Source organism: Amphiura filiformis, chromosome 11 (genome assembly GCF_039555335.1).
Source record: "Amphiura filiformis chromosome 11, Afil_fr2py, whole genome shotgun sequence".
In the NCBI taxonomy this organism is placed as follows: domain Eukaryota; kingdom Metazoa; phylum Echinodermata; class Ophiuroidea; order Amphilepidida; family Amphiuridae; genus Amphiura; species Amphiura filiformis.
Window position 1 is genome coordinate 5,828,512 of NC_092638.1, and position 60,948 is coordinate 5,889,459.

The 60,948-nt window shown below is 37.7% G+C and overlaps 1 protein-coding gene across 1 annotated transcript; it reads right to left on the reverse strand.

Moving 5' to 3' along the window:
- Nucleotides 1–21,282: 21,282 nt before the first annotated feature.
- LOC140164267 (dual specificity mitogen-activated protein kinase kinase 6-like) lies at nucleotides 21,283–60,599 on the reverse strand. The gene is made up of 11 exons (XM_072187535.1): nucleotides 60,427–60,599; nucleotides 57,096–57,520; nucleotides 56,031–56,124; nucleotides 54,506–54,668; nucleotides 52,684–52,803; nucleotides 51,869–51,985; nucleotides 28,322–28,501; nucleotides 26,569–26,652; nucleotides 25,141–25,280; nucleotides 23,474–23,519; nucleotides 21,283–21,832 (listed from the first exon to the last, which is right to left on the reverse strand). Exons 2-11 carry the CDS (start codon nucleotides 57,148–57,150, stop codon nucleotides 21,716–21,718), a joined length of 1,116 nt encoding a protein of 371 aa, XP_072043636.1. The 5' UTR covers nucleotides 57,151–57,520; nucleotides 60,427–60,599; the 3' UTR covers nucleotides 21,283–21,715.
- Between the last annotated feature and the right edge of the window lie 349 nt (nucleotides 60,600–60,948).

Genomic DNA, 60,948 nt, shown 5'->3' on the forward strand with positions numbered 1-60,948 from the left:
TCAAGCTTAGCTGATACAGATGTGAACATGTTGCAGTCTCATTTGTCTCAGATGGATGTTGATGATATGGAATATGTGCTCAGGTTTTGTTGCGGTACGAGTCAGAAAGCAGCAGAGATTATATTGACCCATTTTGTAAAGCTGACCAAAGTGGATGCAGAGATAGAATCAAAGAGGACAATGTATGAGAGGGATTCTTGTAGGCTGCCATTGATTTTACTTTTCGAATCAGAGTCCACATTTGGTGTGCAGAACACTTTACACAGTATTCTAAGACCTGCAATTAACAAAATAACTATGGATGTGAGTAAGTGGAACCGTGATCCTGTTTACTTTGCTGCCTTACAGTACTTAGTTGATGTGTTTGAGACTCAGCATGAATGGACTACCCATGTTAAGAAGGCCATAATCAAGTGCGATTTTAGCACACCCATCACTAATGAATTATGTGAGAAGCAATTGGAATTGTTAAACAAAATGCAACACATAAATACGAAACTAGTCATATTCCATATATATTTATCAGATATTAAGTCACAATTTCAACATATCAATAGGTTGATTGGTTCAGTGGAAGAGCTATCACTAACCAGTGACATTTATGTACATACAATCCATACTTTCTTGAACCAAATACCACATCCTATTAGGATTCATTTAGACTGCATTAGAGCTGTGGGTAAAACAAACCAAGAGATATTTGCAGATGTTTTACAAACCATCCATAGCAGGTCTGGATCAATTAGGGCACTTGAAACGAAGTTTTGTGATATGGGTAATGTTATTAAATATGTGACACCTTTCTATAGCAGTCTAGAGAGAGTTAAATTCAGTGCAGTAGACTTGCCTCAGACAGGTGCAGATACGATGTTTGAAGGCATGCTCCAAGCTGGTAACGTACTCAATTCACATGATTCCATGAGTAATGACCATGAGGATAAGACAGGTGACAACATTACATCTCAACAGACTGTGCATTTACCCCTACAAGAGCTACATGTATTAGGATGGGGAGGGTCTTTGTTAGCCAATTTAGCAAGCAAACTAACTGCTGCAACAGCATTCATGGGTAATTTGAAAAAACTGGAATTATTCAATTGTAAACTTTTGGAGGAAAGTTTTCATGAATTAGGGCCAGCATTGTCCCATCTAACAAGTTTACAGCACCTTAATCTAAGATGGAACACTATTGGCAGGTCATTGAAGGCAGTAATACAGGGAATAAATCACAGCAAAATTAAATACTTAGGTTTGAGTGATACCAAGTTGACAAGGGAAAGCAAGAATGCACTATCTTTACTGCAGCTGCCATTGCTGGAAGATTTGATGTTGGCAATTAATGACTTTGATTCATGTGATGCTGAGGCTCTAGCAGTGTCACTGAAGCATATACCAAAGCTGAAATGTCTTGACTTGTGGGGCAATGCACTAGGATCTCAAGGTATGATGGCACTGTGTGAATCATTCCAGTACATCACACATCTTGAAAAGCTTCACCTGGATGGTAATAACATAGGATCTGATGGTGCTAAAGCCCTTGCATCAGCATTACAATACACCCCAAACCTATATACGCTTTACCTGTATCGTAATAACATAGGATCCGATGGTGCTAAAGCCCTTGCATTGGCATTACAATACACCCCAAACCTAGATTGGCTTTACCTGGCTCATAACCAAATACAGTCTGATGGTATTGACGCCTTGCAATCTGCATCACAATGCAACAAAAAAATACACTATGACGGGCTGTCTGTCCAATGATCTTGCTGTCTGTCCTCATTGAATCAGAATATTGGTGAAAAATGATTGAGATTTCAGATTTGGCAAGTTGGATGTATACTGAGGTGGGTGTACCTAGTCAAACAATCAAACAAGTGTCCTACCCAGCACTTACAACATTGTCGCGCTGTTTAGGCTGTCAATTTCTTTTTCTCTCATAATATTCCAAAAAGTCTACTTTGATATTGAACTGGTATTTTATTGGAGAATTTAATGCCATCAGTCAACATGGCAAATGAGGTGTGAATTCGTTACTTTGATTTCACCATTGAGAGAGAGATTTCTTTTTGAGTTAATATTAATTTTGAACCCAAATGGCAAATGATCATTATTTACATTTTCTGGCCCAAATGACTTAAATTGTGTGTAGGTTTTAGTGGGTGGGTTTATCAGATTTTGACTGGTTCAAATGCTCATACAATGCACTAGTGAATAGACCTCAAGGAAGAACAAATTATTTATTGCGTTTTCAACTGATTGAGTCATTTGAGTGTCCCAGGTTAAAGAAGAAACATCAAAATCACAATGTTTCACCTAAAGTCCCTCATGGAGTATCACATTTGCTGTCAATATTAAAGAAATTTTCACCAGCAATCAAACTTGAGGTGAAAGTCTCAGAAAGGGGATCAAAACTCTGGATTTTTTCTGAAAAACTCTTCAAAATATGTGCTTTTTCGTTGGATTTCCACCAGGCCTTGTGACTGATTGCCACCGACCTTTTTTGGTGTGTTCATCACAACTTATAACACTAAAATACTTACCTAGGGTCGATCCATTTTATACTACTCCCCATTCCAAATAAATACAGCACTAATTTTTTGGGATTAAAAAATATGATTAAGTTCTGCAAAATAAAACATAGCTACAAGAACAAATTATTTATTGTTTTTTCAACTGATTGAGTGTCCCAGGTTAAAGAAGAAACATCAAAATCACAATGTTTCACCTAAAGTCCCTCATGGAGTATCACATTTGTTGTCAATATTAAAGAAATTTTCACCAGCAATCAAACTTGAGGTGAAAGTCTCAGAAAGGGGATCAAAACTCTAGATTTTTTCTGAATATATTGTGGGAATTTTCTTCGTCACCTTAGTTTCCACATGGGGGTCCTTTTTTGTGACTTTCGGCACCCTTTCTATTAGCATGAAACCAAGCTAAGATTCAAGAACGCCTCTGATTTCTGTAATGTGGCAATGTTTGTGGCCGTACTAATGGGCACCAAACATAAGTGAAAAATTTCTCTAAAATCAGTGTTTCCCTTAAAGTAAAGGTAGCACTCAAGTGAAATACATGTACTTAATGGTTGCTCCATTTATTCCTCTTTCCAGAGCACAGAAGTGTGCATTTGACACATTATCTTATATTTATGATATGGAAAACCAAATTATAGATATTGATATATCTTGACCATAAATATTGCTCATTTTACGTGTTCATAGTTAACTCAATTGAAAAACTATAAGCAAATACCACAAAAAGCCAGTAAAAAGAGTCTCTTTTCAAGTATCCAGTAAAAAGAGTCTCTATTCAAGTATCTTGCTTAGGGTATCAAAAACAGTGAAAATGGGGGGGGGGGGGTGTAATCGCACAGATGTTACTTGAAAAGGGTAGATAAATGTTGCACATGATCAGATGTCAACAAAAACCAGTTGAAATAAAGGTAAAAGTCTGGGTGAATGTGTTCTTAAAAACTCCTCAAAACATGTGCCTTTTCGTTGGTTTTTCATCAGGCCTTGTGACTGATTGCCACCGACCTTTTTGGTGTGTTCATCACAACTTATAACACTAAAATACTTACCTAGGGTCCATTTTATACTACTCCCCATTCCAAATAAATACAGCACTAATTTTTTGGGATTAAAAAATATGATTAATTTCTGCAAAATAAAACATAGCTAAATCCTTATCCTTTAGTTAGTCCTAACTGGCAATAAAAGTAAAATTTTAATATTTGGCCAATTTCTTGAAAAAAGAGCCAAAAAACATGCATTTTGGGCATGTTTTCTGACAATCGACTCACAAAAATCAAAGACTTGTAACAAGTCTAAGCATTTAAAATCTAGAGTAGATGCTGCAATTTTGCTCTCCCACTTTTTGTGTTACTATAATTAAATAATTGGTTATAAAAATGAAATTTGTCTTTTCCAAAAACTAGAATGCATAAACTGAAATTAGTCTTAGTACAAGTCTTTAGGCTTGATTGTCACAGCATACGAAAAACACCCTAAAACGTGTGTTTTTGGCCCGTAATTCAAAAATTGGCCAAATATTAAAAATTTTCTTTTACTGCCAGTTAGGACTAACTAAAGGATTAGGATTTAGCTATGTTTCATTTGGAAAAACAGGATAATATTTTTTTTATCCCAAAAAATTAGTGCTGTATTTTTCTGGAATAGGGAGTAATGAAAGTACTTGCTTTGGCCACATTTTGAAGGTCCTTGAATACTGGTGATATACAGCTTGAAATACAAGCGGGGGGGGGGGGGGAGAAATTACTTGACCTCCTATGGCAAATACCCCTGGATAAACATTTACATTTCGTCAGCTTCAATGGAAATCCTTATATAAGGGGCACGTATATAAAACTAATATATTCATAGTGGTTACTCATTAAGGGCTGGGGTATGAGCGACCTTCAAGTTCCGGTATCTGGAGAGGGGAAGCAATGAGTTACCCCAAATCACAGCGGCAGGTAGTGACTGGGCCGCCGAGTGCTAATATATATTTATTTTGGAAGGTTCGTGTTTGTTTTAAATTTTGGGGCGTTTTTCCAAAATTTGATATTTTTGGTCATATTTCAAAAGCGACATGCCAAAGACAACTCTTTGGGCACATAGTTTGTTATTGTTATTGCAGTTCTTTTCCACATACCTACGTTAACATTCGATTGGGTGATTTACTAATATTATATATTTTATGACTGCAATTTGGCGTTTTCAATGCGTTTTACACGTATCATGAAATTAACGCAAATATCTAGTCACGCTGCTTTTAGAATTTTTACCTGATCGTCGGCTTTTGCAGGCAACAGAATGCAGATTGGCTCACGATAGATGTCGTATTCCTCTATGTGGTTCACTCATTGATAAAATGAGTTTGCATTCCTTGTAACAACACACACATTGCCGTCTGGAAACCGGGTCTGGTACTGATTTTGGGACAGCCAATAGACTTCAGCGCCGTATCAAATCTCATAAAACCACACGACTGACGACTATGTGTTTATGTTTCCCGCACGAAAGCTTGTGTCTACATCTATTACTATACTTCTTTGGAAACGTTGACCTTTGACCATTCTTTGTATAACGCCCTGATACACACCACTCCACGCCATACATAAATTCTCCCAGTCACATTTCCCCAATATGAAATTTAAAAAAGTAAAATTTAAATTCTGCTTCTTTTAAAATTTGGCAGAGGCGGGGTTCGAACTCACGGCGCCGCTTATAATACTCTATGAGCCTAGCGCCTTAGACCACTCGACCACTTGTCTTCATGGAATTCATTTGAAACTTATTTGAAGATATAATCGCAACTTCAATATAGGCATACCACGTGACAAGCAAAAGCAGAAAACGTACCATATTTTGGAATTTTATTTGCCTAAATACATTAATGTGTATTAATAGCGCTCAATTGTTGTTAATCCGACCATAAACATGATAAATGCGCGTCTATATGGACAATACATGATATCGATTTTGACACGTGCTCTCACGGTGTCAGTACATTTCCATGGTCAGTAAAATACTATAGAGGAACCTACCATTTTTCTTGTATACACGTTCGATGTTTTTATCAATTACATAAAAATTCCATTTTAGACCCCAAATGTTTTTTCGGGAAATAAAAGATTAGATTACCATAAAAACGAAACAGTAATCTTTTGCCGGGTCTAATGTAATATTCACATAGGATTTTCAACGTTTTTTCTATCCATATTCTAAAAAAAATTAAAAAAAATTTTGGCGTATATAAAATTGAAATAAAATTCTCTGCCTCTTAAACGGCATCAAATGCGCCATAATTGGGTATCACGAATCGTTATATATGATGTGCAGTTAATATTCATATTTTCTTTTATACAGAGGATGCTTCAGTTTTGACAGGAAAAATATTTTCTTGAAAACCCTCTCACTCGGTTATTTTAAAAAAGGTAACCACGCTTCCCTAGAATGTGCAATAAATTAGCATTAACATTTTTCTTATTCTAACAGCAAGCGTTTCTAGAATGTATTTTGGCGAAATGTGGTGTGGCCCTGATATGACCTTGATATGTTCGCTTGATTGGGTACGTTATAGCATCCATTTCATTGAGGTGTTAGGACTTGGTCAGTATAATACTTGCAGGGATACAATAGTTTAACATGGTGTGTGAGCATGGTGAAAGACTCATTATTGATTAGGCGCGGACATATTAAAGGCACAGGTCCTTTGCGTGTATAGCAGAAAATTATAATAGAATGTGTGAATAGAATGTTTGGAATTTTGCAACTAAAATACTAACTGCATTCTGCATTATGTATTTATTTATTTATTTAGGCCTATGCCTATTTATTTATTTACTGACTTATTTATTTATTTTATTTATTTGGTATATTAGTTAGTAGGCCTAGTTAGTAATATTCCATGATAGGCCTACGTCGGTTTATTATTGATTGTTGATAACTTGACAACGTGATTGATTGATCGATTGATAGTCATTTCACATTATATTCCTAGTTTATTGATCGATTGATAGTCATTTCACATTATATTCCTAGTTTATAGGCCAATTTGAATAACATCGTACATTAGATAAATAGACCTATCAGTATTGATTTATTCTATTCAGCAATATCAAGGATTACTATCAAACTTCTTTGATCAGCTAGTTATCAAACTAGCTGATTGTCAGTTGGCTCAGTGGTAACGCAGTAGGTTTTACAACACCGAGGTCCCGGGTTCGATTCCCACCTCTGCCTATTTTTTGCAAGGCTGAGAAAAAAATGAAATTTCTGGACTGCAAACTTATTTGGCGCGCGATCTGAGCTGGTCCTTTTCTGGTGGCTGTGTCTGTTACAGGCACACTCCCTCTGCATCCAAACCAGGTTCACGCTCATTAGACCTCCCTTAATAACATGTGCTGTAAAGCTGCATAAAAAACCTTCATAAAAAAGTGCAATCATACCTATGTAGACTTATTTAAGATACAACACAAAATTCGGATGTGCTCAAACCTATTTGATCTAACCAAGTCATACAGCAGAGACCAAGCAGGTCAGCAGGGGCATAAAAAAAAAAAAATAAATGCATTGAAAATTTCACTGTTTGGGGTAAAATTGCCAAAGTTAAGGAAAATTTCTGGTGCTGCCAATACTTTATTTTTTTTGTGGAATTGGCTCCGAGTTCTCAGGTCGTTATATCTTATTACATTATGTGCAATACATTTTTTATATTTCAATACTATGTACATAGTGTTGCTTGTATTATTTTATAGACCATTGTCTTTTTAAGCTAAAATAATATCAAACTTCAATTTGGTTAAAATGCTGAAAGCATCGTGTCATCTTGAACAGTCTGCTGTATCCATTTGTCTGTTTTAAACATTTTTGCACCAAATCGGGATTTATTATATTTTTGCAGATTTTATTTCCTGTATTTCTGATTTCACAGTCCCTGTTTATTGATTATTATATTTTGATGAATACAAGTACGTGTATGAAAATATTGGATCCAAAACATAATAATGATAAAATAATGATTAACACCAATAATTATTGGTCTCGCTATGAGTTGTAAAATATTGGACTCGACTACGTCTCATCCAATATTTTAAAACTCAGAACGAGACCAATAAATATGGGCTCAATCACTCCAATTTTATATCAATATGTGACCGTCGAGAAACATAGCATTACCATGCCAATATTCGCTGGCGTAGTGCACGTTATAATATTGCTAGGTCAACTGGCTCACGCTTTCTTTGTTATGAACCAATGATCGAAATGATCACAACACAAAGCCTATGGCACATCATAATTCAGAATAAGTGTATGAGCCTAAGCTGGAACCAGTAACCAATGGATACTAACGTGCACTAATAAAAGGCAGCGAATAAAAGGCTGCTGATATATGTTACATGTAGTTAATATTATGTAAACTAAATAGAGGCAATTCATGGCTATTATTATGTTTTGATGAGTCCAAGTGTGTGAAAATATTGGATCCAAAACATAATAATGATAAACTTGGATGCTTTTCGCCCAATCGATCCAATTTTATATCAAAATCAATGTTGGCATCCAACTTTATATCAAAATCAATGTTGGCATCATGATGATGAATGTTTAATCAGCTTCAAATCAACGTAAGACAGTCAGGACTTAGTTGAAAACATTGAAGAATTCCACTCCTGTGTTCATTGTTTGAACATGAACTTTTATAATAAAAGTTAAGTTGCAGAAAAGAATTGTTTTGAAACAAGATGAAATTATATATACTTTTGTTCATGAAAAGTTGTATGATATATCATAATGGCTTTGTTATGTATGTGATGATAAGAAAGTAAAAACTTGAAATTTCTTGGAAATTAAAAAAACCAATCCTTGAATTGAGTGTTATTTGTGTATGCCTGTGTGATTTGTTGAAGGGTGTTCATTTCATAATAAGGTGCATTTTATATTGCTTTATTCATGATGAATACTTAACTGGTTTTGTAGAACATTAGTGACCCGCTTCAATACGGAACTATGTCAAAATGTTACTTGTAGATTTTCATATAGCTGTAAAGATTAAAAATGCACTTTATAGGTTTTGTAGAACATTAGTGGCCCGCTTCAATACGGAACCATGTCAATATGTTACTTGTAGATTTTCATATAGCTGTAAAGATTAAAAATGCACTTTATAGGTTTTGTAGAACATTAGTGGCCCGCTTCAATATGGAACTATGTCAATATGTTACTTGTAGATTTTCATATAGCTGTAAAGATTAAAAATGCACTTTATAGGTTTTGTAGAACATTAGTGGCCCGCTTCAATACGGAACCATGTCAATATGTTACTTGTAGATTTTCATATAGCTGTAAAGATTAAAAATGCACTTTATAGGTTTTGTAGAACATTAGTGGCCCGCTTCAATACGGAACCATGTCAATATGTTACTTGTAGATTTTCATATAGCTGTAAAGATTAAAAATGCACTTTATAATAACACGAAATCTGTCTAATTTTGCAGATATCAAAGAGTTTGTCCCGGGTTTAGAGATTGAACACTTTTTGTCTTCGATTTGTACATATGTTGAAACCTAAATACAAATGTTGTATTCCAAGACGTGTTAAATTCCTAAACACAATCCTTCAAATTCCTATACATGTTTGGCATTTAAACATGTTTACAAATCGATGACAATCAAAGTGTTTACAAAGGTATTCAAAGTCTAAACACAGTTTTTGCAGTGTGAAAGCTCCTATACTTGTGTAAATAACGAGTGTACAAAATCTGGAATTAAAACAAAAATAAACTTCACATCTGTTCAGATCTTTCTGAAATATTGTTCTTGATATGAATTTAACATAGGCCTAAACATCTCTCGGAAGGGTGGAAAATATGAAATAATTTTTGGTATAGAGTATATAAAAGTATATTTTGAATGGCAAACATCTAACAAAAATGTTACGTCACAGATGGAATCGTCAACTGTTTGCTATCTTACATATGTATACTTTTATACTTTATACCAACAATTAAGCAGTCATGAGGCCCAAAATGTTCCATAATTGACATCATTGTTTATCAACAAAGGCGAGGGATTGGTCTGTCGATATGCCCGAACGAACCGCTTCACTGTTCAATGGCTTTCTTGTACTATTCGCTGTCGTAGTGCACGTTACAATATGACCGTTGCCAGGTCAACTGGATCAGCTTTCTTTGTTACGAACCACTGATCGAAATGATCACAACACAAAGCCTATGACATATCAAAATTCGGAACAGGTGTATGAGCCCAGGCTTGGAGCAGTAACCAATGGTTACTAACGTGCACTACGACAGTGAATATGAAATGTGGTGGGATATTTAAAATACACATGCCCTGAGCAGACTACGATGCGCATGTACACTGCAGGGCAAAGAACAATGGAAAGTACCATAATGTGTGCGCATACTGCCGGGCAATGACGTCACATGTCAAGTGGTCTATACATATCCAGTCTAGCTCTAAGCCCTTGAATGGTTCTAATTGAGGTTCTAATAATAGTTCTTGGAGTTCACTAAATGAGATATACAACAACCAAGTTTTTTATTTCATTATGCATTTTAATTTGATTTGCAACTTACAAATGGACGTAATATATACAAAATATTATACAACATGATTAAAATAACAAATAACTTAACATGATTGGTAGCAGTAACTATAACAATTAGATTACTATGAAACTGAAATTCCACTGCCGCAACATTTATATCACCATATTAATCATCTAAACCAGGCTTCCTCAAATAGATTTGTTGAAGCGCCACATGAAATTAAAAAAAACCTGCAAAGCGCCACTCAATGGCTGCGAATTCGCGGGGGGAGTCAGAGGGGGGTTTCCCCCTGTGAAGCTATCGATTTTTTTTAATTTGAGGTGCAAATGACGCCATTTGGTGCAACATTTTGTACTATTTTAGGATAACATGGGAATCGCATTGTTTATTTATTTATTTTTAAATCTAAACGGCGCCGCCACTCGGGAAGCCACGGCGCGCCACATGTGGCGCGCGCGCCGCTATTTGCGGAGCCCTGATCTAAACTGAATGATAAACTTTTATATTTTACCATAGAAAATCAATATGTAGTTTCTAAAAATTTGGCACTTGATAGACATAATACAGCCACCCCCAGTATTTGTTGGTTGCTGAGCATAGCATCCATGACATTTTGACCTGTAATAATGCTCCAGGATCATAACTAAAATATCAAACTCACATGGCAGCTATTCACTATTAGAATAGAAAATAATACTTCAAGTGGCTTTTTATCGCTAACTAACCCTCTAAACCTTGAAACAACCCATTAAATAGAAATCACAATATACTGTAAAGGTTCGCCTAATGGCACACTTGGGCTCCTTTGCCTTAGGGTAATTTCATGTACAAATAGAGAGTTCCCTCCTCTGAGAATGCCAACAATAATTAAGGGTACATGCCCTTATTTGCTGGGGGATATTTATGGGAGGGAACTTTTAGTTTGCGCCTAAAATTCCAGTTGTGTCATGGGAGCCCATAGCGCCATTAGGCAAATCTTTACGATATTCTATCTATTGAGAGGTTGACTCCTCATCCTCCTGATAACAAGTCTTACTATGTACACTGTTACACTATGCAATCCAAGCCAGCAAAATATTTGATTTTCTAATAGTTGAACATACATAATAACAAATTATAGTGCTGCTATGAGGCGATAGGGTTTCTTATGATCTAGGAGCATCATAATAGGTCGAAATCTCACAGAACCAATTCAAGTAAATGAATCAAGATAACCTTTCACATGACATTATGTTTTCTGTAAACTTTTTGACATTTTCTTAGTATAGTGTGTAAACTTTCTAATTAACCTAACTGAAAATGGCAACTAGATATATTGCATCCTTAGTAAGGCTGCGAAGTCTAGCCGTGACCTTGAAATGACATCTGATGACCTTGAAATGACCTTCACCACATTTTGCATCATATCCACATAACATATACTAATTTTCATTCAAATTGAATAAACTTTGTAATTTGACCCCTTTTGACCTTTAGTTGACCTCTGGTGACCTTGAAATGACCTCCAATATATTTTGAATCATATCAAGATCACATATACTAATTTTCATCTAAATTGGACAAATATTAGAATTTGACCCCTTTTGACCTTTCGTTGACCTCTGGTGACCTTGAAATGACCTCCAATATATTTTGAATCATATCAAGATCACATATACTAATTTTCATTTAAATTGGACAAACTTTAGAATTTTACCCCTTTTGACCCCAAAACAGACCCCTCCTCCATGTTTAAGCCAAATCTGATTACAATCGTACATGAACATAATGCTAGAGCCCTTTTGGCATTATTCTGATGATCACAGCACGTAATATGCAGAAAATATTGAATTTTAAAGTGATTTTCAGTAATCAACCATTTTGTCCCTGTTTGACCTTGAACTCAAAATCTGTGAGGACCCCATAGACACCAACTAAAGTCAATGCATATGTGTCAGTCGCATCTCTGTACCATAGAATCTGTAGGAAAAGAAGCATTTTGAAGGTATTTGGTTATGTGCTGGAAATACCACCTTAATGACCTTTGACCCCAAATCTGTGAGGACCCCATAGGCCCGGCTATAGCCAAGGTCAATGTATAAATCTCATTACTGTACCATGTAATCTGTAGGAGAAGAAGCATTTTTGGTAAAAATCACATTTTTAGCCAAAATTACTCATGCATGATGTTTGACCCCAAATGGGTCATGTCAAATGTAAAGGCTGGGGTAGTGGAGCTTGTGCCCAAGTTTGGTCATAATCGGTCAAATAATAAAGGAGCTAGAGCAAATTATGTTAAATGTTGACAGAAGAAGAAGAAGAAAGAAATCGCCAGAAACAGGAGTCTAGCAGCTCAGCTAGACTAATTACAAATTGGTTCACACACAAATTTATATTTAAAAATATAATAATTCTACAACATAGGCTACACATTCTTATGGATATCAGCAACATGAATCTGAAATTAACTTATTTTCAACCAAAGTTATTAACTAGGTGGGTTTAAATTGGCATCATCCCAATACAAGCCATGTTAATGACTGCAGATCCATGCACAATGTGATGAGAATCCAATTGAATTATATATGTTTCATATTAATATTTTACATCGATAACAGTGATGTAAAATTTATTCACCTGTCAATGAACCTGCGCTTTGACAGATGCTAAATTGTATGTCTATTCAAAATTGAAGTACGTACACTATGGAGTAACACTCTTCAACATAAAATAGACCAAAAGCTTTCTCATATACAGTCCACAATTTATAAGTTTCCTCCGTAATACTTTTTAAAATAAATATTTTACGAAATATAAAAATGTAAAAAGATATGTATAGTCCTATTTATAGCATTATACATATTCAATCACAATGGTTAATTTTGTGTAAGAAAAGAGGCTGTTTTAAAAGTTGCACCCAAGTCCATAGCAGTCAGGTTTTCTTTAACAAACACATGAATAAGCCTGGCCTACTGTATTGTTTGAGATCCGACTCCTATGGACTCAGATGCCATTTTTAACACTGTTTAAAACGGTCTCTTTTTTACATAATGAACCATTGTGACTGAACACAATGACGTGTGACACTATAATTTGGTCCATATGTGTAAAACAAATAAGGCTACTTACCTTTTTACACATTTGCATTTCGTCAAATATTTTTCGATTTATTTTTAAAAAGTTTTTAGGGGGGAACTTTTTAAATTGTGGACCCTATATCTAAACTAAATCAATCTTAATTGTACTAATTATGAATCTGAAGCAAAGATAAATTATATAATATCATACAGGCTGTATCAAAATTATTGGTCTCCGTACGATTTAGGTGTTTCTCAAAAAGCCCCCCTCTTTCAAACGCGCCATTGGATCCACTTAAAATGACCAGACTTTACACTTAACACTTCATATTTCAAACTCATTTTAACCCCATGAGAACTACCTGCCAATTGGCCAAAAAGAAGTTTTCATTATCGACTGGACCAATCAGCAGCATTGTTAGAATAATTTCGACATGCAAAAAGAAATGGGGTGAATTATTTGCAAAGCTCCATTTTGATTGGTGATTAAAGAGAAGATATCATATAATTGACCAATCAGAGGCAATAGATCGGCAGGTAGTGCTCAGGGGGTTAAGTGTCACTGTGAGTTTGAAAGAGGCAGGCATTTTAAAAATACCAAAAATGGATAAAGAATCAGTGGTGATCATTCATTTTGATACAACCTGTATCATGGAAATCTTTCAGTGCCATTCAGTAGACTTCCATCATTTACAGAATTGCATAACTCAGTACAATTAGTGAAGTAATAATTGACAATAATGAGGGGGAAAGCCACAAAAACAAACCAAAAATGTCAAAACGTCAGTGATCTATAAAACATCAACCTAGTATACCAGATTAACTCATTTACTCATGATTTTCTGAGTACAATACACCCTGAAAGATGGTATCAAAATAGTCTGCATTTTATTTTTGAATTGTTTCTCACTGTAACAATTAAGATGGCAAAAAACACCAGAGAACATATTGAGACTAAAAAGTCTGCTTTTGTAACTGACAGCATAGACCCTAGAAAGGCTATGCTGACAGGCCCATCACATTTTAAACACTTAAATATATAAAGTTTAGCTTTATCTTCTAATAATCAAATATCAAAATTGCCTACATCAGACTGGAGTATATATCGAGTCACAATCAGTAACGGTTGGCTACTTGTTGACTACATGGAGTAGAAACCCTGATATAAATTGAATTTATAACATGTTACATAATCAATTGTTCAAAATAGTAAACCATTTGTGCATAAAAATTTTTGAACAAAATTGTTTGTATAAGAGTTCGAAGAGATATATTGAGCCTGGTTTCTGAACTTGACTGCCTTGCTCGTACTTGAGCAAGTTTTTTCAGATCTGTTATTTTGACAAACTCATTTCTGGTCTATTTATAAACCTTTTCAGGACTTTATGAAAAAACACTGGTCATGAGTGACTATCAAAACATATTCAACCAATTATTTCTGCCGATTTGAACGCAAATTTGCCGAGGACACTATTCAATACTCCATTAGCCTATTAGAGCTATGGTGGGCACAATACAGGAAGCCACTCCCCCGGCCCGCCAACTCAACACAAAGGTTGACAACCATGAGAGTTACCTAATCCTTGAAAGGCCCTCTTTGCAATGATTTTTCATCAAATTTACCCCCCTGTTTCATGCAAAATCGAGGACACAATTTGGCCAAAAACAACCCCTTTTTTGTGGTGTTTAATGACTAGAATTTCAAACACCCCTTTTCAATAATTAGAATTTCAAACACCGCTTATCAATTACACTAAATATTGACATAAAAGTTCTGGATTTTCTCAAGTACCCCTTTTATCCAAATTTCACGGACAGTGCAAATTAAATACCTCCTATTTTGCCAATTTCGCGGTCCTTGCTACTGGTAAAAAAATTGCCCCTTTTCCGCGCAATTTGGTAACTCTCATGGTTGTCAACTTTTGTGTTGAGTTGGGGGGCCGGGCCACTCCACAAAGTGAGTAATCTTTTGAATTGATCACATTTTACGCACGTTTAATACTGCTTTCCTTAATGTACACCATAAATCAAAATGTCTAATGGCGAATGATCTCTGCATATTCCTTTAATATCAATGCATATTTCAGATACTCACAAGTTTCACCAAATTCTTCTTTTCAACACCTACACTTCACATCAAATGGGACCTTCAACTTTCCTTGATATAAGCTTTGGCAATAATTAACAATTGAACATATACTAGTGTTTCCACACTGCAAATAATTATTACTCAACTGTTGTGTAAAAAGATGCAACAAAATGAGTGAATTGAACTCAATGTTGATTTGTACTCATATGGAAAGAAAAAAGCAAGGTACACCAACTTGACGTGGGGAACAAGTAAAATACAGACTAGACAGAACGAAGTGGGGGAACAAAACAGGCATTAGAAGAAAAAGTGTACTAGAACAAGTGATGAAAATCACTGAGCACATAAGTAGACAAAAACCAAACAACCAATGTAGGCCTTAAAACAGGCAAAGTTAGGTGCCGAAAGTGCCAAAGTTTAATGGCCAAAATTGCCAATTCCAGAACCCACAGAGGTGTCAGGAAAACAGTACAAAAGTACACTGGAGTGATGAAAATCACTGTGTACATAGTAGACAAACAGACAAAAAATCAACCCTCACTTTGTTCTGTCTAGTCTGTATTTTACTTGTTCCCCACGTCAAGTTGGTGTACCTTGCTTTTTTCTTTCCAGTTGTTCATATATTCACGGTATCCTCTTGTATCATTTATTGATCCTTGATGTGTTTCGTGTCCTCGTCCGTTGGATTCACCATTACCTACTTTTTTGTACTCATATGATTAATTTTGTTCCTCTGTTCCCTTTTTACTCAACATTGAATAATTTTCACTATTTCTATTCCAAGTACAACGAGTATATGACAGTGTTTACACTTTATTTCATCAATGAGAAAAACGAAACTGAATACTTAGTATTAAAAGCAACTTAAAGTCCTCCAAGCAAATATGCTTAGCATATATTTAAATTACGGTTAAACTTATAGGTCCGTATGCACAAAAGAGTTAGACCGGGTCTAAAGTTAGACCGGTTCTAAGTGGAATTTTGTACCAGGAGAAAGGACATTTTCCTTTACATTTGCTTACATTATTTTGTATTATTTTTGAACTATGCATTTAAATCTTTAAAATTTGCTAGCTATTCTGGGAAGGAAATAAGACTAAAGGACCATTCCTGATGGAACTAAATTCCACTTAGACCAGGTCTAACTTTAGACCCAGTCTAACTCTTTTGTGCATACAGACCATAGTATTTAACCTGCCGGTTTGATGACTATAGAATGATGTAAATTTCAACAATTTGAGTCTACAAATAATATAAAACTAATTTCACACTAGGTGAACAAAAAATAATGTAGTGTGTGTTGAAGTTAAACTCATAAATCATAATCCCAAATCAATTTGGTAAATTCCTCACAAATATATACGTCATTCAGCTTTTTTAAGATGAAGTTCTGAAAAGCTGATATATGAATGGAACTTTGAAGTTACTTTGATAGCAAAACAAAATTTTCATGTATCCTTTTACAAATATGATTACAAAAGTGTCAAGAAAATAAGCGATGAATTCACATTTCACATCCAAACACATCGTAAGATTATGCAGCTATAGATATTGGTATTGTCAACATATCAATTACAAAATAAACTTTTCCCATAATACATGATATGACCTAGAATTTAGACAGCATATTTACTCACGGAAGATGAACATTATTTGCATTAATATCTTCTCTAAGATTGCATAAAATGGCCACAACCAGAAATTAAGCTGTTCCTCCAACAAGTAATAAGACTTGCGGATGACAGCTATTACCGGGGTTATAAAAATCGGCTGAACATATTCTGTCAACATCAGGTGAAAACAAGGTATTTATCACAGTAAGAATAGACAATTTTCATAATTAAGAGGTTTTTTTCAAGAAATTAACCCTAATTAATTATGCAGATTAAAATTAGCAAAATGCTAAACACAATATACTTCTATTGTGTTTGCACTACACATGTACCAAGTCTCAGCTAGATAGTCCTTATAGTTACTTAGCAAATTAACTTTGCATAATTGGGAGTATGTAATTAAATCATTTCGCCTCGCTTTCAGTTTTCTGCTCCTAAAAATTGTCTATAGCGGCTCCTATAGAAGAAACTTTTCAAAACTAAATAACCATCTGCCATGTTGAATTGTCATTATACTATTCAGCAAATTCCTTCAGCGGTGTCTGCAGTCTGATTATCGCGTACAAAGAACTAGTTCATGTGACGCTACGCAGCTTGATCAGCGAATGAGGTGCCGATGTGATGATGATGTGATTCAATCAGGACCCCACTTCCGTATATTAGTATGCCATAAACTGCGCCAAATCTGCATACAGCTGATGGTTTAGCGCAGCGCGTATGGTTTCCAATAATTATGATTGGAAATCTAGTGTGTCGGACATGATGAAAGAACTTGATTGGGAGATGCTGTCGACACGCAGGAAGATTCAACGCTTATCCATCTTGCACAAATCATCTATCTGGCCTCGAAAACATACACTGTTCTACCCCACTTAGCAACATATCAACAGATTAGTGCCAGAAGGTCCTAACTACAATAGCTGCCCTGTAGACATTTGACAATTTCTGCATTCTATATTGTACATAATCTCAAACTATGACACCAGGCAGCTATTGAAGATAGGGCCTTCTTGCCTGAATTACAAGATGACACTGCATGAAGCATTGTTTCAATATTAATAACCCATACTGATCACATCTTATCAAACTGTATACTCTCATAATATGAGAAAATATTCAAAATATAAGGTAAATTATATGCAATAATACAATTCATACTGGACTATTCTAGTTGAAGTCCAAACATCCTTGTGAAAGACATGACTTTAATCTCCCACACAGGAGTGTAGATTTCAAATGGAGTCACCTATTCGGGTAACCCCATTTGAAATCTACACCCCTTCTGTGGAAGATTAAGGTCATATCTTCCATAAGAGGTGTATGGATTTCAACTGGAATAGCCCTTTTCATCTGCTTTCAACCAAAACCTTACGGTCTATGACTAGGTGTTTGCTGATCTAAGGTAAGAGTGTGGTGAGAGTAATCGTTGGAACACACCTTTCAATGGGCGGTGAATTCTGCCGCTTGGATGATATTTTTCCATTAGATTAGGCTTTATTCCATATTCAAAGGCATTCCAACAATTTTGCACACTCACCCCAACTCTCCTACTATTGCCCAAGATTAACATCTTGAATTTTGAGCTCTTGGAGGTGTTCACAGAAAATACTTCAAAGAGCCGAGCAATCAATACACTGCGGTGACATTATCCCTTATCACATAAGGCGTGTTTCTATTGGGACCGTTTACCGGTAAAAAGACGGTAAAGGGATTATTTCTGCTCAATAGAAACTGACCTTCCCCGCTATTTACCGGTAAACAGGGGCGAGTTTTTACCGGTAACGTTTTCCTTCTTGAGGAAGGAAAATAGCGGGGACGCTTACCGGTAAACGTCAATAGAAACTCACTCCGTTCCAACTGAATGCGCATACAGGGAAGAAAACGGAAGTTTAGTCTCGAAATTGACCTCTGCATCATGAGCTAGCTTATACCATTCCGTTCGCAAAAATTCTTAGGCCTAATCACATACAAATATTTGACTCACTTGCTATAAATAAAGTAAATGGAAGAAATATTCATAATGCATTATCCCTGCATTATACATATTATGCTAAATATTTAACATGAGTTATGATTTATGACCCTAGTAAAAGCCATGAAATAAAACAACAACAACAACAACATCAGCGGATGAATCCAGCTGTGCATGCGAAAAAAAAATAGAAATCAACTCGGATCCGCGGCGGTGTGTGCTTCAGAAAATTAGAAAGATTTCATGAATTTAATATTATGTTGTCGATGTTAAATTACTATTCGCTAAAAAGAATTAACTGAAATTAAACTGTGAAAGATGAAATTCCAAGACCTATTTTTTTTGCGCGCGCAACAATACTGAGTACTCACATCGATATCACTGAGGGGGATTTCCCAATGGCGTAATTTGATGTAGGGCCTACGAGAACGAATGAAAACGCTAATAAAAAAACATTATTCTTCAGTCTTCTTTTCTCATGTTCATGATGTTTGCTACCTCATTTTTAGCCAAACAATTAAGAAAATACTACAATATTAAAATCCACAATGCTTTGCGATTGGCCTGGATTGACCCCAGTGCACGACCTTTCGCCGGCAAACTTTAAAGGTGTGTCAATTGACGCTGTTCATCGAGTGTTTACCGGTAAACAACGTGCAATGGAAACTGACCATTATCAGCCTTTCACCGCTATTTGACGGCGAACAGTTTTACCGGTAAAATGCAGGGGACTCAATAGAAACACGCTAAAAGATGGGATTGGGTCATCAAGTTGCAGAACTCCCTAAATTAACAGCCATTATCCAGACAGTGTTAGAACAGAGGTTTTGGTTGTTCAATGTTAATGGTTCAAGCACCTATTCGCTGCCTTAGTGCATGTTACTAACCATTGGTTACTGGTTCTAGCCTGGGCTCATACACCTGTTCCAACTTATATATACTATAGGCTTTGTGTTGTGATCATTTCGATCAGTGGTTCGTAACAAAGAAAGCGTGAGCCAGTTGACCTTGCTAACAAAACATGGTTCTCCAGGTTTTGTCATGATAGCCTATTCATTCTAGCAATTAAACATCATAACAGAATGATTTCATACAGCATATGCACAAACAAGTTACACACACCTTAAATTAGAACCTGGTTTTCAGATGACCTTGCAAGGGGTCAATTAAAACTAACCAACTGAATAACATACATGTATCTCATATTTCAATCACATCTAAGAAACAATCTAGCAAATAATCAGGTTTTGTCAAATCTGATTGGCCTAGTTAAGTTGGCACTAACCAGGGGTCCATTTCACTAAACTTTTAACACTTTGTAACTCAAGTAACCATTCGTAAAGTTACGAATACCCAATACTAGACATAACTTTACAAAGGGTCCCTGTAGTAAATCCCTATTACTTACGAAGGGTATCATGTTTAGTGAAATGGAACGTATGACTCGAAGTTACAGATGATTTTGAGAAGTTTCGTTAAGTTTAGTGAAATAGACCCCAGGTTATCTTGTACCATGTTAAGGACAATGTTTTTTGTTTCTTAAAAAAAAATTCTGTTCATGTTGAAGATAATTTGGCCGGTAGTGCGCACGGGGTTAATAATTCTTGTCCACATGTTACAATATCCTTAAAGCTTTTATCAAAATTGGATTTGCAATGGACAATTCCAGTTAAAATCCACACACCCCTATGGAAGACATAACCTTAATCTCCCATACAGGGGGGTGATGATTTAAAATGGAACCACTCATTTAAGTTGCCCCATTTTAAATTCACACCCCTCCTTGTGTGGAAGATTAAGGTTATGTCCACAGGGGGTGTATGGATTTAAACTGTAACAGCCCAATTCCTGAGATGTGGATATTTTCATGATGCAGACAATGATGAATTACAAAAAAGTTGAACACTTTGGACTATATCTGACAATTGATTTTACTGATAGACGATCAAGAAATTCGACCAGAGAGTCCAGACGCCATAAAGTCCCTGTGTGTATTGGATTGAATTGTCTTGCACAGGGACCCAAACTGCGTACCAACAACATTTATCGACACTCAAACATGGCAGAGTACATACTCTCCCAGAGTATGCAATCTCCCAACCTAATCTCTCTGCCCATCTCTCTTGATCATTTCACATTAGGAGTCAACCATTTGACAAAACCTGAAGGTTTGATACATAAGGAGGAGTTGGTGAAAGAGGGCCCTATCTGTAATAGCTGCCATATATAATTTCTGCATTCTATATTGTACACATCATACTTCGAAAGGTAGCACAGGGGGATTGACGACAAGGGCAGAGTGCTTTTGCAAACTGAAAGTAGTATGAGTGTCATAGGCGTAGATCCCGGGGGGGGTGCTCCATACAATCATCCCCCCAATGTTGACGCCTGAATTATAGGTTTCTGACCAAATTTATCTCACATTTGCCCATTTTAGCCCCAAAAGTGCAAATTTTTTCAAGACATTTATTCAACTTTTGCACCATATTTCATCAGTTTAGCTTCAAAATAGCAAAATTTTTCGCGAGCTTTGCGCGCATTTGTAACATCAACTTATTCTGTCGCCAAAAGGTGCTGGATTCAATATTCTTCAAGAATTTTTTTCAACACCATCCCCCCCAATGTCAAAAAGAAATCTACGCCACTGATGAGTGTACATGCTGACAAGTTGTATCTTCACATGAGGAGGTTTGAACACATCGCAAACGACGATGCAGACACAGGAAATTCCAATCTTTGTGTTATTAATCTATGATACACATCTAAAAATACAATCTCTGGCAGCTATTGCAAATAGGACCGTCTCAAGCCTCATATAACTGTTTTGCTGGAAGCCTAGCCTTATTTTTACATCATGATGATATTTTACACCTCTGATTGCATACTATAGTACAAGTATTTGGCAGAATTTCAACTGTTTGGGTTCTGTGATGATGGAGGTCCAGGAGGTCCCACGACATCTATTGCAAAGGCAGATAATTCTTCATTGCCAACTGCGTCCTGATGTTTTGTGATGTAATCGTGTTTCTGAAAAAATAAAAATAAGCGACATCGGTAATAGGCCTACATATTCTTATTGAGGGACAGTTTTGGGACACATTAAACTCTGACCTATTAATAAATTTTTCATTTACTATTGATATAATGTTATCATTAAAAATATTTGAAATTATTTATTTATTTATTTATTTAAGCAGGCAGGGGGTAAGACTGGTACGTGTGAATGACTCTTTTAGAAATTCACTTTGCATTTTCATGTTATATATATTAATATATATTTTTTTATTTTACCCAAACTTTTTGGGAATGTCTTGGCATATATAACATGAAAATGCAAAATAAATTCCTAAGAGTCATGGACATGAATTCCCCCTAGAGCTTAGAGAATAAAACATTTTAAATAATATTTTGTATATGCAAAAAAACAATTTTAGGTCAGAGCAAGAGCAAATTTAATGTGCAGAGCAGCTCTGAGACATTTGTTCACTGGTTTGCCTAGTCAAGTGTTTTACTGAGTCTGCAGTGATTTGTATCTGGTTCACGACAGGCTTGATTTCTAAAGCTGAATTTATAGAGGAATCCAAATTCACGCATTCCTACACCTGACTAGCAGCCTTTAGTTTGGTAGCCGTCGGCTACAATGCACTCAAAATGTGAAATGATTCGGCCTTGGCGGAAATTTTAAACTGCATTCCATCACCCGTTTTACACCTTCCGCGAAAACACAGGCAGACAAAAGTGAAGTGACATAATAATCGGATTAACTACACGCGGTATCTATGCATTGATGTACTTGCGAACAAAAGGACTATGTACGGGATTACCTGCGGAATTATCTCCATTATATACATTATTAGCTATTATTCTATTAACCCTCCTCGTCCTTGCATCTTCTCAAGGTGTTAGGCGGCTTTTATTTGCACAATTGGACACTCAAAACACCAGGTTGGTGCTAGCGGCTACCCAAAGATGTCCGACCAAATCCTGACCATGACTTGGCTCCTTGGATTCGTCTATACTCGATCAATTTTGCAGAAAAGAGATTCTCATGCATGCTCAGTGTTTATTTCTGTTTTCAGAGCATCAAGCAGATGAATCAATACAAATCGCTGAGGCAAAAACGATGTTGCTTTTGCAAGTTGAAGAAATCTCAACTAGTGAAAGATGTTGCTTGACACATGAATGCATCAACAGATCATTTCCAACCAACTGGATCTATTATTTTGCTAATTAATTTACCTTTCTCAATTATTAACTTTAGGTGATGAAATAATTCAAACCAATAATTATTGACAGCAATGGATGTTCTAAAAATGTATTTTGTGGCATTTAGAACATTTTAATTGTCGTCTGCAATCACTAGCACCGTGATAAGTATAAATGCAAAAGCGATGAGCGATGCATCGCAAAATTCGGCGAACGAGCATAAATGAATGGAAATAGAGGGAGTATATTTTTCAAATGGAATCGGCCAGGGATAATTACTTTGAAACTACCCACTTATATCTTTTGGAGTGAGTACTTCAAATGGAAGTTACCCAATTGTCTATACTATATGAAACCCATACTCCTTCTGTGGAAGACTTTAGCTAAATCTAACACAGGGAGAGGGTGGGTTTTAAATGGAATAGCCATTACTTATGTTTCCAATACAGATAATTTACTTACTAGTAGTCTTGGATATGACAGCCTTTCCTTGAAGTTCTTCTTTAGGCTGTGAAATTTAAAAAAAAGACAAATGTTATTAGATGAGGCGATGTAATGTTAATAAAGCATCACAGTCAATTTGCACTTATATACACAGATATACACCAGCCTGAAAAAGCTCATGAAATGAGCCTAAAAAAGGCCAAAAACGGGCTGAAATTGAAAGAAAGTGCAGAAATTTGGACCACAAAAAAGTAGGAAATCCTGTAAAAGCAGGAAAATTCTCATGCCTGTTAATAATGTATCAAATGGACATACGATAGACATAATATATTTCACCATTTTTGTGCATAATTTTATCAAAGTTTTCACATAATTGTAATGCAACAAATACAGACCCATCTGGGCACCTTCAATGGGGATATATTATATAACTTATTTAAAAATACATTTTTTTTTCTCTAGCGTTTCAGTCACTATATGCAACACACTCAAAGAGGGTAACACACAAAAAGTTTGTAAAACAATTAAAGAGATTAGACCCAGAGAGTCCATACTCATCACCGTATGTGCAACGCAATATGGTAAATCTGCCCTATTGGTTTGTCACGCATGGGGAGAAAAATAGTATTCATACATACACGCTACGTAACAGCGTGCGTGATTGGTTGAGAGGCGAGCATAAACAACGTTCATGCCCAGTGTCCTGGATGTGCAATCGCCAGGTACGGAAAATGCAAGGAAAATCATGATTTTTAATAACGCTACTTGTAGTTTTTTGTTATTATTTTGATGAAATAAGAATCACAAAAATGTTCTGGTATGTATGAACAGGTTCATTCATATATTTTCATGATGACTAAATGGTTGTTTATGCCCTCTGGCTGCAAGCAGCCCCTCGGGCATAAACAACCATTTATTCATGAAAATATATGAATGAACCCGTAATTTATCCCACAGTTTGTTGGCAAATGCTCCAAACCGAACTACAATTTGCATCTACACCAGGCACAAAAAGAAACTCGTCAGTTATATTCATCCTTGCTGTTCAATAACTTGATAATTTGGGATTATTCTGAAATATACATTTTGTTAATTGGACTTTGCTTTCTCATTTGACACCCTGTTCGTGAAAAACGAACAAGAATTGACCAAGATATGCGCCTCCAAAGTCTCAAACCCCAAAAAGAAAAGTTGCATTTTCAACGGTTTTCAATGGGAACGCATCGTTGTATTGCACACAAGCACCACAGGCCAATCAATAAAGCACACAGTGTAACAGGCACAATTGAATCTTTAAAATTGCAACTTTTCATTTTGGGGTTTGAGAGTTTGAGGCGCATATCTTGGTCAATTCTTGCTCAATGTTCACTTAACAGGGTATCAAATGAGAAAGAAAAGTCCAATTAACAAAATGTATATTTCAGAATAATCCAAAATTATCAAGTTATTGAACAGCAAGGATGAATATAACTGACGAGTTACTTTTTTTGTGCCTGGTGTATATGCGTGCACTATCCTTGCAACAACATTACATGTGTAATGCTATTGATCACATACTTTAAATCAAGTTTGCAGGATGCATGGCAAAATAATCTTTGCCACCAAAAAAAAAAAAAAAAAAGGCTTTTTTTCTATATTGTCAAAATGTCTAACAATTCTTAGAGTAATTATCATTTTAAGCTTACCATTGATCTACAAAGTCTACTAGTTCTGCCGAGAATTCTTCGTCATTTAGATGCGGCGCATCTTCTTTGACGACCTGGCGTAATTGATCGAAGGGTGTACTCCACTTCTCATATGGGAAGACATTTGTTGCAAGTTCAAACTGAAGAGGAAAACAGAACAGTTATTTGTTTACTTTGAAAGGATTTCATTTTGTGTCTGATCCAAGACGAATATATCATTAGAGGATTAGAGATATAGGAAGCTCCCAATCAGGTTTGTGTTAAATATGTTGTTCATTTGTGTCGCGCATCACTAATCAGAACTTGCAGAGCAAACTCATCAATCTACACTGGGCTACTGTAAAAACTCGATAGTTAGCATATGTGCTTACTATCGAGCGCTTTTAAAACCTACAAATATGAAGAGCCCCATCCACAAAAGTGTAAAGGGTTTTGAGCAATCGTCGATACACATAGTTATATACGAACAAGTAACCTGCAAATGTGTATCTCAACCCCATTAGCTCAGTTGGTAAAGCGCCAGACTTTTGGTACAATTTCATGTTTTCAAAAATGCTCGATAGTAAGCACATATGCTAACTATCAAGTTTTTACGGTATTCCAGTTGAAATCCATGCACCCCTATTAGGCATGTTCATAAAATTTTGAAATTTAATAAATTCATCTAAAATTGCTTTCATTAAAAAGAGAATCATTTAACTTAAAAAATGAGGGGTCAATCATGTATGTAGGCCTATAATTGGCAATGTTATGAGGAAAAGTATGCTCGCCTGAATGTCCCAAAATGGGCCAAATTGTGTGTCCCAGCATTATCAATGGCTTCCTATGTCATAACATGTGTGTATGTATTTTATGGCTAAATTTTTGAGCACGAAGGGCCATTTTACAAACCTTTCGCAAATGTTTCATGAAATGTGGCTTTCATTACTTGATAGTATCAAATATTATTCAAATGCAGATTTTCTAAAAATCATGCTAGGTTGGAGTTTTAAGGGTCAAAATCCAAATTTTCTTCATTTTCCTATTGGATTACACAGTTAAGACAGGATCTTGGATCACAAGTAAGCTTAATGAAGCCCACCCTCACATGTTCAAAATGTGATCATGTCTACCCCTATGAAAGACATGACCTTAATCTCCTACACAGATTTCAAGTAGAGTCACCCATTCAGGTAACCCAATTTGAAATTTGCTCTCATTGCATGGAAGAATAAGGTCATGTCTTCCATAAGGGGTGCATGGATTTCACCTGGAATAGCCCATTGTCATATAAGCATTGAAGCACTGATTTATTGAATGAAGGAATTGTCTGGTGTGAACAGGGTAATGAACTGCCCACTTTAGGCTGAACAATGAATAGCAGTGTAATGTCTATTTTAAAGTGGGTCAAAGACACCAACTTTCAATGGATTCTTTCCTTAAGCTTACCATTGTGATTCCTAAGCTCCAGACATCTGACTTGACATCGTATCCTTTGGCTGCCCTCGTTATATCAGGATCTATTCTTTCAGGCTGTGGTGAAAAAAAAAGCAATATAATGAAAGAAATTTGATCCACAGTTTTGCAAAATATGTGATGTTATTATGTGAAGTGGTTTCAAACCCTCCCACCTTTAGTTATCTTTGCCACTAACAAAAGGTGCAAAGAACTAAATGTGGATGATTTTTATGATTTTCCGAATGAGCAAATCACTGAATGGGCCATTCATAAATAAAATGATGAAACCTGATACTGCACCATAACCAACTCAAAAGCTTCTTCGCATCACATAATGTGCATTATAATCAGAGACGATAATTTATTAACATCTTGCTATCACTATCACTATCACATGCTCCATTACACAATTGCCAGTTGATGACAAGTTGTAATGTTTACATCAAGTCTGCATACAGTAAACACTACTGACACTATGCTAAAGATATCATATGTTATGGCGACTTAGATCAACAAATTGAGTCTGATGTATTATAAATTTTGACTTGCATGTACTATTAGATTTATAACACATATTAAGAAATGCTACATGTACATTTTGACGTAGTTGCATGCCATCAAAATTGAATCAATTATTTCTAAAATGTTTCTAGTATTGTTGAGGCAGCAAGCAAGTGAGAGAGACAGAGAGAGGGTGGGAATGGGGTATTCCATATACAAATGTACATCCACTATGGAAGACATGACCTTAATCTACCACACTTGGGGTGTAGATTTCAAATGGAGTCACCCGTAACCTCATTTGAAATTCACACTCCCTGTGTGGAAGATTAAGGTCATGTCTTCCATAAAGGTTTATAGATTTCAACTGGAATACCCAGTGTGTGTGGAGAAAGAGTGAGTGAGTGAGTGTGTGAGCATTTGCAAGAGTGAGGCAGAAAAGAAACTGAAACACAATTTAGCTGAGACTATTTTAGGTAGTCTAAACTGTATTCTGATGTAAGTGCAGCTGAGTGCAAATTACAATGAATTATGTCAGCCATTGAAAGTCGTTATTTTTGGTTATTTGGCCAAGTTATCAACTGATGGGTACTTATATCAAATTGAATTTTGTCTTTGGCTGCATTGCAATTCAAAATGGGTTGCTTTTATATAATAGATCCATTATCTATCACAAATGAGTTTTTGGAAAAGGTTAAATATAGGAAAGAGAACAGACTTAACATAATTGTATTATTGATCTTTTCCTCACAGCACCAGTGGCATACACCATAGACCCGGATAATGTGGGATATGTGTCCCTCCCAATGAAAATATTGACAAATCTGTTTGAAAATTGCTGATAAAGAGACAGTCCCACTCAATCAAGTTTGGTGCCTCTTAATCAATGTCAAGGTTACACCACAAAAAAGAACAACAAGAACAAAAACAGGTCACAATCGTTTACCGCCCAAGCGTGACATACTTCTTTCTAGGGCGCCCTCAATTTAAGGCTTAAGTACTGATTTTATGCAAGCTGTACCTATCAATTTATCCCTGTGATTTACCAGAACTTTTTTTTATTAATGAACTTGTAGCGCCATGATTGCCTATTTGTATATATATGTAGATTGTAGACAGGTACAGTTGACATTAATATCTATCAGTATGCCTTAAATTGAGGCCGCCTTAGATAAAAGTGGTCATAATAAACGGCTGTGAGGTATTCCAAATCCGTGTGAAACAAATTATACCAATTACTTACTGCCATATACGGCCTGCTGCCAGCCTCTAATGTTTTGGCTAGTGAGTTGACTAGCTGACCACTGATGCCAAAGTCGCACATCTTGACCTGACCATTGAGATTGAGTAGTATATTGGATGGCTTCACGTCCCGATGCATTACTTTCAATTCTGTTTGTAAATAATGCAATGCACTCACAACCTGCAGGTGAAAAGAAAACAATATACAAAAATCTTGTAAATAATGTGTTTGATATTTGTCAGGAAGGTTGCATTACTCCAAGGAATCCTACTAATCTTAAAGAATACCAACTAGAACCACAGTCTGTTTCTCACTTCTCTTTCTACGTAGGCCAGCATAGCTTTTTAGCCGGGCTTGAACATTTTGTGTGAGCCTGGTCCCATCAGGACACAAGTGTGTTTCCACACAGAGCAATCGTTTGAACATATGGGCCAAGCAGGGGTTAGTTAACACCCTACTCTTAAGTCTTTCTTTTGAGTGGCGTAGCGTCATAGGGGCACTTGCCCCCTAATCGATCTGAAATTTTAAAAAATCCCATAGGAAAATTGCCAAAAACAACTTGTGCCCCCCTCCAATCAGACCCGGTGCCCCTGCCCCCCAATCATGGTCGGTGCCCCCCCCCCATGTGATGACCCACACTACGCCACTGTTTCTTTTTCAGATATATAACTGAACTGAATGGGACAAATGTTGTACTGGGCTTGCACCAGGTGAAGTAGAGGCTAGTTTTTCCCCTGGTTGTTCCACCCATATTATTTAACACATATCTTACAAGGTAAAAAGATTGCAATGTCGGGAAAATTTCAGTTTTTAGCACATTAGCGACTGAACCAGACAAACCTGAATAGTTTATGTTATTAAATCAATACTAAAACATTTACTACATGGTGGTTGTCTTTTAATTTAAAAATTAAATATTGATCCCTCCACCTCTGCTCTGAAATTATGAAAAGTAAATTGCACCACTTTTTAAAGCAATATTATAACATTTTCATTCCAAATAGATAAGTATTTCTTTGCCATAAAATGTTAGCTTTTATTATCAGATATGTCCCCTTTTAATTTTGAGCCAAACAACCAAGGTAAAGCAAAGAAAATTGGAATTTACTACCAGCGCCGATGTTGCCAATGTGTATCACTCCGTCGGTTATGTTACGGTACTATCCATTGATGTGTATATCCATCCCGCATTTAATGCACGCACTGTGTTGTCAATATGTGTACGCGTTCGACTAATATTTCCATCGTAATAATAAAACGCTGAATCCGGCGTTTTATTCAAAATCTGGGATTATGACAAAACTACAGTCTTGATTTTTTCAGCGTATGTTAGTTTAATAAAGTACAATATAATCATGTAAAAAACAGAATTTTGAAAAACTATTGAGGGTGTTCTCCTCAGCAAATGTTATAATATGGCTTTAAGTATGAATCAAAATGAATATGCATTGAATAATAAGATTTTTGTCAATTCCTGCCTTGGCAAGAAAACAGTCTGTGTTCCTGTGCCAGGAAAAGTGGATATCATCTCAGTTTTAAACAAATAATTCAAAGGGTAGGTTTCCAGTGGCAGGTTATTACGAGATGTCCTCAATTAAGGTGTCAAAAACAGGAAAACAGGTGACTTTTCATAAAAAAAGATAAAAGGTAAATCAAATTAAGGGGGTACTACACCCCTCAATAAATGTGTGTCTATTTTGCATTTTTCTCAAAAACTAAAAACACACTGGTAACAAAAGTTATGTATATTATAGGGGCAAGGAATCCAATTACTACACTGGAATTTCAGTGTCCCACAACAAGCGGTTTGTTATTTACATGTATGATAAGAAATAAGGTACAGCTAGGATGTACCTCATTTTCATATATACTGAACCGCTTGTCTTGAGTCACTGAAATTTCAGTGTAGTAATTGGATTCCTTGCCCCAATAATATACATAACTTTTGTTACCAGTGTGTTATTATTTTTGAGAAAAATGCAAAATAGTCTAAATTTACCACAGGGTGTAGTACCCCTTAAAGATAAGAGTATTATTTGAATTTTCTTCAGACATTTTTTCCAAACACCAGTAGGCGAAACAGTAAAATACTTCTTTAAAATATTTTTTCCCACATGGACAAAATACTTCAGCCAATCCACCTTGACATAAAGGTACCCATCCCCCGGCCTCACCCTCATACATGTATTTCATGCCCCAGTTCTTGTGATAACTACACTATACTAAGGATATGAGCACTGTCAGTACCTACTAATTTAAGCAAGTGTCAACAGAAGGCATTTATTCAACCCATCTACATGTATATGGTCGAATCCAACGAAAAGTGTACACGGCATGTTCAGGGCCATAACTTAAAAGTATTAATCAATTGGCATTCGTTTTTGTATTGTGTTTATTCGCCTTGATCATACGCTTCGCGCCATATATAATAAGACCCCCTTCTGTGAAAAACTTAGACACAGAGACCCCAAAACATGCTATTTTTACCCATTTTTTCAAAATATTTCTTAAAGTATTTTTTAAAAACATCTAAATCAGTTATGAAAAGAAGTCATTGGATTGAATCTAAATTGATTTCCTGAAAGGTGTGTATTCAAAGATTGCCTGTTCAATTTTTCACATATTTGTACATAATTATGAATTTTTGTGATATTTTTTTAGTGGTATTTTTTACATTAGAGTGTGATCGGAAATTAGGTAACATTTGGTGAAAAAATAGGATTTATTCAAATTTCCATAAAGAATGGTTTTAATTTGGTGGAAAGGATTATATTTTAATAATCTAAAAGAAAAAAGAAAAATTTGTCGCAAATTTTGTGTTTTCCGTGCCGCTAAAGTTGCGTGCATTATTTGTAGCATGAGGGACGGACACTATGTTGCATTATTATGAAAATACTTCTCTTAGGAAGAGATTATATGCTATTGTCAATTTTTGTTTACAGATTATTAGTACAACCCTTGCGTACAGGAAATATCAATGAGATTTTTTATTGGATGTCGTCCAGAAGATAGGAGGGGTCATGGAAGGTGAACCCTAGAAATTTTGTCCGTCCCTCACAGATAAAAATCCAAAAAAGTTTTTTCTCTGAGAAACATTTCAAGGAATTAAATTAGCATATACCCTATCTATCAATATTAGTGCTCACCTTACTAGAGATAAAGAAACTAAAATTCCCAATCTTTAAATCTAAGAGTTATTAATCCTTAATTAATGTGACGGACGGACATGTCCGTCCCTCACACTAACTTATCTTGGATGTACAGGTACCAATGTATGTTCAGTAAAAATATTTTTGTTTACATATCAATAGTGCAACCCCTGCCACATGAAATATCAATGAGATTTTTAATTAGATGTCTTTCAGAAGAGAGTTGGAGGTCATGGAATGTAAATGCTAGAAATTTTGTCCGTCCCTCACGGATAAAAATCCAAAAAAGTTGTTTCTCTGAGAAATATTCTAAGGAATTAAAATAGCATACACCCTATCTATCAATATTAGTGCTCACCTTACTAGAGATAAAGAAACTAAAATTACCAATCTTTAAATCTAAGAGTTATTAGTCCTTAATTAATTAAGGGATCGACATGTCCGTCCCTCACACCAACTTATTTTGGATGTACAGGTACCAATGTATGTTGAGTGAAAATATTTGGCCACCAAATATTAAACCCAATTCTTCTACCCAGTCAGAGAGTCTGTCTAAAACAAATTCAGGCCTATCCCAGAAGGTCATGCTCCCAAATTTTTGGAATTGAAGGTCCTATTGCTAAAAAAGAGGGTCTGTCCGTCCCTCACACCAACTTATTAAAATTAATATTATTGTAAATTACTGCTTCTTTATCAGTAAAACTACAATTGGGTATTGAAAACAAACAGCATGAAGTAAAACTTCTGTGTAATTTGAAATTAAAAGTGAAATACACACTGAATAAGATATTTAGGCCATCATATGTCCGTCCCTCACAGACAAGCTGTCCGTCCCTCACACAAGTATTTACGGGTATAATCATATGATATTTCCACTGAACTTGAATTATTTTGACAACTGCATTTCATTTAGATGTCAAGGATAGCATTAGTGCTGGATTTGGAGAAATCTTGCCAAATTTGAAATTTTGTAACATTTTGTCCGTCCCTCACATAGAAAATGTCCGTCCCTCACATAAACTTTGGACCCGCTTCATAGACGCCTTGAAAACAAACTGAGTCAAATTTCTTAATTTTTGGAGAGATGGAACATTACTCTTTCATGAAAAGTATATATTGATTAAACATGTGTATAAGTTTCAATAGAAAACTTGAAGATGTAACTAATGGTGGTGATTGCTTATTCTATTGATTTCCGTCCCTCACACGTGAAAATTTTGTATAATGAAATAATTGATGCACATGTGCCAACATTTTCATGCATGAAATAACTATTGGTTGAAGGGTTATATATTAACCTAACTTAAAGGAATAAATTTTAACAAGGGTTAATTAAACACAGCAATTAATCTATTGATGTCCGTCCCTCACGTGAGGGACGGATTCCGATCACACTCATTACCTACGAATACAATTTTTCATATTTTTTTTTTTTTTTTTTAAAAAATGGAAATCACTAATAAATTCGTAATTGATACAAGCTTTGATATGTCCAATACTGAAATGCATTGCATTCGGACATCTTTATTATTGTGTTTAGCTGCCAGAAATTCTAAATGGCACAAAGGTAGGTTTGGTAAAAAATATGCATTACCTCCGAATACATGTTAAAAGCTGTGCCATTTCCACAAAGTGAGAGAATAGTAAACAATAGTTAAGCAATAGGTGCAGGGTAATACACTCTTTATTTCTACCAAGTTTCAATAACCTGCGTTTAAATATTTCTGAGATGTCAACAATAAAAGCAAGTATTCGTAGGTAAATTTCGGTAACCGAATGTTACCTACGAATACACTTTGACATCATGACAGTATTATTGAAACACCGCCATTCATGCCAATGCCCATATTGGTACATAACGAAGGCCTGTATGTTTGCTATCAAATCATATGTCAATGAAAGTTGCGAATTCACATACATGCCCACCATGCAAAACTGAATACGGCTTAATTGGTGAAAAATATGTACTGAAATAGACGACGGTCTGCTCATTTGAAAGAAAAATCAGATTCAAAGAAGATTAGAAGGGGATAAATACTTGGATTTGTCAACTGTCATGTGTGCTTCATTTTAAATGTTTACCGACCTTCTGGTTTCTTAGTAATTTGTGTCCAAATTGATTTATTCGAAGGTAACTTTTGACGTTTTCGCTAAGGTTACCTACGAATACCATGGAAAAAACGACTGTTCTCATTGTCTCATGATTTAGACAGACAACACATTGATGGACCCTGGTATAAAGCTAATTGTAGTTGCCCTCAAACGAAAGGCCACAAGACGTAACTGACTCCAAGATGGACTTCACAAGTCTGCAATAACGGTTTTAAGCGATCTGGGTGCAATTAAGCAAATTAAAGTCACTTTAGTGCCTTTGTTTCTTACTTCAATCCTCTTTCAACCGCTGTGAACCGACATTATTATTACATGATAGGGTCTAAAGTATCAATAAGCGCACATAAAGAAAATAATACATTCAAAGTGCTTTATAAAATGAAGTTTTGATTGCGATATCCACCAAAAGTCTAATTCTTACCTACAAATACTGAAATGTTACTTACGAATACAGCATAATACATGACATGTGTAATGAAGTGTCCCTACCAATCGAAATTAATTGTCAAAAACTTTAAGTGGTACCCCAGGACAATATTATTACCCATATACGGATTCATTCAACAATTATTTATTATGTAAAATTGCTGATTAACTACTTGTATATCAAAATGAAGTGGTCAAAATCTTGCTAAAAGCATCAAAAATTTTGATCTAAGGTAATAGCATTTATTCATTTGGACGTACCATCTGAAAGAGATCTAAAACTACCATTTTATGAATTCATTACCATAATAGCAAAATTTAAACCTATAAACTCAATATAGATATTGTTAAATCGCTCATGTTACCTACGAATACCCGGGTTTCTTCACCTTTTCATTGTATAAAGCGTTAGGTGTATGTGTATAATTCCTAATATTCTTGAAAACATATATCATACTCGTTCTTATACCATGTGTAAATTGATTCATACTCATTTGATAAATAGAATACAGAAACTGACCTAAACTTCATTTTCAAAAATAAACTAGCATAAATTGACTAAGATCATATTGATCGCGTTATAAAAATAAAAACAAATATTTTCTGGTTGAGTTAGCATTTTCCTGACACCCTGTGGTCTACATTACATGAAAAAAAGCGTTAATGGGAATATTCCATTTGTTTTAGGTTGATTAGTATTGCGATAGTGAAAGCATCCTAGTGGTATTCGTAGGTAACATTGGGTTTTGATATCACATTTACTATCACACGTCCTGGATTTATTTTTCAAGATTAGTAATGGCACTTTTGGTTCCTATAAGGCCAATATGTCATCAATCAATCGGCAAAAGGAAAAAATTGTGGAGACATTTTTATTTCGGACTTTTATTTTTGGCCCGTGGACACTTTTGGTTGGATTCGACCATATACCAATACATATTATATTATGCTCCTTTGTCGTATACAGCAGCATTGCTTGACGAGGAAGATGAAAATTGAAATCCACATAAATTCATGAAAATGTTTCCAATGATTATGTATTCCTCTGTGGTGCTGGTGCTGATCATTTATGGTGTAGCAAGCCGAATGTAATGAACACTCAAAAGAATCACATTTTGCAGTTATTTCTTAACACCCAAATTATCATTATTTTGTAAAGATGATATATAAATTCTTTGCTTTTCATGGTATTCAATAAACGTCACAAGCACAGTATCTTATTACAGTATGTAACCATGTTTTAATATCATTCAAGAAGCACCATAAGATTGTTATCTCATCAAGGGAAGTTGATCAGTATATACAAAGAAGTTACTAGAAGATATACCCTAAAGCAAGTCCAATGGAGCCAGCATAATTCCTGCTATAACAAAACCCTAGTGAACATTATTATATTATTATTAGGTCACTCAGGCTGAAAAGGCAAGATGCTCTCACACTTATGCATTGGGCTTTACCATGCACCATTTTTTAATCTAAGCTAAATTTAATTAAATATTGATATGCAATTAGATTTATAAACCCGAAGAAAGAAGGTCCAAGTGTCCCACTTTTAGCTAATTTTAGCTAATTCCCCATATTCAAGTATGACATGCATACATGGTATTTTCCCCTCTGTTAGTATTAAATGTCAGTTAATATACAATGGGGTTAACTAATACAGGTGATGTAAGTTCCGATACAAATCCAATGTCAACTCAAATTATATTCCACATTTTTATATCTCTAAGTTGTTTGTTTCACTGAAAGTGCCATGTTTCAAGCTTTGTTTAAAAAAAGTTGAAAACTAGAATTTCTCACATCTGTTTCATATCACAATTTATTATATCACATTTACGCTTTTCATATTTTAAAAGGGCATTTCGTGATCCATAGCCTCATCCCCCCACTTTTCTCAAAAAAAGTTGAGATATTTATATCACTGGGAACCTCTGGCTACATAATGTTTATATTTCTTGCAGATTAATTCGTTTAGCAAAGATATCATGAAATTTTAATTTCGTTCTGGTATACCAGAACGAAATTACAACACATTGTCTATGGAGCAGTGTAATACACATAATCATGCATAACTCGCATAAACGCAAAATCGGAATCAACTGAAATTTTGGAAATAAGCTTTTTTCGTGGATATCTACTGAAAAATGTCATAAAAAGAGGATGCTAGGATGACAAAATAATAAAAGTTACTACCACCAAAATTTACAAATCACAATGTACCCCTTATTTGGTGTAGACTGCTGCCCTCAGTCGTCAACCGTCTGGATTGACGACTGAGAAAACTACGTGGAAAAAAAGTGACGGATTTTGCAACAGGATTCCTGTGGCATAGAGCATGCGCAGTTGTGTCCAAATTGACCTTTTGACCGAGTTTGTTGTTTTTAGAAGTTCAGAGCGCGATCTTGTCACAGCGGGCGCTGGTACAGCGACGCTGATACGCTGGCGCCGCTAGTCATTCAAGCGCTTACGGCGCACAACTGAAGTCGCATTGAATAGTTGTCAGAAGTCCGTCATGATATTGGCTGTAAGATAATCAGTCGTCACTACGAAGCATACACAGTACATGCGAAGTGTAGACGGCTGATTGGAATTAGTCTATATTTGGTGTATGTAATTATAAAGTCAATGTAAGGAAGCTTTTTGAAACATTTTGAAACAGTTCAGGATGTGGAAAGCTCAACAAATTAATTGCATATTATGTATATTATGTATATATCATGGCTAGATTTTTTTTTAAGTGTGTGAGTAGAATATGAATCCTTTTTTTTTCTTGTTTGTCTTCTGTCCTTTTGTATGTTTTGTATGAGTGTGAGTGTTCAAGTTGTCTTCGTCCATAGTCTTTGCCTCGTCTGTCTCTCTTTGTACCTGTTGCTCAAAAAGAATATTTTTGATTATGTAATTATTGTTCATGATCGTTGGGAACTGATGGCTCATTATGTATGTCTTTTCTCCCTCCATCAGTTCCAAGCACAGGAATAAAAAAAATATATAAAAAAATAAAAAAATTAATTGCATGAAAATTTCCATTACATTACTTGGAAAAGTGGTAACTTTTGCCAAAGTAATTTTTGCATTGTAAACTACTTTGCTTGTTTTTAAATTTATAATTTTGAAGTTTCCTACATAGGTCAGATATAAATAGACCTACGTAGGTTTATATACATGTAGGTCTATGCAGGGTAGGCATACTCTTTATACATGACAGAATATTTATGCAAGTTTTACTTTCACAGCAGCTGCATGTGGATATGAAAAATGTGAAAATTAATTCTGAAAAATTATCACTTACAGTACTCCCTACAGGTGTTTCAGGGAAATACCTATACAGCCTCTACATTGATCAGAACTAATCAGATGACACACAGTGTGTTGGTATATATACCATGTGTGCGTAAATGCCTGGAGATTCCAGGCAGTGTCTGCATGACTCACGCTATATACAAACATAGGGAAATACATTGATGACTCAAAACCTGATGTTCTCTAGTATTTTCAAACGTTGTGTAAAATATTGTGGGTAATATAATTTGCAGTTTCAAACATCATTCAAAAGCTCACCTTTCCTTTTTACTTGCTATTTTGCAAAATGAATGTTTTGTTTTTTGTTTGCTTGATTAGTAATTGTGTCAATGAATATTAGGGGACTGCACAAAAAATTTTATTTTAGAATTGTAATTATATTTTCATTTTTTTTACAAAATTTTACAAATAATTTTCGACATTTTCTGTGATAGTTCATTCAACTTTCGTAATAAACATTAATACCCTGATGATTAAGGTCCAGTTTATTTGCTTTCATCTCAATTCACATCGATGTTATAAAAAATGGAAATGTAAGATTTAGGTACTTTAGGTACTGAGCAGTTTAGTATTAATGGTAGTAACTCAATTTTCAAAATTTCAAAAATGGTCACTGTGATGTGTTAGATAAGGTGTCAGTGTCCATACATGTACCATAAATGAAATATAGTCTGCACACAAAGTAACAAAGCTGTTATAAATATACGTCTATACGCTTCAAAACTAATTGTTTTCACAATATTTCAACATAAAAAGACGGATTTACATGCATTTTGATACCCTATTTGTCCAATTTTATTCCTGGATTTTATTCAATATTAAAAACACAGCAGTGTTTTAAAGAAAAATACCCGAATTTAAAAGTTGCAGCTATTTGTATTGATTTGAAGTCAGGGCGAAGATATTGGAGGGTTTTGTATGTGCTACAATGCTGCGTAAAACATAATAACCATTGATCGCTGTAAACTGCAACTTTTAAATTCAGGTATTTTACTTTAAAGCACTACTGTATTGAACAACTTTTGAACAATGGGGTATCAAAATGCATGTGAATAAAGCATACTTCTTTCTATGTTGAAATATTGTGTAAACAATTATTAGTTCTGAAGTTATAGGCATATTTATAACACCTGCGTTACTTTTTGTGCAGACTTCATATAATTACTGTAGTCTGCTATAAAAATGTATATCCTAGTAGCAGTCACAGGGGGTGACAGAAAATTTGCTAGCACTGGAATCAAACGCCAGTAGTGATTGTACAACGCTACCACCGATTCAGTCGTACCCGTCACTGGCGGTGTCGCTAGAAAGTTGTTATTATTTATTCTTTCTTTTATTGAGGGTTATACTGCTTCAGTGACAAGCACTGTACTGTAGTGATGTCGCTAGAAAGTTAACCTTGAAGTCAACTGGCAGGGCATGTTAGCCACTAATGATTGATATTTGCAATCAATTTTCCGATCCAAAAAAACACTACGATAAATATGACTGCTTCAGGTATTAAGACGAGTACCTAATTCAGTCTATTTGCAACCCTCCCCATAAGCACCCTACAGAATTTTCAAGTGAAAACTGCTAAAAGCACCCCCTTTTCAATGCACCATTTGGCTGCACAACTAACCTGTCAAATATATATCTTTGGCCAATGTGTTTCAAAAATGTCCAAGAAAGTCTGTGTATGCTCAACACATTGTTCTTGCAGACATCTACACCACATTGTTTGTTTTTATATGCAAGTACTAATTAATAAAAAAATTTCCAAAATTATTATAACTCACTTTCAAATGTGATCCCTATGTGTTCATGCATAATACAATAGAAAGGTCACAGATACATTATATCTCTGACTGTACTGCATTAGTCACCATTCACCAATCGGAAAAATTGAATAAAATAAATGAACATAAATGTCAATGCAACATATATGTACTATTATTGTACTTGTATAGCATAAATGTTGCTTCGAATTCTAAGCTTGATGGAATTTTTTTTCTCCCAAATGACTTTCTAAATATCACACAAAATGAAGTGAACAAAATGATTTAAAAATGAACTCATTTCTATGATAAGTTCAATATCAGGCTACAGTGAATGCAATCCATATCTGAGCCTCCAGGCTAACAATTGGTACGAGTTTAAGTTACAATTGAATTGAAAATTCCGGGAATACTCTATTGCTCAGAATATGTCAAGCATGCATTGATAAATCACAAGACTTATGCAGGGGATTCCCTTGAAAGTCCCACAGTACAAGCTGGAGGTTCAAATTAATAGTTGCTACAATTTGGTTCTGTATCTCAGTGGCAGTGTGCCAATGTTGTAAGTGATTTTCAACATTTTAAGAAATTTTGAACAAAATATGACTTTTTTAAAACTGAACAATCCTTGAGTCACCTCAAGTTTGGTAGTGATGATATTTCAATGCTCACATACAGCATCAAATCGACACATTATCCCAATTCTTCACAGAATATGTAGAGTTTTCATCGCAAAATGTGATATATCCATTTCCCAATTTCAGATGCAAATTAAACTGCTAAAATATAAAGAAAAGTGTAAGAAAATATGTGATACTTTTGACCAGTCTGATGAAGCCACTATTGTAGACTTGGTGAAACTAAACGCCAATTAATCTTCTTTGTTTTTAGTAGGAATCATTCAAAATGAACAAAATTCAAATACTTTTGACCATATCTCAAAAAGAATACTTTGGAGTTTAATACATTAAATTAAGGTGTTATTTTGTACTGTATGGTGGTGATCTTTTTTAAAATCAAAAATTTCAGAAATGGCATTTATTGCATTTTGTGATAAAACTCTTCATGCTAACGAGGGCGTTTTGTCGACACGCTTGTGGCGCAATTGCATAAAGCACTGAATGCCACTACCAAACACAAGGTGACACATGGTATAATATCCTGCGATTTATGGTGTCCATTTAAGTGATTCTGTACACATTGGCAATTTTTAAAAGTTTAGTTCTGTACATGTTAGAACAGGAACACACACATTATCCTGCCTCATATTCCCAACAAATTCCCCTGGAATAGTATAGTCAAGGATGTTCATGATTGTGGTGGCAATATCACATACATGATTGAGCCTATTCAATGTGTCAATGTGCAGTCAACATGGAAAGTTGAAAAAACATTTGATCAATTATCATTATGGCTTCTACAATGTACCACACAACGTACACATATCAATTTAATCAGTGGCTGGGATACTCGTTGTATACCATCAGCTACATGCGTTATGATGTATACTGTCATGCAGGAGATTTTTTTTCCATTGATTGCTTTATAGTTGGTCTCAAAGCCCTTCCCAAGTTGAAAACCTAATGCGGACTGCATCCCTAACATCCATAATGCTAACCATAACCCTAACTGTATCCCTAACCCTAACCTAAAATGCCCAAACCCTAACTTTAACCCTTTTTGGACTAATGACCCTTCGGACTAATGGGCTCTTCACATCTCTCAGCTTAGTTTTTACAAGTCAGTGTTCCCATTATCAGATTCATTGCGTTTGCATATTTTCTTTTACATGTTAGTTTGTTTTGATAGATGGGACAAGCATTTTGGCCGCAGAAGTCCGAAGTCTTGATAAGTTAATTATATGCAATTCTGCATTGAATGTAAAAAACAGTTTATTCAGTATGGCATTATATAAACGGACAATGCTAAATTTGAGCATTGGTATAGCGTGGGTCATCATATTGGGGGGAGGGGGCACCGACCATGATGGGGGGGGCACACTGGGTCTGATGGGGGGTGTACAAGCCATTTTGACGCAATTTTCCTATGGGATTTTCTCAATTTTGAGATTGATTGGGGGCACATGCCCTCTGACACTACGCCACCGTATTTGAGTGTGGTAATGCAACTTGGTACATATGTATGTACCCTATTAAAATGCTTCAGGGAATGAAATTACATGGTGTCAAAGCATAATGATGTTTTCCAAATCAGAAGATCACACAGCCAGAAAACAGAGAAAAACATATAAAAGACAAAAAAGAGGTCTGGATAAGGCAATCAGACTGCAATATTGCTACTTTAAAATTTAAAAAAGTAAACAATAGTGAGGTAAACAACCTTCCTGATCTTTTACATGTATCATACACACAGTCATATCATAGTCACACTGTCATAGAGCCCTTGATCTGGTTAATAGACACAGTTGTGGTAACAGACAGTTATGATTGCACTATATTATGATTAATTAATTAAAGATGATTGACAGGTTATTAGTATGCTTGATGACTGACAACCAAAACAAACATGACAATCAATTTGAGGCCACTGTTGCTTCTCTGCTTTAACACAATGGTTTGTGTTCAGATAGTCATACAATTCTCAAGGATCGGTGGGTTCGAGAATGCCATTCTTAAGTTAATCCCCGAGTGCATGTCCACACGACTCAATTGCAGCCTGGAATCCTTGAGTTTTGCAATGCCTGATGATGCCAATTGAGCCGTATTAAATATAATTAATCAGGGGTGTGAGAGGTCTCAGACAAAAACAAGGAAAATTACTTAAAATATCTGAAAAACAGCGTAAAATCAGGGTAAAAACACCAATTCTGGGCTGAAAATAAAAGAAAATGTGTAAATTTTGGCAATAAAAATAGCTGAAATCAGCTAAAGAGCTGAACTCTCACACCACTGATTAATAAAAGGTTGTAGGTTAGTCCAGCACTCGAGAATTGCAAGTGTATCGTTCACATGGAGGTAGCACTTAGGGACCACTCGAGCATCACTCAGGGAAATTGTGAAATCCCCTAAATTTGTTGGGGAAAATTTGGGCCAAACTTTATTAGGGATTGGAATCCATGAGACGGTTCACACAGTGGATTTCCCCAACTTTTCACTTTAGGACTGTGTTGCTTCAGCAAAAAACCCTCCATGTGGACAGGCCTAATAATGTGGCTATATATAAATACCCTACAAAAATGTATGTGGTTGTCAAGCTGCAAGTGTTGTATCAAGGCCTTCAAGTGACAACCACAAAAGTGTGACACATACCACAACTTGTGCAATCAAGCGGGACTTAGTATCACAAGGGCTGAAATCTGGGCTTTCCCTGAAGTTTACCAGGTATGAACTGCCAGCCTATAGCATATCATTCCAGCCCATATACTAAAGGGATATATCAAGTGGGGAAGGTCCAGAATGGAGAGTTCATTGAGTCATGACAGACTTTCTACAAAAGACAAATGAACACAGCAAAAGTGTACAAAAAATTAAAATTGTGTATGAATTATTGATTTTTTAAAAGATGAAGGATAAGTCGTTAAAATTGTCATTAGGAATTTTTGAAATGAAAAAAATAAGGAAAACAGCAATATTGACTAAGTTGAAGTCCTATTCAAATACAAGTACAAATAGCTAAAGTAGAGATATTACAACAATTTGATGTAAAATGCCCCATTTTGTATTTAATACAATGTTCTACTAGCAGGTTATATTTGATTTCAATTCCATCCCCATACACACATGGCCTGATTCCTCACTGCTGTGATTCATGATGAATATCAAACATGAATGTTGTATCATGTCAAACTATGTCGAAGTTATCTATTGATGATTCATTGACATACAGCTTATAAACAGGTACACAGCAATATACATGTATAACCTGACAAGACAGGTACACAGTAATAAAACCTGACAGCATTACATACATCATATACTACTCATCAGTGACAACACCACAAACCTGTGGCAAGTGAGAAATCACTCGGCAAGTTATATGAACAAGATCTAGATTTATCCAAAATCATATACACTTCAAAAGAACATAATCATATGTAAATATCCCAATATTCATGTTATACAAATGTATACATTTAGATGGCATATATTTTTTTTAATTCACAGAATGAGTCTTCAGAGAGAAGACAATGCTCACACTTGGGAGGTCGGTAGTTCAAAACTGAGGTGGAAAAACAACTTTTTCCTTCACATCTTCATCTTCTTTCTTTCTGTCTGCCTTCTTTCTTGTCTCTTTGCCAAAAGCAGAGCGACTGTTTAGGGTTAAGGGGTACTACACCCCTGAGGCAAATTTGTGACTATTTTCGCATTTTTCTCAAAAAATAATAACACACTGATAACCAAAGTTATGTATATTATTGGGGCAAGGAATCCAATTACTACACTGAAATTTCAGTGACTCAAGACAAGTGGTTCAGTATAAAATGATAGGAAATGAGGTACATCGTAGCGGTACCTTATTTCTTCTCATAAATAACAAACCGCTTGTCTTGGGTTACTGAAATTCCAGTGTGATAATTGGATTCCTTGCCCCTATAATATATATAACTTTTATTACCACTGTGTTATTAGTTTTTGAGAAAAATGCAAAAATAGACACAAATTTAGCGAGGGATGTAGTACCCCCTTAATGCATTTTTTTATTTTAAGCAAGTAAGCTTACATGAGTATGAAGAACATGAAATTTGAAGCACAAAACATGCAGTGAAACATTATCAAAGAAAACCCAAAACCACATTCACACTACATCCTGCTTTTATTGCACACCAAGCATATTAAATGGGCTATTCCAGTTGAAATCCATACACCCCCTATAGAAGACATGATTTTACTCTCCTACACAAGGGGATGTGAATTTCAAATGGAGTCACCCATTCATGTAACCCCATTTGAAATTCACACTCCCTGTACTGTTTTGAAAATCAAGGTCATGAATTTCTTCCATGGGGGTGGTAGATTTGAACTGGAACAGCCCAAATACATTACTGTAGGATTTTGGGTTTCCCTGGGAAATTACATTTATACACAAAAAAACACCCCACTGATACTAAAGTTATACTTTCTCTTTAAATGTATTGGGTCAATATTCAACATTTATTTTCTATATAGTTTTGTGTAGGAAAAAAGTGTGTGTAATAGAATGTAAATTATATACATTTAATAAAGGTATACATGTATTATTTAATTGTAAAATGGTAGTTATCTGTCTATTGCACACCTGATGACAAAAGATCATAAAATGTACGTTCTTGTGATTATTTGGAGGTTTAAATTTGAATTGCATGTTTTATGTTTCCTTGTATTTCATAATTTATGTCACTTTTACGTATAAAGTACTTACATTATGTGTACACGTAATTGTTACAAAGAAAACACATTTTTTGTTAAGAATTATTTTGTTTGAGTTTTAAAATTACACACTGAATTTGACCTATATTGTGATCATTTAATTGAGAAGTATAATTTCCCCCGCCAACGCACAATTCAAGCAACATTTATTGTGTAATATTGAAATGCTGTGGGTGGATGCATTCAATGATATGAAATTAAAACATATTAGTCCCAAACAGAAATGTTTGGTAGACTCATAACCGGTGCGATTTTACCTTTCCGATGTTGATTAAGATACTTCTTGCATCGATCCCGAGATGGAAAAACCAATAGTCATTTTGTCCTACATAAATCAATAAATCACAAAAACCCCCCGATCCCCCCGTGGACTCACCCAAAAGGTGACGTCACACCATCCGATCGTCCCTTATCCGACTTGGGATCCCCTACCGGACCAAACTTGTAGGGGTGGTCGGGTCGGGATAATCAACATCGGAAAGGTAAGATCGGACCGGTTATGAGTCTACCAAACATTTCTGTTTGGGACTAGACTCAGTACACCGGTCGATCTTACCGTTTCCGATGTTGATTAAGATACTTCTTGCATCAACATCTGAAAGATCGATCTAGCAAGTAACCGACGGATGGAGGTACAAGATTGGTCAGCATCTGATCAGGGATCGGGAGCGGGTAACGATGGTTTTCGCGAGGTCAGAAAATATTTTCCCCAACGGTCGGGAAAACAAAAACGACCACGCGATCACAGACATAAACCTCCTTACTTAATAAGTTCGGTGGTTAAGAATAGAGACACTGGTTCTTACCATGCTGAGTATTCTGTATAGTCTGAAAACCTGGTACCCGTACACCACCGTATTATGATCGCCGAACAATGTCCCGGTAAACCTCCCGCCCGTCTCTGATTACTAACGTAAGCGGAAGTATCGTAGAGAAGGGCGAAGGTGGCTTCCGGGACACCGCCTGCTAGATCTCCTCAAGGGACAACCGAACGGTATACCCAAGATGATGAGATAGCTCGTGTTGAGTGGGTCGTGGGACGCGAAACCTTCGCGATCGCCCAGACTCCACCAACACCTGGACCAGCCATTGCGACAGCGGCTGGACCGAAAGGCTCTGTAAGGGTGATGAATGCGGTTGTGAGTCCCTCGCAAGGCTTGTGTTCGGAAGAAATAGTGCTGCAGCGCCTTATCGGACACCCCAGCCTATCTTTGGCTTCAGCCGAACCTTGCCCAACCCTGGGGATTGGAGAGGGACGAATGTCGGTATGCACCGTGCCCGTTCGTAACCATGAGAACAGAGCGCCGAAACAGTGTCGCTCCAGTGTTTGTGAACACGGAAGCTAACCTCGAGACCGTGTGCAACTCAGCATTGGCGTTACGTATTTAAGCGTCGCTTTTGACGGAAGCTCAAAAGGGTGACCCTTAAAGTAATCTAAGACTGTGTTGGGATCCCTTAGGAGGATCACTTTCCTTTTTGGCGGACACTCGTTGAACATACCGTCGAGGCGTAGACTAATAAGGTAACCATCGGCTATGATAGTCGACCCGTCTCGAAACCTCGGTGAATGGAGAGGATAGCTGACTTATAGCTGGCCCCAGTGGCCCGCTAAAGTCTTGCTTGGAACTTCTCTGTCAGAAACTCCGGAACTAGCAGCACAGAGGCTCTAGCGGGAGAGCTATTTGTCTCATTGCACCAAGCGTAGTATGGAGCCAGACTCTGGCTATACGTACGGAGGGTAGACTTCCGTCTAGCCCCGGCGATGAGAAAAACAGCTTCTGATGAAAAGTATCCCTCCGCTGCGCGTTCCTGGTAAGGGCCATGCAGCTAACTGCAGGTGCTCTAGTGATAGACTGGGTACCCCGCTCCGGGCATCCGGAGTAGATCTGGTACTGGGAGTGCCAGCGGCCTTGCCGCTAGCAGAATGACAATGCAGTCTTCCCACCCGATCTTGGCCACCACCCTCATGAGTAGTGAGATCGGAGGAATGCATAAGCTGTCATCCCTCCCCAGTCTATGGACAGAACACCCACGGCGAATGCTTGGGGGTCCGCGACCCTTGAGCAGTACACCGGCAGTGGATGATTGCGATGAGATGCGAACAGATCTATCGAGGGGTGGTACATCACCCTGAAGATCTTCTGAGCGACCTGCGGAGCAAGGGACCATTCTGTTGGTCCCGACACCCTTCCTCGTGACAGATTGTGCGTGAGGATGCTGGTGACGCCCGCTATGTGTATCGCTCTCATCGTAATCTGCCTGAATTTGCACCACCCTATCAGGTGTCGTGCATGCAGGCACAATCGTGGTGGCCCGGAGTCCCCTTGTGTGTTGGGGTAGGCTACCACGGTTGTGTTGTCCGTCAGGACAACGGTATGTGATTCCACGATCACCTCCTCGTAAGCCAGGGAGGTTGATGTGAAACTCTGTCTCTATGGCCCCACAGGCCCGAGACGGAGTCTCCGTGGATGTGGACCCCCCAGCCCCGTTTTGACGCTATGGTCGTCACTACGTGACATACCGGGGTGCAGGAAAACCTGACACCCTGGGTCAAATTGGGCTGATGGGTCCACCACCAGAGTTCCAGGGTCCCGCACCCTACGGACTATCAACCCCATGAGACCCGTAGTCTCCAGTGGAGTGTGTCCGTATATGAGCCAAACGTCCAGGTAGCAACTGATGTTGACACCCTGTGCTTCAGGTACGCTGCCACCGCTCTGACCAAGAGTGTAAACACCCTGGGAGAGATGGACAGGCGGATGGCGGTATCAAAACTGGTAATTTTGATCCTGTACCTAGAAGCGCAGATACCTCCGATCTTGAGAGGCGATTGGCATATGCAGATAGGCGTCCGAGAGATCTAGCGATGCTGTTCCCATACCCCTGATGGGGCAGGCTAGCATCGAGGCGAGAGTCCCCACCCTGAACCTCTTGGGCCTGAAGAACTTGTTCAACAGCCTGCGGTTCGGATGGGGCTCCGTCGCCGGTCTTCCTTGGAGCCAATGGCTCCAAGATCACCCGTAGAACGGGGTAGACCGGGACAATCGCCGCTTCGTGAGAAGCTGTGTGATCCCTGTCAGTAGTGCCCGACGCTGGGGGCCGTCTGACGGCACTACTGTGGACCTCTGAAATGTGCAGGCGAATGTGGGGAGACTGGGTTGCCAGTCTGTAACCCCCACTCACCACTGACCATACCCAGGCACCCAAAGAGATGGTTTCCCACCTCTGGGTGAAAGCCATAAGCGGTCGTCCACTGGGAGATCCCCCTGTGGAAAAACCGCCGAGCCCCAGGAATGCTCGCCTAGCTTCCCTTGGAAGAGCGCTTGCTCTTCTTCGGGGCTTGCCAGCTGTTCCTGTGCTACCCTTGCGCCTCCCAGAATGGGTGCTGCAGAGGTAGTGGGCTCGGGTACTGTTGGTGGTGCACGGCCTGCTGAAGTCGGAGCTCCTACCCATGGTAAGGGCAGTTTCCGACTTCTTCAGAGTGCTCCCGTTGGTAGCTTCTTTGCACGGTCCTCCACCGTGGCGCAGAAGCATCCAAAGAGAAAAAGGACCCTGCCTTTCCATCGCGTTGAGCGATTGGAGTGGCAGGCCCCCCCCCCCCCGGCGCTGAGTGGACACCCTATGGGCTAGGCCCATGGAGCTCTCGTTGAGGCTAGCTGTTAGCACCGCTAATAGGTTCACCTCATGGAAGAGCTCAGATGTTGTCTGAGCGTCACACGCTTGAGCGACATCTGGGTCCCTCTCGGATCCCCTCAGGTAGGTCCGTGGTCCTCCGCGTTACACGCAGAGGAAGCGTGCAAGCACGGCGTCATAGCTCTACTGAGCTCGACAGCCCCACGAAATCTACCCTTGAGGTTTGCCGGGAATGAGAGTGCAGGCGTCCCCTGTGAGGAAGCAGCAGCTGAGCATCCTACTGAAAGGATCCCCTGGTCCTCCTCCTTGGACTCCCCCCTAGGGGGTGTCCGGAGGAAGCTCAGCGCTGTTGCTCCCCTCGCGGGGCAGCGGGGGAAGGAGATTGTAGTGATGTCGTCAGACTCACTACCGGACTCAGCTTCCGACTCCTTTCCCTCGCCCCCAGTATCCGTATCATGCTCCGATGATGACGGTAACTGGGGACGGGCATCTGAAAGCGGGTAAGAAGGCATAACCACCGTGTGGCTCGCCGACTACCTGCCAGCAGAAGAGGGAGTACTCCCGCAAGACCCTGAGGTACCCGTTATGGCACCACTGGGTCCGCATGCTCTCGCAGCCGTCGCCCTAGCTCTAGCAGCACGGGGCCTCCCCTGATCAAGATCTGGGTTAGCCCCATGCCGGCTGGCCTGGTCAACAGCTGATGGTACTGCGTGGCCATCGCTGGCGACACTTGCCACGGTGCTAGACCGTGGAAGAAAACACCCTGGCGGCGGGTACCACGGGCATACCCAGCCGGCAGCTGACCCTGAAGGATCCGCCACCAGGGTAACCCCATGGTACTGCAGTACCAGCACCACCTCCCCCTTGTTGCCACACAGACTGTGGCGACTAAAGCGGTGCTGCGGTACCGGTGCGGTATCAGCGTGGGTACCCGTGAGGTTTCCCAACTGTGGACCGCTGTACCCTTGCTACACTGCGTTCCCTGTTGGGGGATCAAGCTGTGTGCTGTCGTGGTACCGGCGCGGTACTAGCATGGGTACCCGTGAGGGTTCCCGGTTGTGTACCGCTGTATGCGTGGTTCCAGCGTAGGTGCCCGTGAGGGCTCCCGGCTGTGTACCACTGTACCCATGCCTCACTGCGTTCCCCGCAAGGGATCAAGCCGTGTGTATGGGTACCCCGCTATACCGGCTGTCCCTTGGCTAGAGGGAGCTTGCCTAGTACCACGGGTAACTGAGCGTGTATACCCCCGATCAATCACCTCGCCACCTGAATAGGCAGCGTCAATCAATGGAGCTATGCTCTGTTGATTTGACAGTGATCGATCAAGAGAGGGTAATTGATCCATTGACGATAATGGATCACCCACGCTCCGCTGGCTCTCGAGGACATAAGTGGGTTGTTGATCAGCTAGGCTGTTCAAGTTACCTACTCTACCCTCTAGAGCTTCGCCCAAGGTCGCTGTGTGTGGCGGGCCACTCACGGCAGCTATGGGCGGGTGCATAGCGGCTACCACTGAAGTCAAGCCGTAGCTCGTCTTTGTAGCTGCCACCGAATGCACCTGGGTCGCTGTCCCGTGAGGGACTGCGAGCCCAACCCCTGAATAATCGCCAGCCAGTCCCTGTGGACAGCCAGCAGCTATTCTAGGGCCCAGGGTATCACTCGGCGGTCCCGCCATGGGCGCTGCCGTGTGACAACCCCAGTTGGTTCTGCTAAGACTACACCCACAGCGTTAGCCAGCGGTATCGTCTCTGCTGAACCCATGCATGCTAGGGTTCAACCCAGGCAAGCCCGGGGTACCCTTGCATGCTGCCCGTCGCTGGCTACTACTGTGGCTGTTTGAGCCCGTAGATATGCCTGCAACAGACGGGTGTCCTCCTGCTAAAAACCCGTGAGGATTTTTGCTAGAGGACTGGTATCCTCCTGCTACAAAACCCGCTAGGGTTTTCGCTGGTGGTTACCGCTCTGCTGCCTGCTACTTTGCTCCGACGTATAGTCAGTGCTTTCGCTGGCTGCTGAGCCTTTGACGCGCTTAGCAGTCCCGAAGGAACCGCCTGCTTGTCCGGGACCGGAGCCCCTTAAGCAGACCTGCCATGACCCATAGGGGCTGTCACAGCAGAATCTACCGTGATCGACTGGTATCCTCCTGCTACAAAACCCGCTAGGGTTTTCGCTGGTGGTTACCGCTCTGCTGCCTGCTACTTTGCTCCGACGTATAGTCAGTGCTTTCGCTGGCTGCTGAGCCTTTGGACGCCGCTTAGCAGTCCCGAAGGAACCGCCTGCTTGTCCGGGGACCGGAGCCCCCTTAAGCAGACCTGCCATGACCCATAGGGGCTGTCACAGCAGAATCCACCGTGTCGACCTTACCAGTGCCCTTGGTAGATTTCTTCTTCGTCTTATGGCGATGGCGTAGCCTATCCCAATCGTCAAGCTGGAACTCGGAGAGTCCTAAGCAAAAGAAAGACATCTAGAAGATCGTGAGCACTCCTGTGGGTGAAACAGAGCGGGTGTGGGTCCCACTCCGTCACCAGGGAAGGTCCGAGGCGGAAGCGAGGAGAAAGGGAGGGGCACTACCCCCCAACACGCGACTCAAGCCCAGTAAGCAAACCTGAGCACGGAGGCTGGTCGCTAACGTTAGTGGTAAAGTAAGGACTGGCTAACTTTATTACTAAAATGTCAGACGGGTCCCTACCAAGCCCCACCGTATGAATATCTGATTAACTCGTCTTATCGGACGGTAATGAAGACATAACGATAGAGTAATCACCCTAACATAGCAACAATAACCTACCGTACATGAAATACAATGTGCATGTACATGTACAAACATCTATTGTAACTTACAGGCTGCAATGGTTGTTTTACGTGGGAAACAAAATGAATGGCGCCAACGAGCGGCCATTTTGAATTGCTCGTGTGTCCCGTATACAAACGGAGGCACGATATGTAGCTAAGTTTTGGATTGTTTTTGTCACTTTTTCGCCAGAAAATGTCGTCAAAACTATCCTCAGCCGCACAATACCGGTTTGGTTTTACCTAAGGTGTGAAACTACAACCGTATATCTCGCCTTTGGTCGAGAAATTGATACACAGTGCTATGAACAATCGATAGGCACGTCTGTGTCAGTCGGAGACCAAGGAGGATAAGGACGATCGGATGGTGTGGCGTCACCTTTTGGGTGAGTCCACCGGGGATCGGGTTTTTTGTTATTTATTCATTTATGTGGGACAAAATGACTATTGGTTTTTCCGCATCTCGGGATCGATGCAAGAAGTATCTTAATCAACATCGAAGCGGTAAGATCGACCGTGTACTGAGTCTCTCATTTTGGCTGTTGAAAGGCACTGGCTATGTAAGTGGGCTAAGTTTTACTAAAAAAAGTTTCCCCTTTTATTTTAATTTATGCCAATAATTGCCTTTATTAATTTAAAAACAAACATATTTGCAGATATTTAATTTTGCCTATCTAATTCTGAAGGCCTTTCAAAATATGCAAAATTAAGTCATTTTACAGTATCTGGAGTTCTAAAATTCTCCAGACTGAAAGATAGCAACTCTTTTGAGTTTTTTAAAACTTAAAAGTTGTTGTTCTTAAAAGTAGCAGACATGAGATTGGATTCACTTGAAAAAAAAAGTTAGTAAAAAAGGCTGAAAAACAATGTGAAATTGGCAAAAATGACCTCAAATTAGGCTGAAAACAAAAAAAATCACATCACAGAGCCACAAAAAAAAAAAATAGGTCAAAAAACGTAATAATATTTTTTTAAATTATCACAAAGATGTATTTTCAAAAATAGATTACTTACAGAGAATGCTATTCTGCTGAGTATGTGTTCTGGTATTCTCTCTCCGCGTAGCTTGACAGCTTTGTAGAATTTGTCTAAGCACGTGTCCATTACTTCCATACAGATCCACACATCACCCTGTAGCAAATTATCAATAGTGATCAATCATCAATTTACAATATATCAATATTTATTATAATTATTACATCAGCACTGAGTTAGGTAAAATTAATCAAAATTAATTTCCTTTGGCCAAGTCAGTCCGAGAAAAATTAAAATAACAATAATCTTGAATTGGTATTTTTGTGTGACAGTGACACTATAAATAAGAATCAGGTATGGCTTACACACATATATTGTATTTTGGATATGCATTTGTGCAATTTTGTTGGGAACAATATTATTGAGATATCATTTTCATATTGCGATGGACCCTGCAACTAGTGGTTGCCAATCCAAAATGGCGACTTCCAGTGGTGCGATCAGAATTTTCGAAGCAATTAATAGTAAATTTAACATCACATCTAAGTCATTTTATTGAAATCTGAGATAATATTTTTAATAAAACTAACATTCATTTACTACAAAACATAATTTGATTACTATATATGTTGTCTCAATATTAAGCAAATTGAACCAATTTCGCAGAGCAACTTTTATGTGTTCAAGCTGTTTTGAAGCTTAGGAAAATATCACATCACAACAGGGCCGATGTCAAGATATTTTATCCCCCACAATGATGTCCGATACGGAAAACACAAGCGATGTCCATGCTTATTGTAGATACCTCCCTTGGCCCTACCTAAAACAAATGACCAAGGTCACTGTGTACATACCTCCTGAAATAGTGCTCCATAGAACTGTACAGTGTACGGACAATCCCCACTCCGCATGGCCACATCCATATCCATCAGGATGCGCTTATCTTCCAACTTGCTCACCTGCGCTCGTATCCTCTATAAAATTAGAAGAAAAATTGAATTATCAGTTTGAACACAAAGTTTTTAATACTATATGATCTATTGACTCTTCCACTTGAGTGAGAGGGATATTGATATTAGAACGTAAATTTTGAATTTCTAATAGTAATACATATTACATTACATTATATACCTAAGGGGCTGTGCAATAATTGAGCCGGGGGTAAAAATTGCAGGGGGTGAAATTTTGGCGAGCGAAAGGGGGGAAGCAATTTTTGGCAAGCCGAGAGGGGGGGCAAGCAATTTTTGGCGAGCCATTTGGAAATTTTACCCAGGGGGGCTCATAATTATTGCACAACCCCTAATTATATTTGATATTACACATACATATATATGGTACAAGTACATGATAAGTGCCAGATACCACTCCCATGTACAAATCTACATAATAGACGTCAACCAAATGTTGGAAAGTGAAACTAAAATACCCATTTCTGATTTGATATTAACATTGACCTTTGGAAGTTCCTACATGTATCTGAATTTGACATTGTTCCAATAAATGGCCTAGCTTTTGATTTCATTCACATGCCATATAACCCTCTCCTCAGAAACTGAATGTAAATTATTTCCCTGAATTTGTGTAGGCAAGTGACTGGGAAAATACAATGTATGTGTGTCAATTTATAATTGCAATTGCAACCTAACAGTACATGCAAAGGGTTTTTTTGAATTATAATTATTATATGCAAATCATCGAGTATGCTACAAAAGTAGTACCTGATATTTCCACAAATGTACAAATAATTATCAGCCAATGCAACTCAATGCTGAGACCAGGGTATAATGGGCAAATGGTATTTTCCTACAAAACTTGCCTTCCTTCCTGAATAAAAAAATCACTGGAAATCCCACTATTTGGGCAAAACACTTCAAACTGTAAGGAAACATTGTGATATTCCCCCCTAGATTTCACTTTAAATATTATGGGACATAATCTGATTCACTCAGACCAAACTTAGATACTGTGAACATTGATTACATATATCTACCATGGTTTACATGTACTGATGTTGAAATGCTTGGTGTATTTGGTTAGAGTTATGTCATTGTAATTTGTATTTTTTCTTATTTTGCCTAAATTTATATCCTAATTTATCTCATCATTATTTCTGACTTTGGTCTGATTGCATGTCATAAGACCCCCTCTTTACACAGAGCCCGCAGTCGACTTTAGTCAAATTTAAATTTAAATTAAACTTTGTTTGTGTGTAAACAGGGTCACCGCATGATGACCCGGAGCAACTTTTGGTAAATTCAAACTTCAAACTCAACTTTTGCGGTGTAAACAAACATGTGAGTCAAGTTCATATTGGTTATTTGAAGTGTGAGCAAGTGATGGTGTAAAAAGTCAAATTCACAATTTCTTTTGATGTTGAATACCATGTCAACAAATAATTTATACTAATCCCTGCATAGTCGCAATCTGAACTTGATGTCGCAATTGAAGTCAACTTCTCTCTGTGTATTAACGGGGTCAATGTTAATTTTCTATTTATTAAAAACTTGACTCTCATGGCCTACATGTACAATGCGTCATGCAGTGCTATTATTACACTTACACACTGAAAAGAACAAAACATTTCAGTAACTACATTGTACATGTTTGAGAAGACTTGTACATGAGTGTGTGTACCAAAATGACCTTTAGGCCCTACTGATAACATGAATGACTCACTTTGACTGCCATTATTGTGCCGGATTGTTGATGTTTGTATTTCTCCACGACTCCATATGCTCCTGAGCCTAAAGCTTCTACCATCTGAAGGTCATTGCCCCTGATGAAGTACTCTGTGCCATTTATGCTGATGGTAGCTTTGCTGTCTAGGTTACGGGGTGGCCTGTGAGAGAAAGTAAAAATGCATCAAATGGTGGACATTGAAATGCAAAATGGGAAATCAAATCAAATTAATTAAAGGGGTATTTTATTATTCTAGGATTGTATGGTTCAATATATCCATGAAAAAAGCTTATTTCCAAAATTTTACTTGGTTTGGACATTAAATTTGGACATCAAATTCATTGTATAAAGAGAGTTACAAAAATGTGCCTTTTTCAAAACCACACAATATCTCGGTCTCATGTAATGCATGTCATGTTGTCGACAACAGCCACGTACTTAACATTTTTATGATTTTTTGCATTTTGCCCATATACTTCATTGTGATTTGTCAATATGGCAACTCCTGTTCGGCAAAAATTAGATTTTGGCAAGACAGTGAAGCTGGCATTGGCAACACCAACACCAGCTACATGAGAGGCACAAAATTTTATCTCCATCGATATCATGATTTGTATGAATTCACATACGCCACAATTGAAGTAACAGTCCCTGGCTGTACTTAAAGCCATATTATAACATTTGCTGAGGAAGACGCCCTCACTGAATTTTTAAAATTCCTTTTTTTGCACCATTAAATTGTATTTTATTAAACCAATATACCCTGCAAAAATCAAGACTCTAGGTGCTGTAGTTGTCAAAATCTGAGATTTTGAATAAAACGCCGGATTCGGCGCTTTATTATTACGATGGAATTATTAGTCGAACGCATACACGATGTTCATAACACACAGTACGTACACAGCGTGCGGGACGGTGATATACACAACAAAGGGTTGTACCACAACATGACCGAAGGAGTGGTACGTATTGGCGACATGTGCGCCGGTAGTAAATTCCAATTTTCTTTGCTTTGCCGTCTACAGTTGTTCGGCTCAAAAATAAAAGGGGATATATCTGACAGTAAAAGCTAACATTTTATGGCAAATAAATGCTAATCTATTTTGTTTGAAAATGTTATAATATGGCTTTAATGAATGTATCCGAGCCACAATATTGTATGAACCCCATATATTGTGTACTTTACAGTGTACATGGCTCTGCAGGTTCTTTCTTTCATCAAATGGTTTCTTCTGGAACACCCTGTATCAGTGTAGAAGTATCACAGTGAAGAAACTGTTTTTGAGGCTATTTCTATTCACTTTGGGCACCTGTGACGAGTTTTGTTTTCAGTACCACAATACAATATTTGGAGTTATATTTTTGTGTTTTTTAAGGTTTCTTGCCCTTTTCTCAAAAAGGCTTTTTTCTCGAGTCACCAATGGCCCTCGATGTGATCTTTTCATTCCCTTCTTCAAGCAAATTAGTCCTTCGTAATTTGACCTAACTGAAAAAAAAAGATAATTCAACTCTTCATACTTACTTGACATCTGATGGAGGTGCTGGTGTTTTAGGCGTTAGCACTATTTTTGGCCCTTTCATTTTCCCTCTTCTTCCAGGATTATTTCCATTGTTTCCTGAATTTTAAAAAAACCAGAAATATTTATAGGATATTTATGCAAAAAATGGAAATGGTGAGCTGAGAGCAGGCCTCCATATACTTAATGCACACAACGGAAGTTGTAACAAATCTATTGTGGTATTGAGCTGTACTCTGTCCTAAGAATTTTTTTTTAATCTGGACAGTGGAGAAATCATGTAAATATACTAATTGTGGTTTATTCTAAAGCTGCACCTTACTTTGCAATGTACATTTGTATTCAGGTACAAGATTGCTGTTCAACTTCAATTAAATTTAAAAAAAACAGTGCTCTAGAGTGTACTATGCAGTATGCACAGCCTACAGCCCCAGGCATAAGCCCACAAGCCACAGCAAACTTTTACAGAAATTCACTGACCACTATGACCCAAGACGTACCATATTAAACCGATTCACTGTCGTAGTGCACATTAGTAACCATTGGTTACTGCTCCAAGCCTGGGCTCATACACCTGTTCAGAATTTTGATATGCCATAGACTTTGTGTTGTGATCATTTCGATCAGTGGTTCGTAACAAAGAAAGCGTGATCCAGTTGACCTAGCAACAGTAATATTCTAACATGCACTAACTTCACTAAGACAGCAAATTGAAACAGGGATTAGTGCAGTACCCTAATCAGCCTACCCTTATATAATAACCATCTCAGCCAGGATCAGCTCCCTGAGATTTCGTAGCTTGCAGTCCACAGGAATTTCAAGTTAAGTTAGCTCAAATCTTCAAAAGAACAAAACAAGGACTGCACCGGGGCTCAAACTTGCATCGCCACAAACTTGCATCGCCACAAACTTGCATCGCCACAAACTAATTAGTGCACCAAAGTCTACCACCTTATCAATTGAGCTTAACTCAACTGCTTTGTAATAATTTAGTACAATTTGGGATTCCTCCACTTTTTATAAACAAATTATTTGTTTTTAAAATAAGAAAAGAAAAAACATCTTCTTACCTGCCATTTTTGGTTTAAAGAACACACGATTGTTATTGCTCTTGTCCTCTGACATATCAAAATAGATAATGTTTGGTTGGTTTGAAGTTCAAACAGGTGGTCCCCGATAACAGTTCGGAACTCACACACTATGCACACACTGGGTTATGATACACACAATTGTCCAGTACTTATAACATCTGTATTTATAAGTTATTAATTGTGTAATTCCCAGTAGTAGAAGTGATCAATACAGTAAGTACTAGAGTTGAATTTCCAGAGTGAGTCAGCAGACATCAAAGGTTGAGTTGTTGCTGTTTCTGCCGTCGTCAGTTCATCTGCTGTCATTATCAGTGATATATTTCCTGTATTTCACACACACACTCAGGACTGTGTGTTTTGACTGTCCAGACTGGTGTGGTGCCATGTATAGGTCATCACATTGCCTGTAAACAGGAAAATAACAAGATAAATATATATTGATTAGTGGGTATAACAAACTTGGTCATTTGAGTGTAGGTTGTAAGAATGTTGTAGAAGGGTGTAGGTTGTTGCTTTACTTGGGCTTTGGTTACAAAATGTTACTAAAAATAGATTCCTGTACGTATTTATTTTTAATGGTACTTTTTTTTTTTTTGTGCAATTCCAGGATTACAGACGTTACAGATGGAGGATGTGTGTATGCAGCAAGTTTTGAGAAAGTTCCTGCAATCTTACTGGTTCTTAGCCGTGTGATATGACACGATATAACACAGGTTTAGCAGGGACTGCCTTTTGAGGACAGCGAGAGCAATCGCTCGCTACTGCTCTCCTTAAATCTCTCTCCTTAAACAGCTCTCCTTGAAGGCTCCACAAGAGGTATTTAATGCTCTCCTGCAAATTCCAAAAGACTGTCCCTGGTTTAGCATCTGCGCTTAGACGCGATATTCGTACCAGCTATTGAACCAATCGGAGGTGCATATAGCAACAACGGGACTGATCGATTAAAGCCTTTAAATGTAATTCCTTGTAAAATGCAGGATTTAATTTGATTAAAATGTTAATTAATGAATATTTTATTTGAATTGAAGTGATAAAAGAATGAGAATAAAGGTATTGTTTTCAGCTCCTGTTGCGCATCTATCATCTTATAACAAGGGCTACGTCATTATTTTTGGCGTAAAACAACTCAACTTTGCCTCATTCTTTTACTAAAATAATAATGTCGCCCGTGTTATATGAAACGATAGATTGCACAACAGCGGCTAACAACAATACCTTTATGGCCAAAAAATGCTCAATTTAAAAAAAATCATAAAAAAGCCTGATTTTCGCCCAAATTTCAAATATTTTTGAATAACAAGTACGCAGGCAGGTGATTTTTTGTGCGCATTTTCCAATACGCTAATGCTGCTTTGTGTGTGAGATTGGAACAATTGTGTAAATGCCTCCCCCCGGTCAAAATTGTTTTATTTCGTGTTTACAAAATATACATCGTAAGCTTCAATAAAATGGTGTATTATTTGACTTCAAACGATATCCAGTAGCGGGGTTATGGTTTGTTGAACTTTGCTCCTTCAACAAAATGGTAGCTTTTTTCGCTTTGAACAATGTGTGTCTCTTTTTCCACATTTCTGGTAATAAATATCAAACAGTCATAATTGCGATCATTACAAATCATCCCCAAGTCTACGAGGTTCAAGAAAGTTCTCTCATTGTTAATTGTTGGTTTTACATACCTATACAAAATACAATGCCTGGTAACCCACCACAGGATTTAGCCAAAGCAAACAAAGACCAGAGCTATTAAAAATTCTATTGCCATCTTATTATCCTCTTCAATAATAGGATTATTGATTGGTGTTTGACTATCAAAATGAGATAGATGTCGCGCCAGCTTAAGTTACCGATGAATACGACCTTCGTACATATTTTACACTGTAACTCAGAATACAATTTAGGGAATTTACGGCTCATTCAAGCTGTACGGTCACAATTATGCAATTTGCAGTCAATTGTGAGATATTAATTAACCTTCCTCCATTTGCGTTCGCGCTTTTACAAATATCGTAACAAAATGTGATGGCACGTATACATGTATGAGGTTATGTGTTTCAGTCTCGCAGTGTTATCATTTTTGGCAACAGATGATATTTATTCTGTTCAGGCCATATAAAGTTGTTTTCTTTAAACTTCCGTGGTCGTGCCTGTGCGAATTGCGTACACGAGCGTAAACACAAAAGCAATAAACAATCACGCTGATTGGCTGATCAATGCACTTGACAACAAGCCGGCTGACCCATTGGTCTTCGGCGCGGCGCGTAGTAGGCGACCTTGTCACTTCTACGCGATCGCAATTCACCAGCGCGTACCCGGACCACGGAAGTTTAAAGAAAACAACTTTAGTATGCCTGGACCAGGCGCTAAATGAGCTCCTGGTCCCAAAGATAGCTCCTGCTGGTCCTTTGTTACATAGTCATGATACATGTAGCCTTGATAGTGTAAAATATTGAACATATACCATAGGGTAAAAAGCCTGGGTGCAGGGTACCTTGATTCTGTTACATTTAATGAGCATGGAAAATATGCACTGCCGTACCAGCATGTTTACATATTTTCATGCACAGCAAAACATGGAAACGAAAGAAGATCGCTATTGGAATATTGAAGGTTTGAGAAATTATGAAGTTTCTTGTGCTGTTGCTGGAAAGTGGCAAGTGAATTTAATTGAACAGAAAAGTTAGGCCTATATTACAGCATTTTATAGTCAAATATTGCATCACAAACGTGTGATACAGTGTAGCAATTTGTATCACAACAGTGCTGGTTTGTGTAGCAAACTGTGATGCGATGCCGGCAATCACGGGTCCTGTAATCATGCATTATAAATACTAAATTGCCACAAATCTTTCACCCGATTTTTCAGTCCAATTTTAACCACAGATAGTCGCGACTATAGAGTATAGTCGTAGTCGCGACTATTTGCTGCCGACTAGTCGACTAGGAAAAAAGTGATAGTCGCCCAACTCTAGTGATAGCTTGTAATACACTCCAGAGTTCAGTACGGTAGTGAATGCGAATGTTGTTTTCACTCGGCCAACATTGTCCAGTGCTATTGTCAGCCGGTTCATGCCCGGATGTCCGACCAACAGAATTGACTATCTACATGATCTAGTGGAAAATTGAGATGAGCAGATATGGCCATGTATGACAGTTGAGTATATATACAAAAGCACAATCAATTATCATGATTATAGCAACAGTGGACTGGACAGGTGGAACAATCATGAAACGGTAAGCTTAAAAGTTACAAATTTTTTAGTGATGTTTACTTTGAATTTTTAAACGTGTCAGAAAATGTCCCTATACTCACCCGATAGATAACACCATGTGATCTGCCTACACATCACTCAATACAACCATGATGATAATATGACAGTTTCCTTCCGTATCGTTGAATCAGAAATGAGTGCAAAATAACACGCCGTTTTTGCTAGGTATTCTCCCAGTTGATGTGTCTGCACTTTGGCGATGACTCATCAGCAATCCGGCTTCGATGAATCATTCGTTACTTCAGTGGTGTTTTTATATTTTACATTAATTCAATTCCATATGCAGGAAATTTTAGCGATTAAATCACCAAAATGTGTCTCTTTATTTTATAATGTCTTAAAAAACAAGCTATAAATGCTGTTGTGTGGCAGTTACACTAATTTAAAACAATAATACCTTGTTTTTTGTTTTGAGATTTAGGGAAATTTCAATTATGTGTCTCTTTCTAGAATCGCTGATGAGGCCGCTGATGAATGCGGAAGTCCCAGGAGTGAATGACCTTTTGGAAGATCTGCTCTGTGATAGAGGGTGCTCTCATCATTCACCTGATCATCAGCTGATC

What these genes read in the sequence shown, in the direction of transcription:
- LOC140164267 (XM_072187535.1), bottom strand. Translation starts at nt 57,150, where the DNA reads ATGTCAGAGGACAAGAGCAATAACAATCGTGTGTTCTTTAAACCAAAA. An exon ending in GCACCTCCATCAGATGTCAA is followed by an intron (nt 54,669 to 56,030) that starts GTAAGTATGAAG and finishes TTTCTCTCACAG; the next exon opens with GCCACCCCGTAACCTAGACA. An exon ending in GTAGACTTTGTAGATCAATG is followed by an intron (nt 23,520 to 25,140) that starts GTAAGCTTAAAA and finishes TAAATTTCACAG; the next exon opens with CCTAAAGAAGAACTTCAAGG.